The 72,089-nt window shown below is 34.8% G+C and overlaps 3 protein-coding genes, 1 long non-coding RNA gene and 1 pseudogene across 4 annotated transcripts; 3 read left to right on the top strand and 2 right to left on the bottom strand.

Moving 5' to 3' along the window:
- Positions 1-2,714: 2,714 nt before the first annotated feature.
- LOC146954696 (uncharacterized) lies at positions 2,715-4,059 on the bottom strand (annotated as a pseudogene).
- Positions 4,060-7,006: 2,947 nt separating this feature from the next.
- Positions 7,007-7,510, bottom strand: LOC146954695 (uncharacterized). The gene has a single exon (XM_085745605.1). It carries the CDS (start codon positions 7,508-7,510, stop codon positions 7,007-7,009), a length of 504 nt encoding a protein of 167 aa, XP_085601731.1.
- Positions 7,511-45,057: 37,547 nt separating this feature from the next.
- On the top strand, positions 45,058-46,308 carry LOC146954694 (uncharacterized). Its single transcript, XR_015006061.1, has 2 exons — positions 45,058-45,106; positions 46,044-46,308. It is a non-coding gene; the product is annotated as an uncharacterized LOC146954694 (long non-coding RNA).
- Positions 46,309-48,944: 2,636 nt separating this feature from the next.
- Positions 48,945-59,044, top strand: LOC146954693 (Sodium Bile acid symporter family). Its single transcript, XM_085717762.1, has 13 exons — positions 48,945-49,285; positions 49,731-49,838; positions 49,948-50,015; positions 51,676-51,754; positions 52,153-52,211; positions 52,355-52,423; positions 53,844-53,957; positions 54,931-54,952; positions 56,796-56,863; positions 57,109-57,194; positions 58,083-58,212; positions 58,372-58,473; positions 58,541-59,044. The coding sequence occupies exons 1-13, from the start codon at positions 49,018-49,020 to the stop codon at positions 58,610-58,612; spliced, it is 1,245 nt and encodes a 414-aa protein (XP_085573888.1). The 5' UTR covers positions 48,945-49,017; the 3' UTR covers positions 58,613-59,044.
- A 4,677-nt stretch (positions 59,045-63,721) lies between these two features.
- LOC146954692 (uncharacterized) lies at positions 63,722-66,112 on the top strand. The gene is made up of 4 exons (XM_085717734.1): positions 63,722-64,015; positions 64,092-64,303; positions 65,228-65,492; positions 65,596-66,112. The coding sequence occupies exons 1-4, from the start codon at positions 63,755-63,757 to the stop codon at positions 65,890-65,892; spliced, it is 1,035 nt and encodes a 344-aa protein (XP_085573860.1). The 5' UTR covers positions 63,722-63,754; the 3' UTR covers positions 65,893-66,112.
- Positions 66,113-72,089: the final 5,977 nt, after the last annotated feature.

Raw genomic sequence — 72,089 nt, 5'->3', positions numbered from 1 at the left:
CACGAGTTGACTACAAATTCACAATCAATTATATAAAACCTATTGAACGAATGATATCATCAATATATCACATATAATGATGTTGTATTAAAATCATATATCACATATATGATATTGATCAAACAATTTTAATTAATATTTAAATTTAAATAATAAAATATTAACACTTAATATTGTATTTTATTAACGGATTTGCATTCCAAATTAATTCCTTATAGAATATCAAAATATTAGCAAATCAAATATTTGCGAAAATATTATTATCTCTTAAAACGATTTTAAAAGATAATCTAATTTGATTTGTTTCCAATCATGTTCCCGTCGATATGTATAATCGATATGTCGATACTTCACCAGAAACGGTTTCTGAAACATCAAACAAATCGAAAAGCCATGCACAGAAAACATGATACTATGCCAATTTTAATTCTCTTTATTATTTAATTCCGATTCAAAATGTTTAATCATATTAAAACATAAAGCAGTAACAAAGCAATCTGATTCATGGTTTCGTAATTGGATCTGATACCACTGAAGGAAAATCGAATAGAAGAATGGAGTAGAAGCAGCGGAAAATTTTCGATTTTCATTCCTTTTGGATCATTACGAAATTCAAACATGAATCAGTGATTCGATTGTTACCTTGAACTGTGGAATCTGAAAGCTGGAACTGGAAACTGGAATCTCGATCACAGCCAAGCAAGCAGCAAGCAGCAAAGCCTCTAGCAAGTCCACACGAACAGTGCTCCTCCAAAACTCGGTGCTAGCCAATGAATTGGAAGTGCAGAGAAGAAAGGGGTTGCTTCAAAACGTGTAACCAAAAACTTCAGCACCAGAGTTCTATTTATAGAAATTCTAGTGTGCTCTGCAAGTCATAAGTCACTATTGGGCTTCAGTAAGCCCAACAACGAGTTTAGTAATTTTGCTAACTAATTAGCGTTATTTACTAAACGCACCCCTTATATAAGTCATACTTATATATTTCTCTTTTGACTGTTCTTTGTGTGTGACCCTATAGGTTCTAGTCACGTTGGCAATAATATTAAATCTAATATTTAATATTATAAACAATGAGCGGTATCTAGCAACACATCATTGCTACCCAAGTGACAAGAATGTCAAGTGATCTGACGAAACCTTTCCATGATAATACTCATGTGTACACTTACTCCTTTGTCTCGATATCTTTATTGATCCCAAGACATAGATATTGTCACCCTTGTATAGATCAATGTTTATGTTCCTTGATTCCGAAATATACTGAATAACGAATAAGTCCAATATCTTATATTGACTTAGTTCGGCATGGCCATGCAATTTTACAGTCATATTTCATCAAGAGGCCTAAAGATATATCTCCTGTTTATGAGGAGGGACAAATCCCATCTAGGACACTCATGTCCCTCAGCATGATTCATCAAGTACCCATCAACCAACGTTATGGTTATCCTTTTACAGACAACGTTAGAATGGCAACAAAGCACTTGAGTCCACATCTAGGGATCATAGTGGTTTCAGGTCTAAGAGCGATATACACTATTATCACTGTGAGAATATCTTATGACAATTGCATAACTTACTATGTAGTATTCTCACGGTGGGTCAATCCAATATAAATATTATTCCTAATATTTATATCTATGTGAAGACTTGATAACTCTTTATCCATGATCTGTGAGATGTGATCATCAGTCTACCCACATAATAGTCTCTATGCTTTAATGATATCCCACTTCTCAATAAAGCTTGACTACGGATACTTTTAGAATAGTTTCCTTATGTTTAACGGGGTCTCACAATTAAGTTATACTTAATGTTCTATTAAACGGACTAACTATTCTAGGGACTTCATTATTTTGAAACAAAACAAAATCAATAAAGAAATGCCTTTTAATTTATATTTTCACAATATATATATTTATATCAATATCATGATACAAAGCCAAACCCAATCAATATAGATTGGCTATTAGGGCTTACTCCAACAGCTTCTTCAATTCATTAAAACTGTTCTCACAATGAACATCCCACACAAAGGTTTTACCTTTACACGTCAACTGCGTTAACGGAAGTGCTAACTTAGAAAATCCTTCTATAAATCTTCGGTAGTAACCTGCCAATCCTAAAAAGCTTCTAATCTCGGTAACCGACTTAGGAGTCTCCCATTGTGATACGCCTTCAACTTTAGACGGATCAACTGCAATACCACCACCAGTAATAACATGGCCAAGAAAACTTACTTCCTTTAACCAGAATTCACACTTAGACAATTTAGCATACAACCTCTTCTCTTTCAGCACTTGCAAGACAGTCTTCAAATGCTCATCATGTTCTTCTTCTGTCTTAGAATAAATCAAAATATCGTCAATGAACACAACCACGAAGCGATCCAAAAATGCATGAAAAATGCGATTCATATACTCCATAAACACACCAGGCGCATTACTAACACCGAAAGGCATCACTTTATATTCATAATGTCCATAACGCGTCCTAAAAGCCGTCTTCTGCATATCTTCATCTTTTACTTTAATCTGGTGATAACCCGACCTCAAGTCAATCTTGCTGAACACACGTGCACCCACTAACTGATCCATCAAGTCATCAATTCTTGGAAGTGGATATATATTCTTTATAGTTACTTTGTTCAACTGTCGATAGTCAATACATAACCTCATGCTACCATCCTTCTTTATAACCAACAATACCGGCGCTCACCAAGGTGAAACATTCGGTCTTATAAACTTCTTATCGAGTAAATCCTCCAACTGTTTCTTCAACTCAGCCAACTCGGAAGCTGACATGCGATAAGGTGTCATAGACACAGGCTTCGTTCCTGGAATAAGATCAATAGAAAATTCAACCTCCCTCTCTGGCGGCACATCAGGAATCTCATCAGGAAAAACTTCAGGAAAATCGCACACCACTTACAACTTATCAATCACTGTTTGGTTCTCCAAGGATAAAGATGCCATCAAGGAAAACATCAAAATTCCATCGCGTTCTAACTGCTTCATCTGCTTAGTAGACAAAAACTCTGCTCCACTTTCTTCTTCAGCAGAAGAGAAATACACCGACTTACTAAAACAATTAATGTGAACATGGTTGTACTCTAACCAATTCATACCAAGAATTACATCCATTCCACTCAAGGGTAGACAAACTAAATCAATCTCAAATTCTCGATCAAACATAGACAAAGGACATCGTAAACAAACAAGAGAAGTAGTCACTGAACCCTTAGCTGGAGTTTCGACAACCATTTCCCCATTCATATCACACATAACAAGACCCAACTTAGAAGCACAATCAAGAGCAACAAAACAATGCGTAGCACCAGTATCAATAATAGCAACTAAAGGAGTGTCATTAATATAACAAGTACCTCTGATCAAACGATCTTCATTCTCAGTCTGAGTACCAGTCAAAGCAAAAACTTTCCCTTTGGTCTGAGCCTTCTTCGGATTCTTGCATTGAGACCCAATATGACCCTCTTCATTGCAGTTAAAACACACAACGTCTTCATGCTTACACTCTGCAAGTGTATGTCCCATACTGCCACAACGAAAGCACCGTTTAATATCCTTAGTGCAAGCATTACTCTTATGGCCTTTCTCGCCACAAGAGACGCAAACGATCTCAGCAGCAGCATCTTTCCTATTCGACCTTCTTTCATCATTAACTCTTCTTTTTCCTTTATCAGCAGGAGCACTGTAAGGCTTTGGGCGACTTTGCTGACCCTTACCCCTCTTCTCATTCACAATCTTATAATGAGCTTTAGTATGATCTTCATAGATTCTGCAACTGCTCACTAATTCAGAAAAGTCACGGATCTGTTGGTAACCAATAGCCCGCTTGATGTCAGCACGCAAACCATTCTCAAACTTGATACACTTAGAAAACTCAGCATTATCACCGGTGTAGTGCGGATAAAACTTAGCTAGCTCCACAAACTTTGCTGCATACTCTGTCACCGACATGTTTCCTTGCTTCAGCTCAAGGAACTCGATCTCTTTTCTCCCGCGAACATCCTCAGGGAAGTATCTGTTTAGAAACTCCCTCTTAAACACGGCCCAAGTAACAACCGCATCATCTTGCTCTAGGTAGGTTGGAGGCTCACCCACCAATCATCAGCTTCTTCAGCCAGCATGTGCGTACCAAAACGCACCTTCTGGTCGTCAGTACATTGCATAACTCTGAAAACTCTTTCAATCTCTTTGAGCCATGTCTGTGCCCCATCAGGGTCGTATCTTCCTTTGAAAGTAGGGGGTGATTCCTCAGAAAGGTCTCCAACATTCTCACTTCAGCATTAACACCAGCACCAACATTAGGATGTTGTCCTACAGCTTGAGCCACAGCTTCCAACGTAGCAACAATCGCAGCATCATTTCTTCCAGCCATTCTAGTTCTCTGCGCAAGACACAACAATTAGAATAACATAATAATGGTATCCCAACTGTTAAACGACACAACTCGACTCAACTACTTAGCCGGACGAACCGACTTGCTCTGATAACAATTGTAACACCCCGTTTTCCCAACATAAAAATTTCATAATAAATCAGAGTATTTAAATCATAAACGGAATGTCACATACTTCTTGAAAGTCATAAAATGGATAATTGTAACATTTATCCCTCAAAATTCAACATCATAAAATCTGAAACTTCGCAGCGGAAAATAGTTCAACATAAATAAAGTCTTTGGCACGCAGGCCTCCTCAGAAAAATCTCATAAGTCTTGGTTCAATATTTAATCATAAAAAGTTCATAAATGACACGTAAGGAATAGAAGTAAAAGCAAGCCCCATCCCGTTACGTATCAGAGCACCTAGACACAATGTGAGGAGTCCATTCACGACCACGCCTATTCTTGATTACCTGCAAGTTACACATACGAAGGACAACATTTTCAAGCAGAAGGGGTGAGATTTCATAAACAATAATGTTAAGCATATATTTCATCAATTACATTTAACAACTTAAGCTTTATCAATATATCATAATAACAATTATGTAAAATCATTGCATCATAATCATTCATCAACATAAGCATATAATATCATATCATCACCATAGACAACTTCTTAATCAGCATCAACATCAACTTCATAAGACAACTTAACTCTTGACTCGACAAATGCAACACGACTCGACTATGCAACTCTTATCATCTTAGATCATCTTGAATATGCAAATGCATGTGTTACCATTCAGGGCATCAAGCCCCCAACATATATGAGCGTAAATAGGCTCTTCAACAAGTGAGCAAAAGCTGCCGGGCCTCAAGCCCCCAACGTAGTTTGAGCATAAGCTGCCGGGCCTCAAGCCCCCATCTTTAATGAGTATCCAATGGACTCAATCTTCCTACAACTTAGACAACATCATGAACATCTCTTATAGTTCCATTAACATGGACAACTTCTTAAATAATTACAACTTGGGCATAACAACTTGAATGGCATAAGCAACATGACATTATACAACATACAATAATCACATATTATATTCCAACCTATTAACAACAATAGCAACATATACATCAATCAATTACTTACTTATCAAACCAAGTTAGATTCATCACAACATAGATTAAATACTTATAAACACCTTAATTACACTCATAGTACTCAAGCTTTGAAGTTTGGAGACAATCTACAAGTTTTGGGTTAGTTTTCATAAAATTTCCCTAAGACCTCCTTAGAGTATTTTCATCATATCTCAAAAACTATGACACATTTTCACGTTAAACCAAAGCAACTAGAAAGCTAACTCAATTATCTACAACTCTCATGTTTACACCAAAAGCCAGTTCAAAATAGAAACGGGTGAAAAAGATGCAAGAACGCGAAAATAGGGGATGACGTCACCTCCTCTTCAGATTGAGATTTCTCAATGAGGTTTTCGGGATTCACCTCCTCTTCTTGATCTGTCTCAACACTTGGTTCCTCTTTATCACTCCCAGCCTCCTTATCATCAATGGAATTAGTAGGTTGGCCCAACGATGTGCTAACATCCGGTCCAACATTGTCTTGACCTAGGGTTTCTTTCGAAACATTTTCAACAGACTCATCAACACCAGTTTCATTATCAGGATTACTCACATTCATGTTCTCGGTACTTTCTATAGCATCATTCAGATCTTCTAACCCTAGCTTTCTACCAGATATGGGTTCAGCAGAGTTGAGGATGGAATCAGGGTTACCTTTTTCTTCCGTAGGTGTTGCAACATCTGAAGACATCTTGGAAGCATCTTCATCTTCAGCTTTCTTTGAAATTTGAGCAGTGGAGCCTTCTTCAGCGGTTTTGAACGGAATCTCCTTTTTATAGAGATCTGACATAGACAGAGCTATCTTCGATTCTCCTTTCTTCGTCGTCTTCTTCCTTTTAGCGGTAGACTTGCCTGCGGTTACCTTATTGGGTTTATTTGGAGGGATAGTAGTGAGCGGTTCAACTCTTTTTGGGGTGGAAGAACCATGTTTTTGATGTTTGGTGGTGTTCTTTTCATCAGAAACAGAGACGTTGGTTTTGAACTTCATGATGTAGTGGTGTTGGAAACAAGGTCTGTTTTGAAACAACAGGGTATGTAGAGAGAAGGTTTCAGATGCTCGGTTGCAGAGGGGAAAGAGTGGGCGGTTTTGAGAAGTTGAGAAAAAATGGGCAGTGCAAGGGTTAAAGACGATATGATTGCGGTTAGTTGGGTGAAGAGAGATTATTTGAACCAAGTATCCTGAATTTGCGTGCCTCAATGAAAGACAAGATACGCATAAAGTCTTTGCACGCCTTACCCTAATTAACTGCTATAACTTCTCCCTCAGAGAAATGTCTAGCATGTCCTTCAATTTTTCAAATTTTTTAAAATCTAAGACTTTCGTATATTTATCAATTAACACATCTTCTGTGGCTATATTGTTCTCTTCCATAAGGCATTTATTAGAGTTTACCTGAATTTTGAACTGATTATTTTTCCAAGAGAAACTACTTTCAGAATCACTCCTCATTTCATTTTAACACTCATGATAAGATATGTCATAAGCCTTTGGATGTTCCAACCTTAAGTGCAACATGTATGTCTGTCCTTCAACTTCTGATATCCATTTGTAACAGTTATTGCCAGTCCTACTTCCTCTCATTAACACTTCTCCTTTTTCATTAGTTATCTTGCATCCAGATTTGGTAAAGTTAACTTCCATACCTTTGTCACATAGTTGGCTTACACTGATCAAGTTTGAGAAAAGTCCTTCAACTAACAAAACATGGTCAAGATTGGGTGCCTCATCACTAATCAAGTTTCCAATGCCTAGTATTTCTCCTTTACCACCATCACCAAATGTAACATATTCTTTCTCACATGATCTTATGTGTTCAAAGTAACTACTTTTACCAGTCATATGTCTGGAACAACCACTGTCAAAATACCAGACTTTATTGGATGCTGGTTTTTTACAGGTGTGGCCTACTAGTCCAACATTGTTAGTCTTAGGCATCCATTCCTTTTTGACATTTCTCATTTTGACTCAGAAGATTTGTGCTCAGAATGTTTAGGATAGCCATACAGTTTATAACAAAAAGGTCTTATGTGTCCTTTTCTCTTACAATGGTGACAAACCCAAGGACGACTTGACTTTTTGTTTTTCTGATGTCCTCCAGAATGTTTCAACATTTTCGTGTGAGTAGGTGCAACATCTGTTTCTGAAGAATCAATAACCTTGACATCTTCCTTTCTTATCATTCCATGATCATCTAAGGCATAAGCAACCTTTCTGTTGCATTGTTTTTGATTTAGAGGTTTATAATCAAATTCTATACCATTTACCATTTTCTTACCTTGACTTTCTGTCATATCATCCAGTTGAAATTTTAGAAGAGTTACCTCATCATAAGTTCTGAGCAAGCAATTGACTGTTGATCTTCTTTTGATCAACTAACATTTGACATATCTCTGCACTTCTGTCATATAGATTCTTATAAGCAGTGGCCAAATCATCATACGCCAACTCTTCGTCCCAGGACTCAGTGTCAGAAAAGACTCTACCAGTAAGAGCATTTACCCTTTGTGGAGACTCATATTCATTAATTTTTCTTGAAATATCTTCATCAGACCAAGCAACAGTCAACCTTTTATCTTGCCCTTTATGAAAAGTAGCACATTTTGTTCTTATGTGACCATATCCTTTACATTCATGACACTGAGCTTCTTTCGATTGACTTTCCTTGTCTTCTGTACTAAAGTTTTTTTCATAATTTAGTTTTTCCCTGATGTTAGAGCCAATGTTCTGGGTATCTGATCTGGACCTCCAATTAGCTTGTTTCAAGATGTTGTTGAAAAGTCTTCCAAGGAGCACAACTGTCCCAGCCAAGTTTTCATCATGCTTAAGATTTCCTTGAGCTTCTTCAATGTCAGTAATAGAAACGAGACCAATATTCTTTTCCTACTTTTCAATCCTACTGTTGATTATAATTTCAAAATCCTGCAGAGATCCAATGAGTTTTTCTACCTTCATACTGGAAATATCATGAGCCTTTTCTATAGCAGTGACTTTCATGTCAAATTTTTTTGGTAAAGATCTGAGAATTTTTCTGATCAGTTTTTCTTCAGACATCTTCTCCCCAAGAGACTCGAAAGTATTAGCTATGTCTAGAATATTCATATGAAACTCTTGAATGCTCTCATCATCCTTCATTTTCAGGTTTTCAAATTGAGTGGTTAGAAGTTACAGTCTTGACATTTTAACTTTTGATGTACCTTCATATGCAATTTTTAGAATCTCCCAGGCCTCCTTAGCAACACTGCATTGTTTGACCATTCTGAACACATTTTTGTCAACTCCATTGAAAATAACATTCAAGGCTGCAGAATTAGCAGGAGAAGATTCATCCTCAGCTGTAGTTCATTCTTCTTTTGATTTTAGAGCAGTAGTCTTGTTCCCATCTTTATCAAGTGCCACAGGATGTTCCCAACCTTTCAACACTGCTTTCCAAGTCGTGCTGTCAATAGACTTAAGATAAGAACTCATCTGTGATTTCCAATAGTCATAGTTGGTCCCATCCAATAGTGGTGGTCTGCTAATAAACCCTCCTTCCTTCTCCATGACGCCAGAACTAATCTCCTCTAGATCTCACCCAATAACAGGCAGGGTGCCTGCTCTGATGCCAATTGAAATTCTGGCACACTAGCAACCTAATGTTCTAAGTGATGTTCCAACACCAAACTCAAATTACGAATGTTGAGTACAATGTTTAGAACATTGTGCTAGCAGTAAATGAAAATTAACAAGGGAAATAAATAACAGAAGGACAAAAAGGAACACAAGATAGTTGTTAACCCAGTTTGGTGCAACGTCACCTACTCTGGGGGCTTCCAAGCCAGGAAGGAAATCCACTAGTGTAATCCTTATTCTCTAGCAAACACCATGTTAACACTAAAGACCTAGGACCTACCCGTATTGTCTTCAACCTAGGAACTCCTAGATCTGAGATCTCATCTCACTCCCTTACAACTTATCACAACCCCTGTGATACTCAATTGAAGGTGAGAAAAACACAAGAAGGGGGGGTTGAATTGTGTTTTGAAAAATTCTTCGTTTCTCCTAAAAACTGAACACACTGATCAGAAGCTAAGTGAGACAGCTTCTGAAGTGATGATCAGAATCTAAATGCAGCGGAATAAAACAGAGAGAGAGAAGAAGAACGACACAAAGCAATTATACTGGTTCCTTCCACAATCCAGAAGTAGTCCAGTCCCCCTTGCACTTCCAAGGATATTTCACTAAGAGTAATATCTGATTACAATTGCTCAAGCACACAAGCAAGAGACTTCCTTTGCTCAAGCACACAAGCTAGAGACTTCCTTTGCTCAAGAACACAATCAAGAGACTTCCTGCTCAAGCACAACTGCAAGAGACTTCCTAACTAAACAAAATTACACAGAAAATTGTTTAAGGTTGAACACTTGATATACAACCAGAGGTGCTCACAATATAAATCAGATACAGACTCAATGGACTTAAGAATTTCTAAGATATGACTTTGAGACACAGAAATTTTAAGTGAATGCAGAACAATTTCAGCAGAGGTTTGGCACTTGTAAAAATGTTGTGAGTCTTTCGTTCAGCGTTCTGCATTACCAAAACTCTAAGTCTTCACTCCTTTATATAGAGGTGTGAAAGAGACATTGTGAAATTGCCAGCACACCAAAGAGTCGTTGTTGAAGCTTGATCTTTCACCAATGATATTTTGCCTGATTTGGTTGTTGTCCTATGAAGAACAAATTTGAAATCCATTCCTTATCTAAAGGAACATCTATGCAGGCGAAGCCGTATTCTGAAGCTGTTTTCTTGTCTTGTAGCGTGGACACAAAACAGAGTAGTGGAGAAGGTGGTTGTACAGTTCGTACAATAGTACAATGTCAACGCTTTCGTCCAAATTGCAAGCACATGCCTTCAAACACCTTTGAAATGACCGTTGCAAAGTTCCACTAATTTTCTGCTGTGTTTTCGAGTCCAATAGACAGCTTTTGCAGTGTAGATTCTTCAATCTTTGAATCTTCTGCAAATCCAGTTGATCTTCAGCTTCTGGTGAAATGACTTCTGATGAGGCAGCTTCTGATGAAGCAGCTTCTGCAGCTTCTGATGGTGCAGCTTCTGATGATGCAGCTTCTGATAATGTGGCTTCTGGACCTCTTGTCTTCAGGAGCACTATTTCTTCAGGAGCGCGTTTTACTCTCTTCAGGAGCAGCTTGACTTCAGGAGCGCTTTCCACTTTCAGGAGCGTATTGCCTTCAGAATCGTCTAAGCTTCATTTTCATTTGCTCTTTATTTGCTCATTCAGAACCAATTAATGATGTAACTTTTTACCTATGGTCTTGTACACTTGAACAAATATTAGCTAGTCCAATTTACAATTTTTAATACCTTGTTATCATCAAAACTCTTTGAGGTTCATTGTTAAACACATTTTGTTCCAACAATCTCCCCCTTTTTGATGATGACAAACAATAGTATTTAAAATTGGTCAATTGTTGTTAATCTAATTAACGAGTTGACTTTGGGGTTTCTGAGGTTTGTAAGCTCAGAGTCTGAGGTTTGTAAGCTCGAACTCCCCCTGAGTCTGATAGTCTTTAAGGTGAGGTTTGTAATCTCCCCCTATGTTCAATCCAGGTTAATTAAATTCATTTTTCGCACAATAATATCAGAGCAAAAAAAATTTGAAAGAATTGACTTATAGATAAGAAGAATGGTTCAATTAATTTTATTTGAAATTTGATACTTCACCCTTTTTGATACACCCTTTTAAAGGTAAAACAAAAAGATAGAAATTTTTCAAAATTTTCAAATATTATTAATGGGGCTCAGAGCCTTTAAATACTATCACATATACTCCCCCTTTTGTCATTAGCAAAAAGACATAAACAAGAAGAAGAGATGAGAAAAACATAAGATTAAATGTTCAGAGCATAATTCAAATTATTTTAAAGCATATTAACCATCTCCAAAGATTAAATAACAAGCATTATTATCAAAGCAAATAATAACACACAAGGTATGAACAGTTAAAGATTTTCAGAAGCAAGAAGAATTCAGAAGCTTATAATATCAGAAGCGAAAAGAACTAAGTCAGAAGCAGAGATGATCAAAGAATATTAAAAGCCTAAAGAGACAAAAAAAATAAGCTAAAAGTGTGCAACTATGGGTTTGGCTTATTTCTCTAAAATCTTCTTCAGAAGCTCTTGAACATCAGCATACTTTTTGTCCATATCTTTTCTGTAGTTGTCTTCTCTGATCTTGGCTTCTTGCATATCAGCTTCCAATTTTGATATCTTCAGCTTCTGCTCTAGTAGCTCTGTTTCAAGCCTGTCATTTTCTTCTTTGAGCACCTTGTTCTCCTGAGCTAGAGCCAGGTTAGGTGCATCAATCTTCTCCAGGATCTCAGAAGGAATAATCAGATGCAGCTCCTTAGGCAGGAATTCATCAGGTTCTTTGCCTCTGATACTGAGTGGATTCTTCACCCAAGTACCAAGAACTTCAACATCTCCAGTATTCTCTTCTATTCCATTCAACCAATCTTCCAGCTTCTGCTTGGCTTGCTCTTGAGCCTCAATGCAGGAATCATGCAAAGCTGAAATCAGGTTGACGACCCTTTCTTTTATCCTTCTCCATTGCTTCTGATAGCTAACTTGATGACCCAAGTCATTTCTTCCTGCTATCAGTCTGAGAACTTCAGAAGCAATATCTTCCCACACATCTTTTAGTACTTGAGAATCCAGGTAAATGGTGGGAGGTGAAGGTTGTATAGAGGGTTTTGGAGGGGCTAAGTGTATAATGGGTAGGTTTGATGATGATTGGTCATTTGTAGTTAAGGATTGGCTAGTTGATGGTTGGTCAGGAGTGGGGTCAACTACCATATCAGAGGCATGATCATTTTGATCATCCTCAGAGTCTGTGTCCATATCACATACACCAGTATGATGGGTGATCTTGATAACTTGTACTGGTGAAGGAGTTATGGAAGCAGGGTTTAGCTCAGGAACAATGTGTTCAGGAGCAGCAGTTTCAGGTTCAGGTTCAGGAATGGGTTTAGCAACTGGTTGTTCAGGAACAATATGTTCAGGAACGGTCTTTTGAGGAGTGACTTGTTCAGGAACAGATGGTTCAGGAACAGTTGGGGGTGATGAAGTTGTAGGGGGTGAAAAGGCTTTTTCTGGTGAAGGTTTTTGTTGAGGGGGGTCTTCTGAAACAACTTTATCAGAAGCAGCTGCTTCTGGAGTTGTCTCAGAGGCTTTCTCTGAGGTTGTGTTAAAGCCAGATTGGGGTAGTTCACATAGATAATGACTTTCTAGGTGATCTAAAAGAGAAGTGTCTTCAGAAGGAATAGAGGATGTGGTACAAGATATGTGAGAAACTTGAGGTACCTTAGATAACATTGCAGAGTTATCTACTGCTTCTGAAGTTCCAAGATTCTGAACTTGCTCTACATTTTCAGCATCAGCTTCATCCACGATTAGCATCCTTTCTCATTCCTCTTCTCTTCCAAGTTCTTTCAAGGCTGTCACTTCTCGCCTATTAGCTAAAAAGTCATCAGAATGTTCCTTCGCCATTCTCTTCATGACTGGAGTCACTTGAACCATAGAGCTTTTCATATCAAGTGGCGCCTTCTTTCTTTTCAGCTTAGGCTCTGCCTCTTCTTTCTCTATCTCCTCCCAAGCTTCTTCCAACTTTTCTTTATGACAAACGGTTTCAGCTTTCCCTCTCTTTCTCTTAGCAACCTTCTGTTGCTTGCACTTATCAGTAGCTGCTTCTGATGCAGTAGCACTCTTAGCCTTCTTTACTTTAGCAGGAACAGCTTCCTCCTGAGTGCTTGCATCTTCTTCCAAGACATACTCAGCTACTGATTTTGCCAAGGTTTTAGAATTACTTTCCTCAAAGATTGAAGGAAAGTTCCTGATAATCTCAGTTTCTTCTGTGGTCATCTCCAACCACTTTTCATTCTCAGGAGCTTTCTTGATAAACTTCATAGAGAATAAGCTCCTGCTACTAATAGTCCTTTCAGCAGTAGATACTTCAAAGCATTTATCAGAAGCACTCCTTGTATTTCTCAAGAAGTTCAGCACTCTTCCTTGATGAAAGATCTCAGACAATAATCTTCCATAAGGTACTTGTTTTCTTCCTTTAGTAGTGCCTTCATTTATAGCCCAGCAGAGATGATCCATTACATATCTTGGGAAGTTTATCTTTTCCAGATTGGTCATGAAGTAAATTGCTAGCTTCTGTTGGTTGTTGGGTTGATCAGACCCACCTGCTCTTTGAAAGAAGCAATCGTTACTGAATTTCACCAACATTCTGTTGTGAATCTCCATTTTAGAAGGCTTAGCATCTTTGTTTCCACCCAGAAGAGTGTTGTAGTAGCTTTGTAGCAGGACATCTTCCTTCTTGACTATTTCTTGAAACCTTCCTTCTGCATTCATTCTACAAGCTTTAGCTATAACGCCCTCAGTGATGGTTATAGGAATGCCCATCACTTCAGACCTTATTTCTAAGCTATCAAATGATGTAGGATTCATATTCATGGTCATTTTCCCTTTCTTTGACCCAGCTTGTTTGCTTACAACTTTTGCAGGCTTTTCATTGTACACTTCAGCTTTTAACCAAAAGTCCTTGACCAAGTTCACATATGTTGGCCCATTTAGCATCTTGAAATACTCAGACAGCTTCTGAGTTTCTATCAATCCTTCCATGTTCACTTTGTACTTCTTAAGTGAAGCGAAGTCCACCGGTGATTCTACTTGAACTGTTAAGGATTTCCATGGAATATCCATAGTCTTCTGTTTGTAGAAGGACCCAGATTCTGGTGCGCTTTGCATGTTTGAGGTAGATTCAGAAACTTTTGAGCTTGATGATGCCATTTTGATGATGATTGAAGAAGATTTAGAGAATATAGGGTTCTAAGGTTTTTGCGCTTACTTCGCAAGAGGTTTGAGAGCAAAATGTGTTTGTTGTGAGTGAGTAGTGTGTGAATTGAAAAAGTGTTTAAGAGTAAAAACGTTTGCAATTCAAAAGAGACAAACAAACATAACATTAATGACAAATTTGGGGCGCGTGAAAAGTACTTTCAAAGCTATTAAATCATCATTGCCCTTTTTGTTATACACCAACACATACAGGCCACGTAAGAAGTTCACAGAGTAACTACCAAGTTAGTGGGCCAGAAGTTACTTTTAAAAAGTAACTCCCAACGTTTCCACTAATTCAACTATTCGAAAGCAATAAATCCAGCTTCTGGACTTCAGATGCTGACGTCATCATTATCAGAAGCGAGTTATCCTCAGAACCTCAATAAAGAGCTTCTGATGGACTACTGCTTCTGAACTAACTTCAGAACCTAAAATCCTATTCAGGAGCAAGCAAGCATTTAATCAGATACAAAGTGCATGTTCAAATTTTTCTTTATAAAATCAAATCTTTCAACAGTTAAAGGCTTAGTAAATATATCAGCCCATTGATTTTCAGTATCAATGAATTGTATATCTAAAATTCCTTTTTGAACATAATCTCTGATAAAATGGTGTTTGATTTCAATGTGCTTAGCTCTTGAATGCAAAATTGGATTTTTAGACAAACAAATAGCAGCAGTATTATCACAATAAATGGGAATACTGTTAGCAATTATCTGATAGTCTTCCAACTGATGTTTCATCCAAGGTAGTTGTGTACAACAACTTGCAGCTGAAATGTATTCTGCTTCTGCTGTAGACATAGCAATAGTTGGTTGTCTTTTGCTAGCCCAGGATATAAGATTATCACCCAGAAATTGACAATTGCCACTGGTTGACTTTCTTTCAATCCTATCACCAGCATAATCAGCATCACAGAATCCAATTAGCTTATAATCTAAGGATTTCCTATAAAGGAGTCCAAGATTAGTTGTTCCTTTCAAATACCTGAAGATTCTCTTGACAGCAGTCATATGAGATTCTCTAGGATCTGATTGGAATCTTGCATACAAGCATACACTGAATAAAATATCTGGCCTAGATGCAGTAAGGTATAACAAATAACCAATCATACCTCTATACAACTTCTGATCTACTTTAGCTCCTTCATCTTCTTTGCTTAAGGTGCACGTAGGGTGCATTGGAGTGTTCATCACTTTACAATCTTCAAGTTTGAACTTCTTCAGAAGCTCCTTTGTGTACTTTGATTGATGAACATAGACTCCATCTTTGCATTGATTGATTTGAATGCCAAGGAAGAACTTCAGCTCTCCCATCATGCTCATTTCAAATTCATCCTGCATCAACTTAGAGAATTCCTTGCAAAAAGATGCATTAGTAGAACCAAATATTATATCATCAACATATATTTGCACAACAAGAATATATTTCCCAAGGGTCCTTCTGAAGAGTGTTGTATCAACCTGTCCTCTTTTAAAATCATTCTTGATTAAGAAATTACTTAGTCTATCATACCAAGCTCTGGGAGCTTGTTTCAAGCCATATAGTGATTTCTTCAGTTTAAAAACATGGTCAGGATATTTAATATCCTCAAATCCAGGAGGTTGCTTGACATACACTTCTTCTTCTATGACACCATTTAGAAATGCACTCTTGACATCCATCTGATATAATATTATGCTATGATTAACTGCATAGGAAAGAAGTAACCTGATTGCTTCCAATCTTGCAACTGGAGCAAATGTTTCAGTGTAATCAATGCCTTCTTGTTGACTATACCCTTGTGCAACAAGCCTGGCTTTGTTTCTTGTTACTTCACCTTGCTCATTCAGCTTGTTTCTGAATACCCATTTTGTTCCAATAATGTTCTTGTGCTGAGGTTTGGGTACCAGATCCCACACATCATTTCTTTGAAATTGATTCAACTCTTCTTGCATAGCTAGGATCCATCCATCATCTGAGAGTGCTTCATCAACTGTTGTAGGTTCAATCATTGAGATTAGTCCAATCATTTCCTCTACTTGTCTGAAATGTGATCTTGTTCTTCTTGGACTATCTTTATTTCCAATGATTAGCTCCTCAGGATGTGAAGACTTATGTTTGAATATGTTTCTGGGAGGATCTGCTTGATGTGAGCCATCTTGTGCTTCATCAGAAGCAGTTTCATCTTGCGCTTCTGATGTGGGTTCAGCTTCTGGACTATCTTCAGATTCAGCTATCTGATCAGGTTCTGGAGTAACTTCAGGAACCTGTATCTCTGCAAAACTTTCATCTTGCTTTGAAGATTTATCTTCAAGCTCTTTGTCATCAAATCTGACGTGCATAGATTCTTCAACACAGAGTGTCTCTGAATTATACACTCTGTATGCCTTTGACCTTTCAGAGTAACCTAAAAAGATTCCTCTTTGGGCCTTGGCATCAAATTTCTTTAGGTAGAGCTTGTTGTTCAGAATGTAACATGTACATCCAAATTGATGAAAGAAAGAGATATTTGGTTTTCTTCCTTTAAAGAGTTCATATGCAGTTTTCTCCAAAATAGGTCTAATATAGATCCTGTTTTGAACATAACATACTGTCTTCACTGCTTCTGCCCAAAAATGTTTAGCCAAATTGTTTTCATGGATCATGGTTCTGGCCATTTCTTGTAACGTTCTATTCTTTCTCTCTACAACCCCATTTTGTTGTGGAGTTCTAGGAGAAGAGAATTCATGGATGATTCCATGTTTTTCACAAAAAGCTTCAAATGGCTCATTTTCAAATTCTCCACCATGATCACTTCTGATTTTCAAAATTTTTGACTCTTTTTCAGTTTGAATTTGTGTGCAGAAGTTACTGAATACCTCATATGCATAATCCTTACTTTTCAGGAATTTCACCCAAGTCCATCTGCTGTAATCATCAACAATGACTAATCCATATTTACTTCCATATAAGGATGCAGTACTCACTGGTCTAAATAAATCAATATGGAGTAATTCTAAAGGTCTTGAGGTTGAAACAATGTCTTTGGTTTTAAAAGATAATTTCACAATTTTCCCTCTCTGACATGCACCACAGAGTGCATCTGAATGATAGTCAATGTCTGGTAGCCCTTTCACAAGTTGTAACTTACTAAGCTTAGAGATTAACCTCCAGTTAGCATGTCCCAACCTTCTGTGCCACATCCATTTCTTATCATTCACTGATAGTAGGCAAATCACTTTCTGATCAGCCAGTTCAGAAAAATTGATTTTATAGACATTGTCAACTCTCTTTCCCTTGAACACAATGGATTTGTCTTCCTTGTTGATTACTGTACAGTTGGGTTTTTCAAAAAGCACATCATAACCATTATCACAAAATTGACTAATGCTCAAAAGGTTATGTTCAAGACCATCTACCAACCATACATTATTAATTGAGGTAGAGGAATTACCAATAGTTCCTGTACCTATGATCTTGCCTGTCTGGTTTCCTCCAAACGTCACATTTCCTCCCTCTTTCATTGTTAGGCTGAGGAACATGGACTTGTCTCCTGTCATGTGTCTTGAGCAACCGCTGTCTAGGTACCATGATCTTTGCTTTGGCACTGCTCTTAGACATACCTGCATCATTGACATTTTTAGATTTAGGTACCCATTGTCCTATGGGTCCTGGAAGGTTAGTACTTAAGGCTTTACTTTTCACTTCTTGTACCTTGTGCTGTGAGTTGGGTTGCTTCTGATTAACCATCACCTTAGGTTTTGGTACTTCAGAAGCAGTAACTGTCTTCTTCTGAAACTTAGACTTCAGAACCCCAGATTTTGGTTTCACCAGACTCTGAGGAATAGGTTCTGATCTTTTCAGGATCCTAACCTTTGAAGTCTTGGAATCAGATTTGATCATAGCCTTTGACTTAGAGTTCTTTGGCTTTGAAGTAATCTTAGCCTTAGAACTAGAAGCTTCAGGTTCTGATTGAACAACAGTTTCCAACTCAGCCCCTTCTGGTACAAAGAAGGTTTTCAGACCTTCCTTGATGCATTCACAACAAGATATTAGATTGGTTTTCTCAAGTTTCACTTCTGGAAAACCAATTCCCCTGCCATTGTTCTTGTAAATGCTATAAATCATAGAAGCTACTCTGCTTCTGTCAATGCCAGATATAATAAAATCTTCAAGAGCAATTTCATGGTTACTTAAAGGTTTTTCATTACACTTTTCTTGTAGCTTCTGACATAAGAACCTGAGCTGATCTTCATATGTTTTACACATGAAGTCAAAGCCCCTAAGTCCTTGTTCAGAAGCTTTCAGATCCAATAGAGTTGATTTTTGCTGTTGTACCAAATCAGCATATTTTTCTTTTAAATCCTTCAACTCATTGGTTCTTACTTCAAAGTGCGTAAGAAGTTCTTTAAGTGACTCAACAAGTTCATCTCTGGGAATTTTGGAATATACCTCGTTTTCATCTTCTGAGTCTGAATCTGATCCAGCTTCTGAAGTTGCTGTTGCTACTAACCCAACAGCTACCTTTGCATCTTCATCAGCTTCCTCTTTATCAGATCCAGATTCACTACCCAAATCATCCCAGGTTGCCACTGCTTAATCTGCTTCTTGAATTTGCTTGGTTTGAATGTAGACCTCTTTGACTTGTCCTTTGACTTTTCTTTTTGAAGATCAGGGCATTCAGCAATGAAGTGTCCCGGCTTCTTACAGTTGAAGCATCCCTTCTGATCTTCTTTCCTTGAGCTTCTGGAGTTACCCCTTCTGGCGAGAAACTTTCTGTTCTTCTTGGCCAGATATTGAAGTCTGTTTGAGAGCATGGCCATTTCAGCAGCATCTGGTTCAGAATCTGAACTTGACTGTTCTTCCTCTTCAGATTCAACCACTTTGAGAGCTTTTGATGACTTGCCTTTGGATGAAAGAGCTATTGATTTACTCTTCTTAGTAGACTCATGTTCATTAAGACTTAACTAATGAACTTTGAGAGAACTAACAAGATCTTCGACACTTAAAGTGTTTAAATCTTTAGCTTCCTCAATGGCAGTCACCTTTGGTCTCCATCTGGTAGGTAAGCTTCTGAGTATCTTGCTTACATGATCAGAAGCAACATAGCTCTTCTTTAGAATCTGTAGCCCAGAAACTAAGGTTTGAAACCTTGAGTACATCTCCTCAATAGTTTCATCATCCTTCATCTTGAATAACTCATACTGATGTACAAGCAGGAGAGCCTTTGCTTCTTTGACCTTCTTGCTCCCTTCATAATTTGAACAGAGAGAAGCAAACATAGCTTTCGCAGTGGATTTGTTACTCATCTTCATGTATTCTGCTTTGGGTATGGCAGTGACAAGGGCTCCTCTGATAATATGATGCTTCTTGTAGAGTTTCCTCAGTTCTGGAGTATGTTTCTTTCTATCCACAGCAGCTCCTTCTTCATCAAGGACTAAATCACCAACACCATCTTCCAGAATATCCCATAATTCTTCATCTAGGCTCATGATGTAACTGTAAAAGTTGGTCTTCCACCAAGAGAATTCTTCAGCATCTCCATTGAATTTTGGAATCTTTCCAACACTGGATTTCTTACTATCACTATAATCATGTGAGACATTTTTATAGCTAGTATCACTAGAACCAGTAGGAGGAGGAGTAGACATGTTTTTCTCAGATCTTTGACTGTTGCACGGTTAAGTGTTACACAACAGACCAAGGCTCTAGATACCAATTGAAGGTGAGAAAAACACAAGAAAGGGGGGTTGAATTGTGTTTTGAAAAATTCTTCGTTTCTCCTAAAAACTGAACACACTGATCAGAAGCTAAGTGAGACAGCTTCTGAAGTGATGATCAGAATCTAAATGCAGCGGAATAAAATAGAGAGAGAGAAGAAGAACGACACAAAGCAATTATACTGGTTCCTTCCACAATCCAGAAGTAGTCCAGTCCCCCTTGCACTTCCAAGGAGATTTCACTAAGAGTAATATCTGATTACAATTGCTCAAGCACACAAGCAAGAGACTTCCTTTGCTCAAGCACACAAGCTAGAGACTTCCTTTGCTCAAGAACACAATCAAGAGACTTCCTGCTCAAGCACAACTGCAAGAGACTTCCTAACTAAACAAAATTACACAGAAAATTGTTTAAGGTTGAACACTTGATATACAACCAGAGGTGCTCACAATATAAATCAGATACAGACTCAATGGACTTAAGAATTTCTAAGATATGACTTTGAGACAGAAATTCTAAGTGAATGCAGAACAATTTCAGCAGAGGTTTGGCACTTGTAAAAATGTTGTGAGTCTTTCGTTCAGCGTTCTTGCATTACCAAAACTCTAAGTCTTCACTCCTTTATATAGAGGTGTGAAAGAGACGTTGTGAAATTGCCAGCACACCAAAGAGTCGTTGTTGAAGCTTGATCTTTCACCAATGATATTTTGCCTGATTTGGTTGTTGTCCTATGAAGAACAAATTTGAAATCCATTCCTTATCTAAAGGAACATCTATGCAGGCGAAGCCGTATTCTGAAGCTGTTTTCTTGTCTTGTAGCGTGGACACAAAACAGAGTAGTGGAGAAGGTGGTTGTACAGTTCGTACAATAGTACAATGTCAACGCTTTCGTCCAAATTGCAAGCACATGCCTTCAAACACCTTTGAAATGACCGTTGCAAAGTTCCACTAATTTTCTGCTGTGTTTTCGAGTCCAATAGACAGCTTTTGCAGTGTAGATTCTTCAATCTTTGAATCTTCTGCAAATCCAGTTGATCTTCAGCTTCTGGTGAAATGACTTCTGATGAGGCAGCTTCTGATGGTGCAGCTTCTGATGATGCAGCTTCTGATAATGTGGCTTCTGGACCTCTTGTCTTCCGGAGCACTATTTCTTCAGGAGCGCGTTTTACTCTCTTCAGGAGCAGCTTGACTTCAGGAGCGCTTTCCACTTTCAGGAGCGTATTGCCTTCAGAATCGTCTAAGCTTCATTTTCATTTGCTCTTTATTTGCTCATTCAGAACCAATTAATGATGTAACTTTTTAACTATGGTCCTGTACACTTGAACAAATATTAGCTAGTCCAATTTACAATTATTAATACCTTGTTATCATCAAAACTCTTTGAGGTTCATTGTTAAACACATTTTGTTCCAACATTCAATATGCGGATACAATCAAATGAAGTTACCTTCAAGACAAAACAACTGAACACCGTACTTCACAGCTTTGGTGCAGTTCACAAACTACCTAACTCTTTGCTTAAAAGCTTCAGAGTAGTGCACAATTTACAACTCAAAACACAGTCCTAAACATGCATCAAGATGATACACGAAAGGCTCACAATTAGAAGACTCAAAACCCTAGATGATCTATTCTTCAAAATGACGGCTTGAATGATTCTCCAGGTCTTGCAGCCTTGTTTAAATACTGAAGCAATATGGGTCAGATAATTTCGGGCTTCAGATCAAACCGATGATCCATTACTCAGTCAATATGACCGGATAAGGAAACTCCTAAAAAGTAGGCACATTAATAGGAACATTATGATCACCTTCAAAGACTTTCCTAAGTCGTTACCACTTCCTTAGGAAATCAAATATGTTTTGATCTTCTCGTAATTATACACTGTTTGACCAACACAAATGCTGGCGTGGATTCCTTAAAACAAGCGAACGCGTGCGTAAACATAGGCAAGGCACAGAACAAAAACCAAGCCTGGATGTTGGAACATTGTGTTCCACATCTGAAGTGAATATTTGTTTTAGGCAAAAGTGAAGCCAACATAAAAATATCCAACAGATTTGAATACTGAAATATTAGGTTCTCAGTTGAAGTTTCCACCACCTAGGTGAATTGTAGTAGGTTCACAGTTGAAGTTTCGACCTCTTAGGTCAAGAGTGAAGAGATTTGAATACTGAAAAAGTAGGTTCTTAGTTGACGGTTCAACCTCTTAGGTCAATTGAATATTGAAATAGTAGGTTCTCAGTTGAAGGTTCAACCTCTTAGGTCAATTGAAGAGATTTGAATACTGAAATACTAGGTTCTCAGTTGAAGTTTCGACATCCCAGGTGAATTGAATACTGAAATCCTAGGTTCTCATTTGAAGTTTTGACCTCCTAGGTGAATTGAATATTGAAATAGTAGGTTCTCAGTTGAAGTTTCGACCTCCTAGGTGAATTGAATACCGATAGTCTATCTTATTTTTTTGAAAAATGGATAGTCAATTTATTATTTTGTAATTATTCTTAACAAACTACCAATTATATTTAAAAAAAATTTATCATCAATAGTATTAGTCAATAATATATTCTTATATTTTTAAGGAGAAAAAACACATTAAACCTTAAATTTAATGGGGGTGATAATTATTTTAGCCCATGAATGTCTAACATTAAGTAAATACGATAGTCTCTGCTGTTAAAATATATCTTAAATGTTTTTTTAAGAAAAAATATATCTTAAATGTTGATAATACCTATATGGGGAATGCTAAATAGTGCCCAATGACATTGGTTAAGCATCTAAAACAATAAAGTTTGCACAAAAAAATAATGTAATAATTATTTGGTCAAAAGTAACACCTTATGTTTCCAAAACAGAATATCTATTTATGGATCTTTAACCAATGTTCGAGGGACGCTAGTTAATAAGACCCTACATATTTTCATATAACATTATGTAAATATGATGGAGGACTAATACGACAGTGTCAACATAATATTTTAATACGAGAGATTATTTTGATTAACGAAATGCACAATCATAGACTATTTAAAAATGTCGATGCATTCCAAATTTATTGTGAATACTCATTACATATTCAGGACCAAAATAACAATTATCTCTAAATTTAATATTTTTGACTAATCTTTGGCGGGATAATTTACCGCTTAAATTTATATTTTGGAACGATTTGTGGATGGAAGTGGTTCATAAGAAATTAAAGATGAAGCCTAGTGGTCCGAACAATGCATTGTCGTGTCTTTTCATAGGGCTGAGCACACACACATGTTGAGTCCCTAAGGCTTCGGTATATACATGATCAGACATCTCAATGTTCACTTTTTTAAAACGTTCATCCACTTTATTTATATTTTATGACTTTAATTAATTGTTCATAAAACATTATAAACTACTTTCATTATATTTTTTTGTGGGATATTTTATATTTTTTTCTTTAATGACTGATTGAATAATTTAACTTTTTGAGGTTTTATTTTTATTTGAGCAGATGGTGATAATTGCAGACATCTAAGTGTTATTATATAGAATCTTGTTGACAAGTGTCGTCGAAACACTTTTTAAGGTGATAATTGCAAACATCTAAGTTTTATTATATAGAATCTTGTTGATAAGTGTCGTCGAAAGACTTTTTAAGTATCTTAAAAGTAAGAAATTATTCTTTAAAAGAATCGAATACTTTAACTTTCAATACATTGATTACATAAATTATCATAAAAACTTATAATTTATAGTTTTTAAAGAGTGTATCGGAGACACTCATTGCCATTTATTTATTTTATAATATGGAGTGTAGTTATAGTCTATTCAACACAAAGTCTTACTACAACACGTGATACTTAATTATCAAACAGCTAAAGAAAACCCAACTACCACATATAAAGATAATGGAAATGGTTGCACCATTAATTAGTTCATTTACACAGGACCAACCAACATATTTATTCATTCTCTTGTTGATTTCACATTCACATACAAATACACACAACTTGCTGTGAATTGTGTTATCTACAATATTCAGAAAAATGTCAATAGCTTATGTTGTGTTTATAGGTCAAGTTTTTGGTGTTTATGTATCATGGTCGTTATGTCATATGCAAGTGTATCATTACAAAGGAAATGAATATCTGGGATACAACACTTATGAAGAGGCTATGAGTGAATGGATAGCGTACTGTGAAAACCAAGATTATGACGAGGAGTATATCAAAGGAGGTATACCGCACAAACAAGCTAGAAAAATGTATAATTTTCCGCAAGGGAAAACATTCAACATCCATTCTAGTTATTCCAGCAACAATGGAGAATCTTCACAACAATGTCATCATGAGCAAGAAGCAAGCCGTAAGTATGAGGCGAAGAGTCACGTTGATCGGTTCAACTATAAAACCATTGACAGTTCTCTTGTACACATAAGCTTTATCATCTCAACAACTGCATATGTGGGTAACGTGTGTGTGTGTGTGTGTCAACTTTTATAACTTTTGATAGTTTTATACATGTTCCATGAACATATAAAATTTACAGGAGAGTTTGAACCTTACTTTGCCAAAGATACTTCATCTTTGAATTGGATAAGCCAAAAAAGTATGGAGAAGGAGGTTGATAAGATGTGCTATACATTGAGGATACCATTGCCTAAGTATGAACTACAAGAGGTTCATGGCTTTGAAAGAGTCTATCATGTCAAGTATAGTGCATTTTTACAAGTTGGTACAAAAGGAACAACAACTATTTTAGTGGATAGGTTTGGGAAGACAGAATATGATGGAAAATAGGATGTTGTTATTTTGTTAATTCGACAGTTGTTGTTATATTGTGGCAGGAAGATTTGCGATTTTAACCATTACAACTTGGAGGACATGGTACACACTGTTAAAAGGCTTGAGGATGAAACCTTAAAGTTAAAAATGAAGTTGGCCATGCTAAGAGCCGAGGTTGATGTAGCAAAGACGTTAGGCAAAGGGAAAAAAATTAGCCAAATGTGTAACAACTTATGTGATTATTTCTATATGCATGCATGTGTATGTGCGTGTGTGTTCATATGTATTGTGTTTATTTTGATTTTTTAAATTCACGTGTTATGTGTTTGTTGACCAATGTGTCATATGTGATGTTATGTTGGCTTATTTTATTTTTTGACCACCAAAAAGATTTGTTTTTCTAATATAAAAGATATTTTATGTTAAATTTGGGTTATTTATAGTTATGGTCTCCCTGGTTTGACTATTGAATTGATATTATTTGAATTAGTTTATAGGTCATGCCAACAGTTACCTTTAAGGGAACTTGTTAAATATTCAAAAAGGGAAATAATTTACAAATTTAAAGATTTAATGTGTTGAATACAAATTTTTTAATATAAAATATCTTTTTTGGACTTTTCAAAAAGTGTCTCAAGGACACTTCTTAACATTTCCCATAGTTTAAAATCATCGAAGGTTATTTTCTCGTATAATTTTAATAAAATACATCTAAAAACTTCAATTCAAATATGATATAACAATATTGGTACTCTTAAAAATATTTATGTTAGCCTATAAAAATAAAAAGACCAAATAATAAGATTAAGTAATACAATGTCAACCAAATATATAAAGTTAATGAAAATAATTGTGAATATAACTTGTATATTTTATTTCCCTTAAAACACATAAATTGTTTATTTTAAACTCCTTTTAGTCGCTCATGTACCAATGTTCGTATTTAGACAGATTAAGAAAAATAAAAGTGGTTGTCATTTGGCTAAATGAAAGCAAAAAATGATCATTACCACTCTACTATTTTTTTTTGTAGTGATTACCACTCTACTATACAAGGCTAAGAGGATTGTATCATTTAATGTAATGTGAGTTGATTGAACAGACAATCGGTTGTTTGTTTACTAAAAAAATACAATTCTGCAGAAAAAAAAACCTATCATTATAACAAGTGGGAGTAAATCTTAGTTCATTTCAGTAGAGGTTACTTCTAACAAAGACAACAATCAGAAAATGGAAAACACCAACTTTGATGATCAATCTGTGTATAGGTAAGGAGCCTACATTTGTTGATATGATTTTCCATAAATGTTATTTCAAAATATAATTTTCTATAAATGTTATTTCAAAAATAAAAAGAAGAAGATTTTGTACAAATGTATTTTTAATAACTTGGCCCATTTTTTTTCCTTGTTTTAACAACAAGATGGATTATGATAAACACTTTGAGGGTCAATATGAGCTCTGTAGTATCAACGAAATTTTCATCTCTAAGGTATTCTAACATGGGTTTATTTAGCATAAAAATTCAAACAATCTTTAACTGGTTCTGTCATATACTAATATAAAGAGTTAATTTTGATGTAGGTGGTCATACCACCTTGCATTTCAAGCAACCCCTTATTATGAACATACCTGATAAACTTGAAGAAGTTGTCATTGAGCTAAAGGCAAGTTTTATGCATGTTTATATACTTTAGATTGAGTGTCAAGCTCTATTTTGTATCAAAAACTGATTTTTTTTTTTTATTTTTGATTTGGTGTTATGCTATATTATGTATAAAAAACTGAATCTTTTTTTCTTTTTTCTGTCCTTGTTATATTCATGAAGAAATTAACCATAAAAGTTGAACAAGTTAAATCCACAAACACCAAAATTCTAGAAATCCTAATTGGAATAATTAAAATGAACATCTAACCTGTTGTAGCTGGTGAAGAACCAAACACTAACCCTCAACCTAAGAAACATAACTCAGTGTTTGAAGATAAGAACAAATCTCATTAAGGTTATACCAAATGATGCTATAATGGTGGCTGAAAAGATGTCTCTTACACCTTAACCATCTCAAACAACGTTAACAAAACCTAAACACTCAACACCTGGATTTTCTCATAGTGGAAAGAGTGTTGTAGTTGTGTCAAACATCTCAAGGTCATCCACTTCTGCTGCGAAAGGCAAAATTGCGGTTGCAGAATCACAAAAGTCTAGAGTAACAACAGGTGCAACTGTTTCAAAGATAGAATCTTATTTTTTTCTTTTTAAGCTATTCTTATTTTATAGTCTATTTAAACCTCAATAATGATAAATTTTTGTATTTACCAGAAAATGTAGTATATGACGTGTGAGCTTAGGTCAAAAGTTGATATGCAATTGTCTTTGTTGGAAGGTCAAGTTTGTGCGTACATGTTCCGACCTGTGAATTATGGTGATTTGTAAGTACTTTCTCACTATAAATTAGTTTTGGTATATAAAAACTACTTTCTTTTTTAAAATTAAACAGTAAGGAGTTAACAAAAATATTGATTAGTAACTTGTCTGAAACATGTAACAGTGACTTGGTGTTTGGGTTGGGAAAATTTTATGATTTGTGAATTGATTTTCAATGCTTAATGTAGGAGGGTATGGTGAATGAAAAGGTAAATGATCTTTTTGTAAAAATGATAGTTAAATTACTTGTTAGACAAACGAATGTAACATTTTATGTTTTCAAGGTTATACACACGATGGCTTTGAAAGCGACTTGTAATCATAAAAATGCTACATCCCAAAATGTGTGGTACTTCCCTCCATCATTTGCGGTAAGTATATCATGACATCTTTCTCTGAATTCTTTATAAGTAACTATGTCATGACACTAACCACGTACGACATTATTTGGTAGATGGATATTGCAATGGAAACTAGTGTTGATGGACTTGAGAGTACTTACAGTCAAGATTGGATGCCTAAGTTTGATAAACTGAAATTGGTAATGAAATTTACATAACCTGCTAACAATCAAACTAGTCTTTAATCATAATTCTTCATTAAGTAATTATGCTAATTTATATGTTGATCTATGTCCCTATTGAAGGAGTGCTTGAAGGCCATTGGTATCTTATGGTGGTCCACAAAGATGAAAGGAGAATATATCATTTGGATTCATATCTCACTAATGGAAACATGGATGGTAGACGCCTTAAAATTCACAAAATTGTAAGATAACGTAAACTGAATGGGATATGAAGTTTTGAATGATTAAAAAAAATACACATTTCAACCATTTTTTCCCTTTGATATTGCGAGCTAAAAATTTTTCCGAACTTGTGCTAAGGGTGTATCAGAATGAAGTTCCTTTTTGTGTGATACCTGACTTTAGCATATGGAACATTGTTGAGCCATGTGGTGTTCCATATTGTGGTAACAGGTGAATAACATGCAATGTGTTTGATTATTAGCAAGAGGTTAAATAGTTTGGACTGTGGGTAACATAATGGCTTAATATGCAGAATAATTTCAACAATCAGATTGCCGGTGTGACAATGTTGTTGAGTTATGGAACAAAGCAATGGCTGCAAGAATTGTTGCTCAGTCAAACAAGTGAAACATGTTTGTGTATTTTGGATGGAAACCACTTTGGTTCAATGGTGTGTGTTATTCATATTGGATTCATATAAAATTGAAGTGGTTACCGGTTTAAAAACGTTCTTGCAAATGTGGTTATATAAATTTGTGTTTTAAACAAACAAAAATCGTGGTTATATGTTGATTATGGAAAGTAACAATTTTCGATGTTGTGGTTAATTTTTCAGGTCGATGCTGTCGTTGTACAGGAAATCCAAGAGATTGTTGTGGTAGAGGAAGTGCAGGAGAATGCAGCCGTGGTAGATGAAGTGCAGGAGAATGCATCTTGAAGCTGGCGTAGCCAAACCACTATCACTTTCCAAACCACTATTACTTGTTAAATTCAGTTGCTATGTGTGGAAAACTTATGGTCTCCACATTTTGCTTTAGTTATTGCGTACAGGCTTAGTTACTGCTACGTAACAAATTTGTGCTCGAGGCAACACAATTATATCACTGCTTCCGCACGTAATATAGTTGTGCTCGAGAGAGTTTATATATAAAAAAAAACTATGTAGTATTCCTTATTAAGTAATTTCTGATGTTTTATTTGATTTGGTGGTTGTCGTAGTTTAGTGTTGAATTAAGGTTATCCTATTAAGGATATATTTTGACAAATGGTCTGACTGTGTTTGGAACATGGTATGTTTTTTTTTTTTGTGGCTAAATTCCTACTAGAACATGGTATGTTCTTGCTCTAATAAAAGTAGCTACTATGATTTATGTTTGAAGAAAATATTAGGGTTAATAGGCTTTTACCCCCTTGTAATATAGGTGACTTTTGGTTTTGCCCCCTAGGAAATTTTTTTTTTAGATTCCGTCCTCGTAAAATGAAGATTCTTTGGTTTTGCCCCCTGACCCCAATGAGTCAGCAGAATCTCCTATGTGGCACGCTGCGTCAGCAGATTCTGCTGACGTGGCGCGCTGACTGTATAATTATTTTTAATTTTTATTTTTTTATTAGGGTACACGTGGCATTTTTTATTTTTTTTAAAAAAAATATTTAAAAAATTGAAAAATTAATAAAAAAAATTTAAAAAAATATAAAAAAATTGAAAAATTAATTAAAAAATTCTGGAAAAATGAAAAATTAATAAAAAATTGAAAAAAAATTAAAAAATTCTGGAAAAATGAAAAATTAATAAAAAAATATTAAAAAATTCTGGAAAATTGAAAAATTAATAAAAAAATTGAAAAAAATATTAAAAAATTCTGGAAAATTGAAAAATTAATAAAAAAATTAAAAATTCTTGAAAATCGAAAAATTAATAAAAAATTAAAAATTCTTGAAAATCGAAAAATTAATAAAAAATCTGGAAAAATGAAAAATTAATAAAAAAATATTAAAAAAATCTGGAATTTTTTTTTAAAGAAATTAAAGAAATCTGGAAAAATTAATCAAAATAAAAAAGTATCTGAAAAAATTTAAAATTTCTGGAAAATATTTAAAAAAATTCGAAATTTTCAAAAAAAATTAAAAAGATTAATCATTTTTAAAAAAATGAAATTTTTGAATTTTTCATTCGTATTTTTCGAAATTTTGTTTTCAACAATGTCTACTACATTCGTTGATTCATGTGTTCTATTATCGCCCATTATTTCCCCTTTTTCTCGACCATTTAAAAATTACAACTTATTAGTATTTCCTGGAATTTTGCCGGTTGTTCTTCTATCGGGTGCAATATCGAACTCTATTAATCTAGCTTTCTCATTCACTAATGTTATGACATGTTGGTTCGTTTTATTTCAATTGCATGTCTTCAAATTTAAACTGGACCTAATACAACCATACAAAACTAAATTTTAAAGTGATGAATGCATATATACTAATCAAAATTTCGAAAAATACGAATGAAAATTTAAAAAATTTCATTTTTTTAAAAATGATTAATCTTTTTAATTTTTTTTGAAAATTTCGAATTTTTTTAAATATTTTCCAGAAATTTTAAATTTTTTCAGATACTTTTTTATTTTGATTAATTTTTCCAGATTTCTTTAATTTCTTTAAAAAAAAATTCCAGAATTTTTTAATATTTTTTTATTAATTTTTCATTTTTCCAGAGTTTTTATTAATTTTTCGATTTTCAAGAATTTTTAATTTTTTTATTAATTTTTCAATTTTCCAGAATTTTTTATTATTTTTTTTCAATTTTTTTATTAATTTTTCATTTTTCCAGAATTTTATAATTAATTTTTCGATTTTCCAGAATTTTTTAATATTTTTTTTAATTTTTAATTTTTCCAGAATTGTTTAAATTTTTTAAAATTTTTTTTATTAATTTTTCAATTTTCCAGAATTTTTTATTTATTTTTTAATATTTTTTTTTAAAAAAATAAAAAATAAAAATAATTATACAGTCAGCGCGCCACGTCAGCAGAATCTGCTGACGTCACGTGCCACATAGGAGATTCTGCTGACTCATTGGGGTCAGGGGGCAAAACCAAAGAATCTTCATTTTACGAGGACGGAATCTAAAAAAAAAATTTCCTAGGGGGCAAAACCAAAAGTCACCTATATTACAGGAGGGTAAAAGCCTATTAACCCAAAATATTATGTGTAATTGTAATTCACTTAATGGAAACAATACATGTTTGTCTGTTTGTAAAAATACTACGTCAATCAAATATGTGCAATGGCTGTGGAACTGTTCTTGGTATGTTATATAGTTACCTTGCCGTCTACAACATCAGTATGTTATATATGTGTATTTTGAATCTCTATAACTCATTTGAATCCAAGTATGCACTAAAGAAATGTCCTTCAAAGGGGACTTACTCTAGCATAAGTGTTATGTGCATCAGTGGTAGGACCATTTCCTGCCTTTAATTTTCTACATAACTTAGGTGCTTTAGGTTTTTTTGGGCTTAGAATTGAAGGTGTTCCTCCATCTTGCTCTAGAGAAGGATTGAAGTTAATTAACGTGTGAAAAACAGTTGTTAGAGTCACACCACGTTAAGCCCTCTCCATTGTGGCTCGTACAAGCAGATTTTGGACATTTCTTTACATTCCTCATGTTTTCTGAAACCTACATAATAAAATCATGGGCTTAATACATCCTCAGGCCCCTTAACTTATTTTTTCTTCTCACTTCAGTCCCTTAACTTTTAAATGTGTCAATTTGGTCCTGTAAGTCCTCCTCCGTTTACTAAGTTGGTCATTTCCGTTAACTTTTTAAGAAAACTGTTAACCCCTTATCCACTTGTCATTTAAGATTTGTAATCAAGGGCTGGATTTAGAGAGCACATAGACATACAATAAACTCACAACATATGATTATTTCTATTGAATTTCCTAAAAATTAAAATTAAAATAAAAATAAAAATAATCATTTCCCTTCGTCCTCTTCTCTGTTCCCTTCTTCCTCTTCTCTTGTTTATGCTCCTCCCTCTTGTATCAGGAAAAAAGAAAAAGAAAAAAAAGGTTCTTTCCCCAATTCTGCAAAACCATAAAAGTTTTATCCCCAATTTTTCAAGATCAAAAGAAGAGTTCAAAGGGTAGGATTCAATCAATCGATTTGCAACATCACTTTCATCCCCAATTTGTAACATCACTTTCATCAAAAATTGGGGAGCTTCATGAGAAGTTGGATGAAGGTTGAAGATGAAGGGGTTGCTGAAACTGGTGATAAAGTTTCGAACTTTAACGATGGTGAGTATTTTCTGATGAAAGGGTTGCTGAAATTGATGATAAAGTTTTGAACTTTGTTAAGGGTGAAGAAAGGGGATGGTGGTGGTGCTGGTTATGGTTATGGTGACGAGAAGGAAGAGAAAAGCGGTGATGGATTTTATTTGAGAAGGAAGAAAAAATAAGTTAAGAAAAAATAGGTTGTGGTAACAGCAGAACTTACATTGCAGAATCTGTTACCAGATGGAGTTTCTAGCTGATATCGCTCCTCCACACCAGGTTTTCATTTTTCAAAATTCTCATATCAGGTTGTTTCAATGGCAGTTTCTTCTCTCTCTCTCTCTCTCTCTCTCTCTCTCTCTCTCTCTCGGCGACTTTCCTTCTTTTTTTCTCTTTAATTTTTTGTTTATAAAAAAAATTTAAAAATCCAGCACCATCGGAAGCAGATCGAAGGGAGGACAGTGCAGTGAAGAGGCGGAGGATGACGTCTGCGGTGGAGGAATTGTTTAAGAAGAGAGAAACGGCGGAGGTATGGTTTATTTGGAAGATTGACGAATTGGCGATTCCGGCAGTAGAGGAATAGTGGTGGTGATGGTGCGCTACCTCTATGCCGGCGATGGGAATCATTTCTGGAAAAGGGATACAGATTTAAAAAAAAATAAAAAATAAGAAAGAATAAAGAGCAGGACACGTGGCGTATTTAGATGCTTGTGATTGATCGAACGGACATAATTGAGCCAAAGTCACATGACTTTGTACAAAGTTAATGTTTTTTTGAAAAAAAGTTAACAGAAAGGACCAACTTAGTAAACGGAGGAGGACTTACAGGACCAAATTGACACATTTATTAGTTAAGGGACTGAAGTGAGAAGAAAAAATAAGTTAAGGGACTTGGGGATGTATTAAGCCTAAAATCATGATTAAAATCTTAAACGATCAACCTAGTAGCTTTTAAACTTGATACTCTCAACCCGTTTTAATTGTCACTTTTATGCAGAAAAAAATTATTTCTATTTATTTGTCATTTTCAAAGTTGAGTTTAACATCAACTTTTTGTGTGTTAATAATACCTTAACTATTTATTCCATACAGAAAAAATCTTAAAACAAGAACTAAAAAGGATAGGATGTTGTATTATGTATGATTCTACCTCTAGGAAGCTCCTAAATCTTTTTGCAGGAAAATAAGATGGCATGCCAAAACTGGTGTTTCCATTAGAACCAAGGAATTAAGCCATGAAGTCAGCTTCCTGAGCTGTGTACTGTCCACTAAGAGAATCCCATTCTTCAAAAATCAATTGGACAAATTCCATTCTTTTTAATCTTTAGATTTGAAACCTTTGAGAAATGTGAGTACTCTTGTTTTGTTTTAATGATATCAAAATATTGGAGCATTACTAGTATATTTATATACAACAACATAAATTCACCAGGTATAAATATATTTGTTAAACCAACTTTATCTTTCAGGAGTATAACTTCATAAATGCTTCTACTCCACAATTAGTTTTGTTTTCGTTTTTTTCCTTAAAAAATGTTATTGATATGATGGACCCTTTTAATTTGTGCAAATACTTCTGCAATGGCCGATAATGGGGAAAATTGGGGTGTTGGATAAAGACAACTAGTTTGCCTTGCTAGGCTGCTACTGAAGAAACAAAAAAATTTGGTCCTAGAGGAGGCAACTACATCCATCGACACTGCAACTGATAATTTAATTCAGAAGACTATCAGGGAAGAAACAAGCGGATGTACAATCATTATAGTAGCACATAGAATTCCTGTCGTTGACAATGATTTGATTTGATTTTGGTGCTTAATAAAGGTACAAGAATGCACTGAGTGCACATTATGTAATTTGATATATATGATTATAAACTGATAATGTTGGAGGGTGTTGTATCATTTCATCCCATAAGTATTTAACATGTGAGGTGGGGGCAAAAAATAGGTGTAGATCTAGTTTAAATTTGACATAATTTTCACCAAGTGTGACAACATATTAACCATAAACCACAATGCATCAACACACGTATAAGTAACACATTGTCTTTTTGGTGAAGGGAATCCACATTACATCACCAACACAACCAAAGTAAATAAGTAGACATACTACAAATGGTTTTTCAGACTACAAACAAACAAACAATACATTAACTATAAATCCACCGGTGTCCATCGTTTTGACAGTTGTTTTTGATACGGTTTTAACCAACATCAACTAGAAGCTCATTCCAATCTGCATCAGTAAATAATATACATAAGATAATAAGTTGAAACTAAATTAAACTAACTTTAATCATAATCATGTTTCAATGTTATTTAACTTACTTTATCATAGCTCAAGATCTCCTTCTTCATTTGTATTTATTTCATAAATTGTCACACTTGAAGTGTATACATTTTAACCGTTGTTGACTCCTTTAGGACATGATCGTTTATTGAGTCCTATCGTACCACACTCACTACATGATTGAGGACGCCTAATTCCACCAGGCGTAGCAATTGGATTAGATTGACACCCTTTAGTCCTCACACAAGTAGGGTCCAATAAACTTTCGTCAACGATTACATTGGGTACCCTAATGCTAGCATCAATACCAACTAGGGGTGACAATAAAATTCGTGCCCGCAGGTATCTGCGGATAAAATTCGTCATGGGCACGGGGCAGGTAGCTAAACGGGTACCCACGAGTATAATAAACAGACATTTAACTATCTGTTATTTTATGGACACAGACACAGATTTGATGATACCCGTGCATGCGGGTATCCGTACCCGTTAATAAATTAAGTAAATTACTAAAATATCCATGTGTATATATAGAATAGCTTGGAATGCATATGAATTTTTGAATTTTAGTCTTTTCTAGCTTTTATTTGGTAGTTTTTATGTTTTTTGGATGTTGGATATTTTTATCATTTTATTTTACTTCAAGGATTTGTATGGATTATGTAAGAATTATATGCATTATGGTATGATGAATTTGCTTGGGATTATGTAAGAATCATGATTTTTGTTGGAATATGGTATAAATTATGAAATTTGAACGGAATATGTTATGTATCTTTCAAAGTTGACGTTTGTAGGTAATTAAACATTTTTATTTGTACAAAAAATTAATTCAAAAATCCATGGGTATCCGCGAATATCTGTGGGTATCTAAATACCCGCGGATTACCTGTATAGAGATACCCGCACAGATACAGGGACGGGCACGGGTACCATAATTATCAAACGGTACGGGGATGGATATCATACTACTTGTACCCAAGGATACCCATTGACATCCCTAATACCAACATGTGTTGTTTTATTCTTCAACCTCAAAAGTTCAGCACTAAGAAAATCTACAATGCGGTTGTACTCTTCTACATCTTGATAAACCCTCTCAGCCACATCCTTCGACAACTGAATAATTCCCGCATATCTTGAAGCAATTTGAGAATCCCAATATTGTGAACCATCCGTGTATTGAAACGCACCGTTTCATTTATTTGAAAGGAAAATAAACTAAAATAAATAAGTATTAATAATAATTATATATATAGTAACACAACACACACACGTGAGGGAAAGGAAAAAAAATAGTTAAATAATAATGATATTAAAAACAGAACACGGTGGAATCTTCTACAAAACACACTCGCTCCTATTCATTTCTTTCCCATATACCCTCGTCATCCTCTCTGTTCCTCATTTTCTTCACTTCTTCCTTTTCCAATTTTCTTTCAAATCATGAAATCTATTCCACAAATCAAGCACCCATAAGCAAAGTTATACATCTAAGTTAAGCTATTTCATAATACAAGTGAGATTTGGAAGAATTTTAAGGTTAGGGTTTGTGCTTTGGTGAAGAAGAGGAGTACCCACTCTTAGTAATTGCTCATTGAGGTATATTTATCAACATACATTTCAATTTGTACATAGTTAGACATGATTATTGAGTTAGAAATTAATTTTAGAGGGTAGATTATATATAACTCAACATATGAAAATAATACATACTTTAATTTGATTTGAATGGTTCTATATAATTTCAGCAATGTAGGCATATTGCTTTTGCTATTCGTTCCTTGCAGGCATATTGCTTATTCTATTCTGTCTAAAACAAAAGTTTGAATAAATTAATACGTTCTGAAAGCCTATATGTTATCAATAATGCTATAATATACATATACATATTCAACTTGCATTTCATGGTCATCTAGTGCTACTAAAGTTCCAGAATGAGTTTCTAATTTATGTGTAAATATTATTGATGCTCAGAAACGATGTCGGACGCTTCACATGCTTCTCCCGGGGTGATTGGAGAGCAAACTTAGTCGATTCGTCATAAATGTGAGTTGATGACGATCATTATCGCTTATTTTCAATATCGTTATTATTGATATTTTTATGATTTTATATGTCAAAGTATTTACAAAAATGGGGAACACACCCTTCGAATATTTTTCTCGTTTTGATACATGTTTAAAGTCAATGATATTATTGTGGTCTCTATTTGGATTTTATCTATGACTTATAAGCAAAAAATTATAAATTGGGATTTGATTGTGTGCTTGGACAAGTTTGATATTTTATGAATTGTGGTTTTAAAGCTATATGTTTTGAGAAAAATGATAATTATTGCGATGACCTAGGTGCACCTAGTATGTGATTTCAATTAGGTATAGTTACCCCGTTAGATGAAGCCGCCCCTATGGAAAGGCCGTCATTAGGAGGAGAGGGCTATTAATGAGTGGTAAACTCCCTAATTGAAAATATTTTACACTTGTTTTGAGTCGAGAGAAAAGAGTTATCCGTTAGATGGAGCCGCCCCAATGGAAAGGCCACCATTAGGAGGAGAGAGCTATCAACGAGATGGAGCTAGTTCTCGATTCACCCATTTTGTTTATTTTCACTAAATAGAGTTTTCTATATTTTCTTTAAAGGCTTTTATCAAGAATTTCGGCAATATATTTTAAAGGCTTTTATATTGATTTACGGCAATTTATTTTTAAAGGCTTGTAATGTTATCTTCATGTCTTTACGATGTTGGACTTTTCGTTGAAGTATACGTATTTGATTGGAAATATATACAATGTGTGGATTTTCATGCGTATAAAGGGTTGCTGATTATTAGAATTTCAGACGGTTATTATTTTTATAAATTGACATTGGATTTGAGAAAGTAATAATTGTGCCCTTGTGTGCTTCCCTCCTAGTCGGTGGTGGTTGTTGTCTCCTCACTACGTCCTTGTGGCTTACTCTTTCTTTTTCTATTTTTTTTTTCAGATTCCCGAGCAGCAGAGTAGGAAGCTGCAAGTAGATCCGAAGTCCATCATTTCCACTTTTTGGTAGGCCTCCTTGATGGATGGCTCTTTTGTTTATGTAAATATTCAGTCATTGTATCTGCAACTATATGGAGATTAGAGTGTCTTATTTTGAGTAGTACGCTTATGTAAAAATTGTCTTTTTGAGCTTCTGGATGATGGAACAGGTTTATGGACATGATTCATATCTTGGAAACGTTTAAAATACAGGGGATACTCTGTCCAAATTTCTGTAAATATTATTTTGATGAAAATAGTTATCTGTAAATTATTTATGTCATTTGTCGAGTTTGGTCGTTAGGCTTGCCGGACTAAAATGTATAAGTTTGTGCAACATCACCTTCAGTTATTATAGATAAATTAGCCTTACCATTCATAGCAGTCACGAATTGGTCCAACAACCAAACATATGTCTCTTCCGTCTCTCTCGTAACTAAACCTGTCACAAAGACAACAATTTGATTATGATGATTAACACCTGAGAAAATAATAAACGGGCAGTATTTGTTTTTCCTATAGGTTGCATCAAAGGCCAAAACATCACAAAAAATTTCATAATTCATACACTTTCTCCATCACACCAAAAAAACACTTTCAAGCCTCTTATCTTTGTCTACATTATGTGCAACATACATTAAAGGGTCTTTCGTACGAAGCATATGAAGATACTTCAGTGCACCGCAAGAGTCATATGAAATTGATTTCCTTTGTTTTCGTGATTGGTTATACAAATCCTTTTTCACAAAACCTACCTTGTGAAAACCACCTGATGAATTAGCCATTGCACCATACGTTTGATATTGTCTTACACCAACATTCCTATACTTTTCAATCTCAATCAAATCAGTTGGTGTTAGCTTTCTATGTGCCGGTAAAAGACCACACAACAAACCATCCAACAACTCGTGGTCATGCACAAATTCAAATACGGTCACATACCAACGCTTCGAAACAATGTCTATGTGGATACGACATTTTGCAGAACATCCACACCTGGTTTCATTTTTGGGTTCTCACTTGCACGTCTCCGAGGTCAATCTCCTGTTCTCTCTAAAACCTTCTCGCGAACAAACAAAAGTTTGCTGTAGAACATTAGCCAAATGGTCCTTCGGGACTTGTGTCTTCCGAACATAAAATCCATTTACCCTTGCATACCATGAGTAGAAATATAAGCAATATCTAGCAAGAAAGTAAACATAGTTCCATTCATTAGAGAGATACTCATAAAGATTCATATCTAAATAAATTAAATTGATAAAAGATAATGAGATAGTACAATGAGTGTTCCTATATACAAAAATTGGTTAGAGTTAATTGCTCTAACTAATCTACTAACTCTTTTGTTTATGTAAATATTAAGTCATTGTATCTGCAGCTATATGGAGATTAGAGTGTCTTATTTTGAGTAGTACACTAATGTAAAACTTGTCTTTTTGATCTTCTGGGTGATGCAACAGGTTTATGGACAAGATTCATATCTTGGAAACGTTTAAAATACAGGGGATACTCTGTCCAAATTTCTGTAAATATTATTTTAATGAAAATAGTTATCTGTAAATTATTTATGTCATTTGTCGAGTTTGGTCGTTAGGCTTGCCAGACTAAAATGTATAAGTTTGTGCGCCGGTCACGATTCTGGTTCTTGGGTTGTGACAAAGTTGGTATCAGAGCCCGATTTTAGGTCCAAATAGCTGCAGAAATAGAGTGATAATAGATTTTTGCTCGTAAATTATGAACCGCGACACAATTTACTTGCAAAAAGCTATTAGAACTCTATGATAGTCTCATTTGTTGTCTGAATTTGTGTCTTTGATTAATGTGGTCTTTGATTGGTGTCACTTTCCTCGATGTCTGCTTCTCTTTCTAATCAATGTTACTTTATTAGGTGAGGATGCCACCCAGGACTAGGAGCGGTACTAGAAGGGAAGTTGTTGATGAGTCCAACGCACCTCCTCAAGGCACACGTCAAAGAGGTCGAGGTTGTGGTCGAGGTAAACGTGGGGTTAACGTTAGAGGACGTGGAGTTAATGCAGATAGACATGCCTCTGTTGAAGGGTTAGTCAATGTTGAGGTTCCTAGAAGAATACGTGGAAATCCAGTTGTGGAAGATGCTAACTTACAGGGTTTACAACAGGTTGTGCAACAACTTATTGGAATTGTTGCTGGGCAGCAACAAGGAAACCAAAGAAATGAAAATTTTGACGCTCAGCAAGAAGTTAGACAAGTTAATCAGGTAATGGCAGCTCCAACAAGTGGGATACTTTAGCAGAATTTTGGAAACTTAAACCACCCACTTTTTCCAGGTCTAATGTGAGTGAAGATCCACAACGATTCATCGATGGACTAGAGAGGTTATGGAGAGCATTGGGATGTTCAGATGTAAGGGCAATGGAATTGACATCTTATCAATTAGAAGGTGTGGCACATGACTGGTTTGACATAGTGACAACTGGAAGACAAATGGGATCACCTCCCATGGCATGGAAAGAATTCTCTGAATTATTTATGGCTCGTTTTCTTCCTGAAAGTGTTAGAGATTAGTTAGCTCATGAGTTTGAGATATTCGAGCAAACAGAGGGAATGTCGGTTTCAGAGTATAGTGCCCGTTTTACACAGCTTTCTAGGCATGCTCCCTACCATATCACATAAGAGATGTGTATCAAGAAGTTCATTAGAGGGTTAAGGGAATACATATTCAGATCATTGGTCAGTTCTAATTGTCAGACTTTTGCGGATGTTTTGAGTTTAGCACTTCAGGTTGAGCAGCGATAGAAGGATAAAGGAGGTAATAGACAAGATTCTCATAAGAAACAACGAGTGGAAGGGTCTTATAGTAATTATTCTAATCGTGGGGGTGGATCTATGTTTGGTTATCAAGGGAAACAAAAATCAGTATCACATAAGGGTGATTTTAGTGCACAATCATCTGGTACAGTGCAAAGTCATAGGTCGAGCCATCGGGGATCAACGAGATCTACTTTTCCTCATAGGCATTCTAGTGGTACAACTAGAGCTTGTTCTGTATGTGGTAGATTTCATTCTGGAACTTGTTTTAATGATGACAGAGAGTGCTTTCAATGTGGTAAAAAAGGTCACATTAAGAAGAATTGTCCCGTACCTACAACACAACCATCATCTAGTCGTGCATCAGCACCTGTAGCATTAGCATCTTCTCATACACCTACTGCACCTGTCAGACAAGGGGGAAATTCTTTTGTTCGAGGTTCAGGAGCATCTCAACATGTAGGTAGAGGTCAGTCACAAGCAGGAAGATGTCATGCTCGAATTTTTGCTTTGACCCGTCAAGATGCTCAGGCATCTAATGCAGTGGTTACAGGTACACTTTCTGTTTGTTCCCAAGATGCCTATGTTTTGTTTGACCCTGGAGCTACACATTCTTTTGTATCATTATACTTTGCTCCTCGACTTGGTAAAAGTTCATCTTTTCTAGATGATACCTTAGTTGTGACTACACCTGTTGGTGATAATGTGCTAGCAAAGTTTGTGTATTGTTCTTGTGATGTATCTATTGAGGGCAAAGTGTTACCCGTGGATCTAGTAGTCCTTAATATGGTAGATTTTGATGTGATTCTGGGTATGGATTGGTTGTCTTTACATCATGCCACCGTAGACTGTCGTAATAAAGTAGTGAAGTTTAAACCACCTGGGGAAGCAACCTTCTCATTTCAAGGAGAACGCAATTGGGTACCAATCAATTTAATCTCATCATTGAGAGCTAACAAACTGCTAAGAAGAGGTTGTCAAGGGTACTTAGCATTGATTAGGAATATCCAAGCGGGTGAAGAAAAATTAGAAAATGTTCCCATAGTGTGAGTTTGCAGATGTTTTCCCAGAAGAACTTCCAGGATTACCACCTGATAGGGAAATTGAGTTCTCTATAGACTTAATTCCTGACACTCAGCCCATATTTATACCTCCTTACCGAATGGCCCTAGCAGAATTAAAGGAGTTAAGGGAGCAGCTACAAGATCTTCTTGACAAGGGTTTTATTCGAGCTAGTACTTCTCCATGGGGTGCACCAGTATTATTTGTAAAGAAGAAAGATGGATCCATGCGATTATGTGTAGACTATAGACAGTTGAACAAGGTGACTATAAAGAATAAATACCCTTTACCCCATATTGATGAGTTGTTTGATCAACTTCAAGGTGCCCAGTGTTTTTCTATGATTGACTTACGATCTGGGTATCACCAATTGAAGATTAAGAATGAGGATATATCTAAGACGGCTTTTCGCACACGTTATGGACATTATGAATTTCTTGTTATGCCTTTTGGGCTTACAAATGCTCCAGCTGCTTTTATGGATTTGATGAATCGTGTTTTTAAACCATTCTTGGATCGATTTGTGATTGTTTTTATTGATGACATCCTTATTTATTCCAAGAGTAAAGAGGAGCACGAGCAACATCTGAGGTTGGTTTTACAAACTTTAAGGGAGAAACAGTTGTACGCCAAATTCTCTAAATGCGAATTTTGGCTGGAGAGTGTGGCGTTTCTAGGACGTATTGTATCAAAGAATGGAATAAGTGTCGACCCAAGCAAGGTTGAGGCAGTGCATAATTGGCCTAGACCCACTTCAGTGAAGGAGATTCGAATTTTTCTTGGTTTAGCTGGCTATTATTGTCGTTTTGTGAAGGATTTTTCCAAACTTGCGTTTCCATTAACTAGATTGATCCAAAAGAAAGTTGAGTTTAAATGGACCGATGCATGTGAAGAAAGCTTTCAAAAGTTAAAGGAATGTTTGATTTCAGCACCTATTTTGGCATTACCAACGAGTGGTGGAGGTTTTGTTGTTTACTGTGATGCTTCTAGAGTTGGTCTTGGTTGTGTTCTTATGCAGCATGGTAAAGTTATCGCCTATGCATCTAGACAACTTAAAAGGCATGAGCAGAACTATCCTACACATGATTTAGAGATGGCAGCAGTGATTTTCGCTCTTAAAATTTGGAGGCATTACCTATATGGAGAGACTTGTGAGATTTACACCGATCACAAGAGTCTTAAGTATATTTTTGAGCAGCGACATTTGAATTTAAGACAGAGAAGATGGGTAGAGCTCTTGAAAGATTATGATTGCACGATCTTATATCACCCTGGTAAAGCTAATGTTGTTGCAGATGCTTTAAGTAGGAAATCCATGGGTAGTCTTGCTCATTTGACAACAATTAAAAGGCCTATAGTTAAAGAATTTCAAGAAATTGTTGAAAGTGGAGTTCAATTTGAGATTGGTCATTCAAGGACATTGTTAGCCCACATGAAAATTCGTTCTACCTTAACTGATGATATCAAACAGGCTCAAAGTCAAGATTCAAATTTGATGAAGATGGTGGCTGATGTGCGAGATGGTAAAATTTCAAACTTCTCAGTTGACTCTGATGGTGTTTTGTGGTTGAAGTCTCGAATTTGTGCTCCAAATGTTGGTGATTTAAGAAGAAAAATCTTACAGGAGGCTCATCATTCTTCTTATACTATTCATCCAGGTTATAATAAGATGTATCAAGATTTACGAGAATTTTATTGGTGGGAAGGAATGAAGAGAGATGTAGCGGATTTTGTCTCTAAATGTTTACTGTGCTAGCAAGTGAAGGCTGAACACCAGAAGCCTGCAGGTTTACTGCAACCTATTGAAATACCTGAATGGAAATGGGAAGGCATTGCTATGGATTTTGTTACAGGTTTACCACGGACTCAGAAGGGTTATGACTCCGTATGGGTGATTATAGACCGTTTGACCAAGTTTGCACATTTCTTACCTGTGAAGACTACCTATACTGCTTCCCAGTATGCTAAGATTTATTTAGAGGAGATTATCTCTTTGCATGGTGTACCAATCTCTATTATCTCTGACCGTGGTGCTCAATTTACTGCGCAGTTTTGGAAGTCTTTTCAAGCCGCATTGGGAACACGTTTAAATCTTAGTACAACTTTCCATCCTCAAACTGATGGTCAATCTGAGAGAACTATATAAATTTTAGAGGATATGCTTCGTGCTTGTGTTCTTGATCTTGGAGGAAGTTGGGATCGATATTTGCCTATGATGGAATTTGCATACAACAACAGTTACCAATCAAGTATCCAAATGGCACCTTTTGAGGCATTGTATGGCAGGCGATGTAGGTCTCCTGTAGGATGGTTTGAAGTTGGAGAAGCTAAGTTAGTAGGCCCCGAGTTGATTCAAGATGCCATTGACAAGGTTAAGTTGATTCGAGATCACTTAGTAACTGCTCAGAGTAGGCAAAAATCTTATTCTGATAAGAGGCGACGTCCCTTAGAGTTCACTATGGGGGAGCATGAATTTTTACGTGTTTCACCAATGAAGGGTGTTTTGCGGTTTGGAAAAAGGGGCAAGCTAACTCCAAAGTTCATTGGGCCGTTTGAGATTTTGGAGAGAGTCGGACATGTAGCTTATCGATTAGCACTTCCACCTGATCTCTCGGGAGTTCATCCGGTCTTTCATATTTCTATGCTTCGAAAATACCTTTATGATCCTTCTCATGTGATTAGTCATGAAGATGTGCAATTGGATGAGAATTTGTCATACACCGAACATCCGGTAGCTATAGTAGATAAGGAAGTGAGATGTTTACGCTCAAAAGATATTGTTTCGGTGAAGGTTCTTTGGAAAGGACCGTCCGGCGAAGAAACCACTTGGGAACCCGAAGAAGTAATGCGTGAAAAGTACCCACACTTATTCAAAAATCAAGGTTAGTGGTGTTTATGATATATAAACAAAAAATTTGGGGACAAATTTTCTTAAGGGGGAAGATTGAAACACACCGTTTCATTTATTTGAAAGGAAAATAAACTAAAATAAATAAGTATTAATAATAATTATATATATAGTAACACAACACACACACGTGAGGGAAAGGAAAAAAAATAGTTAAATAATAATGATATTAAAAACAGAACACGGTGGAATCTTCTACAAAACACACTCCCTCCTATTCATTTCTTTCCCATATACCCTCGTCTCCCATATACCCTCGTCATCCTCCCTGTTCCTCATTTTCTTCACTTCTTCCTTTTCCAATTTTCTTTCAAATCATGAAATCTATTCCACAAATCAAGCACCCATAAGCAAAGTTATACATCTAAGTTAAGCTATTTCATAATACAAGTGAGATTTGGAAGAATTTTAAGGTTAGGGTTTGTGCTTTGGTGAAGAAGAGGAGTACCCACTCTTAGTAATTGCTCATTGAGGTATATTTATCAACATACATTTCAATTAGTGCATAGTTAGACATGACTATTGAGTTAGAAATTAATTTTAGAGGGTAGATTATATATAACTCAACATATGAAAATAATACATACTTTAATTTGATTTGAATGGTTCTATATAATTTCAGCAATGTAGGCATATTGTTTTTGCTATTCGTTCCTTGCAGACATATTGCTTATGCTATTCTGTCTAAAACAAAAGTTGGAATAAATTAATACGTTCTGAAAGCCTATATGTTATCAGTAATGCTATAATATACATATACATATTCAACTTGCATTTCATGGTCATCTAGTGCTACTAAAGTTCCAGAATGAGTTTCTAATTTATGTGTAAATATTATTGATGCTCGGAAACGATGTCGGACGCTTCACATGCTTCTCCCGGGGTGATTGGAGCACACTTAGTCGATTCGTCATAACTGTGAGTTGATGACGATCATTATCGCTTATTTTCAATATCGTTATTATTGATATTTTTATGATTTTATATGTCAAAGTATTTACAAAAATGGGGAACACACCCTTCGAATATTTTTCTCGTTTTGATACATGTTTAAAGTCAATGATATTATTGTGGTCTCTATTTGGATTTTATCTGTGACTTATAAGCAAAGAATTATAAATTGGGATATTATTGTGTGCTTGGACAAGTTTGATATTTTATGAATTGTGGTTTTAAAGCTATATGTTTTGAGAAAAATGATAATTATTGCGACGACCTAGGTGCATCTAGTATGTGATTTCAATTAGGTATAGTTACCCCGTTAGATGGAGCCGCCCCTATGGAAAGGCCACCATTAGGAGGAGAGGGCTATCAATGAGTGGTAAACTCCCTAATTGAAAATATTTTACACTTGTTTTGAGTCGAGAGAAAAGAGCTATCCGTTAGATGGAGCCGCCCCAATGGAAAGGCCACCATTAGGAGGAGAGGGCTATCAACGAGATGGAGCTAGTTCTCGATTCACCCATTTTGTTTATTTTCAATAAATGGAGTTTTCTATATTTTCTTTAAAGGCTTTTATCAAGAATTTCGGCAATATATTTTAAAGGCTTTTATTTTGATTTACGACAATTTATTTTTAAAGGCTTGTAATGTTATCTTCATGTCTTTACGATGTTGGACTTTTCGTTGAAGTATACCTATTTGATTGGAAATATATACAATGTGTGGATTTTCATGTGTATAAAGGGTTGCGGATTATTAGAATTTCAGACGGTTATTATTTTTATAAATTGACATTAGATTTGAGAAAGCAATAATCGTGCCCTTGTGTGTTTCCCTTCTAGTCGGTGGTGGTTGTTGTCTCCTCACTAAGTCCTTGTGGCTTACTCTTTCTTTTTCTATTTTTTTTCTTCAGATTCCCGAGCAGCTGAGTAGGAAGCTGCAAGTAGATCCGAAGTCCATCATTTCCACTTTTTGGTAGGCCTCCTTGATGGATGGCTCTTTTGTTTATGTAAATATTCAGTCATTGTATCTGCAGCTATATGGAGTTTAGAGTGTCTTATTTTGAGTAGTACGCTTATGTAAAAATTGTCTTTTTGAGCTTCTGGATGATGGAACAGGTTTATGGACAGGATTCATATCTTGGAAACGTTTAAAATACAGGGGATACTTTGTCCAAATTTCTGTAAATATTATTTTGATGAAAATAGTTATTTGTAAATTATTTATGTCATTTGTCGAGTTTGGTCGTTAGGCTTGTCGGACTAAAATGTATAAGTCTGTGCGCCGGTCACGATTCTGGTTCTTGGGTCGTGACATGTATCTTGCTCGAACTGTTTCTGTAGCGAACTTTGTCCACCTGTGTGAAACCAGATTCTTTGGAAGGTGATCAAAATCCAAATACATCAAACTTATTCACCTCCATATCACCCAACATACATCTTTTAAGATATGATATGAAATCAACAATCCTAACATTCGATGATGCGTTCCATAGAATATGCTAAGCACATAATCTATGATGTGCTGTTGGAAATATACTCTTTATGGCATTTTTCATTGCAACATCACCTTCAGTTATTATAGATAAATTAGCCTTACCATTCATAGCAGTCACGAATTGGTCCAACAACCAAACATATGTCTCTTCCGTCTCTCTCGTAACTAAACCTGTCGCAAAGACAACAATTTGATTATGATGATTAACACCTGAGAAAATAATAAACGGGCAGTATTTGTTTTTCCTATAGGTTGCATCAAAGGCCAAAACATCACAAAAAATTTCATAATTCATACACTTTCTCCATCACACCAAAAAACACTTTCAAGCCTCTTATCTTTGTCTACATTATGTGCAACATACATTAAAGGGTCTTTCGTACGAAGCATATGAAGATACTTCAGTGCACCGCAAGAGTCATATGAAATTGATTTCCTTTGTTTTCGTGATTGGTTATACAAATCCTTTTTCACAAAACCTACCTTGTGAAAACCACCTGATGAATTAGCCATTGCACCATACGTTTGATATTGTCTTACACCAACATTCCTATACTTTTCAATCTCAATCAAATCAGTTGGTGTTAGCTTTCTATGTGCCGGTAAAAGACCACACAACAAACCATCCAACAACTCGTGGTCATGCACAAATTCAAATACGGTCACATACCAACGCTTCGAAACAATGTCTTTGTGGATACGACATTTTGCAGAACATCCACACTTGGTTTCATTTTCGGGTTCTCACTTGAACGTCTCCGAGGTCAATCTCCTGTTCTCTCTAAAACCTTCTCGCGAACAAACAAAAGTTTGCTGCAGAACATTAGCCAAACGGTCCTTCAGGACTTGTGTCTTCCGAACAGAAAATCCATTTACCCTTGCATACCATGAGTAGAAATATATGCAATATCTAGCAAGAAAGTAAACATAGTTCCATTCATTAGAGAGATACTCATAAAGATTCATATCTAAATAAATTAAATTGATAAAAGATAATGAGATAGTACAATGAGTGTTCCTATATACACAAATTGGTTAGAGTTAATTGCTCTAACTAATCTACTAACTCTAGTTAACATTACCTAACTCTAGATTATTCTCACTATATTGTAATAATATCCACAACCTTTTAATCAAGATTTGTACGATTGATATTTTAAGCTTGGTAATTATTTTAAAAACAAATAAAAAATTTCATTGAAATTTAAACCGACTAATTCCAAATAATTGAACATGAATGTGTGATGAACGTTCTATTTCCACCACTCTCTAATTATTAAATAAAATTATTGTCGATCTCATACTTTAAATATTGATCTTATATAATAATGTGGTACTCATAAGAAATTCACTCAATAAAAGAGTGAATGTTAAAAAGATGCATGTGATTTCACGGCCCTTGTGTTATTTTTTTGACAAGCTCTTTCGACAACAGTGTCTTTAATACTCCATCTAGTCTTTTTTTTTCTAAAGAGATTAATGAATCAATAAAATTTGATAGATTGGAATGAACGTAAAAACAGAGCTTTTAAGAATGTTCAAACTACCATGATAGATTTATTAGAACAAGTCAAATATCACTCTCTATGGTGGCTTAAAACTCACAATGTCAATTTTGTTTATGGCAATCATAACTGGTGGTCGAACCCGTTACTGTGTTTGGGTACGACTGACCTCTCTGTTGTAATTATGATTTGACTGTTTGTTTCCTTTTGGGATGGCCTCTTGAGTACATCTTGTGCTGAAGAGGTTCCATTGCCAGTGTTAATATATCTCATTTTTGATTCTTCAAAAAAAAATCAATAAAATTTGATATATATATATATATATATATATGATTTATCACATAGATCAAATACATATATTTTTGTTGATATATTTGTCTCTTATAAAAAAGACCAGAAAAAGTGCTTATTCATTTATTGAATGAAAAAATTATATGGATCCATGATTCATGTGTGACTTATTTAACCCAGTAAATAAGTTAGTGTGAGATAAAGTGTTGCTAATCCTCAAATTTGTCACAATTTTATTAGAAAAATTGCTAACTCGTACCTCTAAGACACAAAAAAAGATCTAAAAATATATTTAAAATATAAATCTTGCATTAAAAAGATAAATTTTTAAACTTTTTGAAGATTATGGTAGCACAATTTTCAATATTAAATTTTACATTAGACAAAACTCATTTTATTATTATTATACTTGTCATTTTCCTTTAAATTAATTAAAATTTGGTTGGTTCCCACTTGACCACAAATCAAAATTTGGTCATTGTTCCCACCACCAAATACCATCATCAACTACCATTCATTTCGCGTCGGTATTGTCATGTCCGTCAACTAGCAATTGTTGCCATTACAGTCTGCCTAGTTCACTCGACGGAGGTCATGGCGGGAACCACCGCCCATTTACTCATCCTCACGCCGCATTCATCCTCATTCCCTCGTCCAACCCCTCTATTTTCCCCTTCTTCCCGCCCTCGCCATGCTCACTCCGCCGTTAAATCCCTCACTCTACGCCACCTCCCCACTCCCTTCAGACCATGTGCTCAATCCCATCAGGGAGATGGTAGTGGTAGTGGAAGCAAAGAGTCAAAAGGATTGAGCTTGGTTGAACCCATTTTGAGCTTTGCTAGGGGCAATGTCTTACCTCTAGGTGCCTCTCTCTATATCAATGCTTTTCAAATTTTGTATTTCATTAGACTAAAATACCCTATTTGTTTCTCATATATTTCTCGCGGCCCGATTGTCTCAGACAAAAAATAATACCAAATTAGTCTCTGACATTTTCATACTCATAACAAATTAGTCTCCGGACCAATTTGTTATGGAAGTACGAGGGAATAATTTGGGGATTGGGATTCAACGACTTTAGGGCGGGAAAGTCACGTTGGCTTTCCTACTTTAAAGTCATTGAATTCCAATCCCTAATTTGGTATGATTTTTTGCCAATGTCTAAGTTGGGCCACAAGATAATTGTGAGGACTAAATTGGGTTGTTTACTCATTTGATTAATTTGTTCATATTTTGTGACTTCATTTGATTATGCTGTGAGGGATAATTTAACAGTGGTGTTTGTGTTCTTTTGAGAAAATTTGTAGCTCTGATTTCTGCGGTGACGTTAGGATTAACATGTCCTAGTCTTGGTTGTGCTGTTGACAAATATCATGTATCCAAAATTGGGCCGTTTGGAATTTTTGTTATCTCAGGTTAATGTTGGAGCCTAATCTTTCGCATCTATTTGTTGTTGTTTTGATTTTATTACAACCGGGTATCTAAGTGAATGTTCTGGGTTCTACCGCATGGTTTATCTTGTAGGGTTGGTGTTGCGAAGCGAAGAAATTGGTGCAGCTGTAGAAGCATGGCCTGTTGGACTCTTTGGGCTAGTATGTATCAACTTTCATTTTTTTATTTATAGACCGCTTCACTATGGCTTTGTTTCAAAATGCTTGCCTAGATTTGATTGATGTGCCTGTGTTTGGACTCTCGTTGTTTAACTGGCGTGTTTCATGACGTTGCTTCAAATTTATGATCAGATTATAGGGTCCCTCTATTATGGACGTCTCCAATACAATTGGCTATAGCCGGCTTCAATTTTGTTAACTTAGTTTTTTTTATTCTGCTCCTTTCCACCGCTTCTTCTACATGTAGTGTGTCATCTACTCATCTTCGATGTAATCTCAGATCCAACCACTTTTCAGATTTTGATAACCCGTTTCATTGCTTAATATTATCTCGACTTTCTGTTGCCGAAGCTGTCTTGTATCAGTTAATAATATACGTTATATTAGTAATCAGTTAATTATCTTAAATCTTGATCATATCCAAACACTTTCTGGATTTTGATAACCTGATTTCTGCTAAAAACTTTGCAAAATCAGATTTGGTAAAAACTCACAATACTGATTTAGTACCTTCTATCTTAAATTAAATAAATATGCTATAGCCCTATTCAACCATGCCAACACAAGATGAAAACTCATTTTAAACCCTGTCGAGCTTTTAGGTTGGAAAAGGCGAAGTAATGAATGGAGTGGAAATAGTGATACAGAGTAATTGGTGTAAAAGTAATCTACAAATCTTCATGAAAAATGATTTTTCATAACTGTGAGTATTAAAGCTTAAAGCTTGAATCTCTAACTTAGGAAAATTAAAATGTGCATGTGTTAGGGTAGTGGCGAAGGGAGATAGAGGCAGTTGTGAAAGGGTTGTTCACCTGTATGAAGCAAAGGGGCGACATTTTTTTTTTTGTTTTTTGATTTTTTAATCAGCCGGTTAATTACCTAGTGTAGTAGGTTGAACTAAAAGGTCCATGGCTGAACCTTTTTGCAAAGGGTGCATATTAAGGGCTCCCCAAATTATATATACCGTATGTTTTATTCTTTACTTTTGTGGTCAAGAATAAAACTCTCGACTTGTAAGATTCAATTGTTGTATGCATGTATTAATCATTTTGTAATACAATTGCTACTACTAAGCTTTATCATGCTAGGTGGGTTTCGCTGAGTCGCTGAATTGATACATGTTAGTTTCCTAAAACACAGATTCTATGGAAATAGGAACATAGGGGGTGATTTGTTTATATTACAGAAAGTTAAAGACTAGAATAAATAAACAACATGGCTCGTTAGAGAGAGACACTCTATCTCAACAACAGATACAAGACAAGCCTCTCACTCCAAAACTATCAGAATATTCACCCAGTATACATGATACATTGCTGCTCACAATATTATAACTAACTCGCCCGCATGATCCATGAACCTCACTTTCTTATGCAACTCCCTACTTTCAGCATGTATGACTTCAAGATTCTTATTACGAACTTTGGGCCTTCTCTTTAAAACATCCATCTCTTGGTTTCACATGACTATTGATCAATGGTTTTAAGATTTGGATACCTATCTAAACCATTGTTTTATCAAATATCGATTGTCTCAAAACTTGTTCTTTTATATTTGCATATGTTCAAAAACATCAACGTAAGCTTTTATTTTTTACTTTTAATGTCTGAATATGTAACATGTTCTTTTGTTCTTTTTGCAGGTATCTATTTTATTTCTTACACCATACTTTTCCAGGGTAATATTACAAATTCAGCTCCAACCCCAAGAATTTATTACAGGTTTAGCCATTTACATTCTACTCTAAGCATAAGTCAATGTTAGCCATTTACATAGTACTTTTGTCATCGTGTTAGATTTCTTTGAGCTTGTGTACCCTCATTGATAAATTTCTGACCTTAGATCTTTTTAAATTGAAGAAATGGTACTTGAATTTTGTCCATCTCTCTATATCTTACTACCCTGCTACTGCCGTGCTATCATAATTCTTGGAAAGATGGAAGCTAATTTCAGAACTTTTAACACCTAAAACAATATCTTTCTCTCTCAATTTTGATCTCATGTATTGCAAATATCCAACGGCTTATGGTATTTAATTTATGCACTATTCCATCACAATTGCTCTCATAGTCACCAATTTTCATGCAATTCAAGATACATATTTTCTTGCTTTCTACAGGGTTAGCCATATTTTGCTGTATGCCAACTACATTATCAAGTGGTGTTGCACTTACCCAGGTAATCATTATGTTTTCTTCTTTCGTCAGTTACTTTTTTCCTTTTCTGTGTTTATTTCTATTCCTATAAGTTTTATATAGCTTATTTCTAGCACTTGCAATGCAGTTGGTTTTTATCTGAGTTTTGCCACTTTGATTCTGCAGCTTGCTGGAGCAAATACTGCACTGGCTCTTGCAATGACAGTAATATCTAACTTGTTAGGAATATTAATCGTGAGTCTTGAATAGTCTCTTATTTATCAATCATCTCAATTTAAGATTTGTTTTGCATTTTTTTGCAAAGTTCTTTTTGCAGAATAATCCTATGCTCTGATTAAATTTTAGTAATTGAACGGAAAGAAAAACGTGAGAATCTATATTGATAGAAAATATTGGATCCTACAGAAAAACTTAAGAGTGGCTTGCTTAGGATCTTGGGAGTAAGAAGATGAAAGGAATCTTCTCGTAATCTTTGCGGTCATGCTTTGCAACTAACACAACACTTCCTTATATAGAAAAACCAAGAGTTGTAACACATTTTTAAGGAAATAAGTCCTAATTAGATAGTGTTTTACTTGATCAACTAGTGTTTGGATTTATGGACTTGAAACACGACTCTAGGAATATCAGAAAAAACCTCTAACACTTCCTTATTACTCCGAAAGTTCGAGAGCTTCAAGTTTATCACAAAAGTAATTGTGAGCAATTAGGATTCATCTGCATGAAAATACCTACTACTTGATCTTTGTATATGCAAAACTTTAGCTCAATATTTTTACTTGAATGTTTGATATGATAAGATGAAATCTGACCTTGAGTATTGCTTGAATGATTATAAAATACAGGTTTCTTAGTCATTGCCATTAGGATTATGGAAACCAGGATTCTTTCCAAATGTACTAAACAATATTTTCAAACTTAAGCCAGTTAACAAACATCCAAACGTAACAGTAGCAGAGAAGGGTAAAAAAATCAAACTCTAACGTAACAGTACCAGAGTGACAATTTTTTTGTGCGTGGCTCTTAAAACACTTAAAAAAGTGGATTATACTAGTAAAATGAGCTAAGGAATCAGCTACAAACTGATAAGGATTAAATCATTTCCCTCCTCCGATCGATCAAATCAAACATTAGAGTTTTATACAGCTTGGAAACTGTTAGGACGAACCTTTGGTATAGTTGGCAGCTTTGTGGTACAATTTCCAGCTTTTCAAGCTAGGCTAACCACTATTAGAGTTTGAGAGTTATTTATACATGCACTATTAGGTTATTTTATCCTACTGGGAAGAAACTATCTTTCTTGTATTGCTTTTTATTTATAGACACAGGGAGACTGAAAATAGTGAGTCAAACGTTCCTTTTTGTATTCTCATGATTTTATTTAACAATTAGTACAAACAAGAGATTATGTCAGCATTTTGCATCAACCTTGTATACATGTTATATCTTCACATTAATAATGTTTTGTCTCTTTTCTCGTTTGTCATCAAGTTCCTATCATTTCAACTGGTTTGGTTGTGATTTTATTTATCCTTCTTTCTTTTTCTATCTTTTTAAACAATGTGAAACTTTTAGTCTACATATTGTTTTTTCCATCTAATCTTATTATTGTTTTCGCTGTTGTATTTTATGACAATAGTTCATCTTCTTCTAGATTCCATTTTCCATCACAAAATTTGTAGCTAGTGGAGTTGGAGTGACTTTACCCACCAAGCAGTTATTTAAAAGTCTTGTTCTTACCATATTAATCCCCCTTATTTTGGGAAAGGTAATTGAGTTTTCTCTTTCACATATCTTTGATACAAAATATGCTATTGTTTGAATACTTCAGAATATGTCCTCCTTCCATGAGCTTACTGCTAGGTTTCTTTATGTTTATGAGGTTGTTTCACTTTCTGAAATTGTAATGCTGATTTTTGCAACTATGATGTGGTTTGACTATGATATATTGCATAATGAAATTATTTGTTTTTTTACTATCATGAGTCATCTCAAAAGTTAGGCTATATCATGAAAGTGCGTGAGTGGTTTTAAATCTAACACCCCACTTATGCAAGAACTCTTTGGGCTTAAATTGTGAACAGCTTAAGCACAACACCCAAACCTTTTGATGAAATTCACACTTAGAAGAATGGGCCTGGGGTCCACAAGGAGCAAACTTGAAATGTTTTTGATTTAAACTTTGATATCATGTCATGAGTAAAATATCCCAAAAAACTAAGCTATCAATTGAAAGCACATTGATGGTTTTTATCCAACACCTCCATTACAATTTTTATGGATTATGCATTTTCAAAATTCAGCTATTATGTGAAAGCAAATGGATAGTTTTTATCTAATACCACCATTACTATTTTTATGGATTATAGCAAGTAATAGGCAATATGATTGGGCAAGGGTGTTAAATTGTATAGTGTACCAAATTAAAGTTCAATAAGTGAGCCAATTTACTGGCCATATTATTTAAAATGACTCTTCAAATATCCTACCTTGCTACTTTCTTCTTTCTTGATTGCATATATTGTTTTTGGTATTTCATCTTTTACTTGTTGACCAAATTGATTTAGTTGCATCATTTCATTTTATCAGAAATATATGGAGTTGTAAACCTTGGTTGTAGTTTGCATTTCTGTATTTCTTGTCAACAGTTTAAATTTTGTCTGAGGTCTGTACTCAAATTATTGTGTTACACTCAGTTTGTTAAAAGTATTTTAATATTTTTCATTGCTTTGAATGGGCAGGTTCTACGTGAATCTTTTAAAGGTGTGTCCTATTTTCTATGCTTGTTTGAGCAGTTTGTTTGTCACTTGTTTTGACAGAAAAAAAGTGATTCTCATTGTTATATGAAGAAATGATAAGTAGTGAAAATGAAATTACAATGCCGTTTTCTAGAAGTCTTTGTTGCAAAGCAGTATACAATAGTTATGGGCAAGTAATTTTGTATTATTTGCTTCCATTTCACTTGTAATTATTTCCTCATATTTGACCATTGTGTCAAGTGAAAGTTGGTCAACATAATCCCTCAATTCTTAAGAACATAATACATAACGACTGATAAAATACAATAATCCATGTAATATAGATGTCAAGTGAAAGGTTATGTACTTTGTTATACTGTATAACTATATAAGTTAAATGCACCTAATCTTAAATTTATGACCATAGATGCCTCTTTAAAAATATAAGTGCTTGATGATAAATTTCCAAGAGACGTTGATAGGCTTTATATTGTAGTTAAGAAGTTTAAATTAATTTGTTAATGGGTTAGTTAGTGGGTGTCTATGTTGTCAATCGCGCCTCTATAGCAGGCTATGGCAGAGCGGTGGTGAGATCCTGTGCAACACCTTCCACCAGTGAGCCACGCTCAATAGGTGTGGCGGTCACAGCGGCAAATCACGTCAACATCACATTCTCGTTTGGGGCGCAATCCCATGTTTGCGTATGTGATTAGGGTTCACAGGAGGAATCTCACGAATACCCGTAATATTTAACGGATTTTTTAAGGGTATATTGGTCATTCCAAAGAGAGATTAAGTTGGCTAATTAGTTTGGCCGAGTTAATAATAGAAATAATAAGGCACATGGCCTATAAATAAGGAAGAGAGATTAGGGGGTTCACTTAGGTGCCATTGGTCTTTGGTTTCTTTGTTTCTATATCTCTCTTAAGCAATCATTCTCTCTCTCATCTAAATAATTTATTTTAATCATTCATCCATCATTCGGTCTCATCTAAAATACACTAAAGGCACCAATGACACCAAAAGCCAATGGCACGTATAGACTTGTGGCCTTTTAGGAATTGAGGAAGTCCAAAGTCTTGAATACTTTGGGATTTTTCACATTGTAAACTGGGATCTTCCCTTAATTCTTCTTCTAGACTAGTTGCTTTCTATTATAATGCTGCAAAAGAGAAAATCATAGCGTATTCACTCATTCACTTTCACTTTTCCCCCTCGGCCTTATTCATATATATACAGTTATAACATCATCCTAGTGTCAGTGTGATGACTCCTTTACCATCCCGTATATAGATATACAGTCAACTGCCTTAACGTACAAACTTTCTGGTGTAAGAGACAAAAGAATGATAAGTATATGCATAAAGGAATGTTGGGAATGTGACATGCCTATATGCTACATTGCTGCTTCCTTGAGCTGATTAATTTTCTTTTTATGTGGAGTTGGTGAGTCAGATTTAGTACACTTTATTTTAGATTTGATTAAATAGGGTAAGTTTCATAGTTACCATTGTGAATGTGATGATACGATATCGCTTCCCTACTGCATGTATATGTAAATATACCAGTAAGTGAAAGAACAAATTAGAATTGTTTGTGCTCATGGAAAATATACCTTTGCCCTTGTTATTGGTAAACCTGTTTTATGTCTTTTTTTGGGTGTTCAGCTGACAGGTTTTTGCTGTGATTTTATTTGCCTGACATATACTAGGAGTCTAATTTTTTTGCTCTTTATTTAAGGAATGTCTTGCTCTCTTTTGGTGTTGTTTCTCTATTTTTCTATGCAATAATATGATATTTGTAAAATCAGTCAAAAAAATATATGATATTTGTAGAAACTATTTGTCTTGATCGAACTTGCTTTACAGATGTTGCTGACTTTGTTGACAGAAACCGTAAGCTTTTCTCAGGGATCAGTGCATTTTTTCTTAGCCTGGTAGGAATTTGCTTCCTTCTCTTGAATTATTATATTTAGCTAAACTTTAAAAAAAAAGATTTAAATGGTCTGTCGTTAAACATGAGTTGTAATAGGATATTATTATGTTGTTTGATCAATGTAGTCAAGTCTATGTAGTGGGAGAAGGTTTTGGTGGGTGCTGTTTGAATCATTATATTTGCTTCAGTATTTTATCATCAAGGTATTACTGAAAAATTATGGTTTAATCAAATATCATCCTGCAGGTACCTTGGATACAAGTGAGCAAGTCAAGGCCACTTCTGTTAATAGTGAAGCCCAAAGTTTTTCTTGTAGCTATTGGACTGGGAGCGTACGTCCAGCATGCTTGAGTTTGTTTACATTTTGGTTAACATCATGTGATAACTGCAATATGTTGTCATTATGTTTCAATTTATTAATTGTTTGTTTTGGAAGAATTAATTGAGTGATTTTTTTTTTTTTTTTTTTTTTAACCATACTATGCATTTCATTCTACAACTAATAGTTGATCAAAATGTGTGATGGTCTGTGTGCCTGGTGCTGTCATTTTTTACATACGGATCACAGCCACTCTAAAGTGGCACTCACTTTGGAGTCTAAAATAATTAATATCATCTGTTGATAAAGTAATTAATGATTGATATTAGAGGCACATCATACCAAATCACAAGCTTGTTGAAATAACAACTCTTTATTTGCTCACTTTATTATCTGCTTGCTTTAGATGAGCCAAATCCTTTTCAATTACATACTATGTTCTGATTGCCTGTAAATGTTTAAGTTTAACTCTATTTTCATGGGGGTGATACTTGACCTATGGGGTTCTTTTGCACATGCATATTTTGCATTCTGATCACATTAAGTTTTGTTTAATAATACTCCGGTCTTTTCTTTGACGTAATTTACTACAGGATGCTATTTAGTTAGGTTAGTAAATCAGTTAGAAAGTTACGATAGTTAGCACAGTTAGCTCTATACATAAGATCATTCATTGTATAATTTACATGTTATCAATTACAATGATACCTTCAGATTTTGTGTTCCTTACATTTCATATATGCATATAATTTGGAGCCATGGGACCCTCTGATTACCAACATAATTCGTTAGAGAAAGTATTTGAGGGGACACTAGTATGCAATTTAATTGAATTAGTCACTATGGATTCGTTGTTTTAATGGACATGGTAACTAACACTGACTTTCGCGGTGCATTGCAGACTTCTTCATGTGACCTTATTGGTATTCAATAGCGTTGCTGTCCGGAGTCTTTCAGTTATCTCTGGTGGTAGAAAATCAACTTTTTCCCGTGAAGAAAATGCCAACGCACTCATACTAGTTGCAAGCCAGGTGAAAACTCAACCAGTTATTTATTACTTTCTCAAGATTGATCACCTATGAAAGTAGTTTCAGTCTGCGACATAAGAGGCACTTTCTGACAGAATCTAGCATGAAAAAGTTATCCTTCATTTGATCTTATCTCCAAACACATGTTTTCATATCTTTCAGAAAACATTACCAGTAATGGTTGCGGTTATAGAGCCACTTTGTGGTGCATTTGGAGAATCTGGGTTACTGGTTCTTCCTTGTATTGCAACACATCTAATCCAGGTGATTGATTTATTTTTAACAGTTTCTTCTAATATCTCATCCTCATGCTAACCCGAACACCTTGTAGATTATTGTGGACTCTTTTCTTGTCAACTTCATGCGTCGCAAAGACAATACCGGTAATGTCAAGGTGGCTTAAGAGAGGATATATTAGTCAACGTCGTCATTGATTGTCATCTGTGGATTGATATGCTGGACTATCGTGAAACACATCATGCTGCACATGGATATAAGAGTGTTAACAATTTGCTTGGCATTTCGTTTTCCACCATGAGTTGCCAAAATTAGTATGCTCTTGTACATTGTTCATTCTGGCAGTCCGTTCCAGCATATTGTTTCCGATCTTTATTTTCAGTCCGTCCCAGCATATAGTTCAATATAATGGATATGGTAGACATAATCTCTGATTTCTATTCACTTATGGTGGATTTCTATTTATGTCTCTGTCCTTATACCAAGTAATCATGTAAGCAGTCCCCTGTACTCTTAAAAATGGCCAAGACATCCACCACTCATTATTGGCTTTTCTGAAAAGCAATGTATATAAGTTCCTTTCATTGTTTCTGTTTAATTATATTTGAGTTAAATATATTTTTATCACTGCAAAATATTAATCATTCAGTTGATGCAGAAATTTTCTTCTATTTTGCAAGTTACTTATTATTATTAACATTCTTGATTTTCCTAATTTAGTTATTGAAATCATATTTTAGAGACAAAGGTAGTACTTAAGAATGTCAATGGAGTGGAGTGATAGCAGAACCTACTTTCCCGCACCCATTTCATTTTACACATTAATCCTTGTACCATCTTAGGATTTCTACGGGGACTTCGTAGCTCATAAAAACTAGTAAATTTTATTTTTTTGAGTAAATAAAAACTAGTAAATTTAAAATTCAACAAATTTGGATTGAAAAATGTGTATATCTAAAAAATTCATATACATTACGTTTTTCCTAATAAGGGTTCTACATTTTTTTTATATTGACTGGTAATTTTTCAACTTCACAAAAATAATATAACTAAAATTCCAGAAGTAATTTTCCTAGGAAAAATAAATCCAGAAGTAATTTTTATGAAATACACACACCTTTATTTATAATAATTTTATGGAGATGATGACTTTTCTTCTCCGTATATTTTGAGCAATTTTCTCTCCTCTCTATAGAAGAAAAAAAAAAAAAATCGTCCAATAGGATAGTGCCGACGTGATACTCGTGGAAAAATATTTTACGAACACTCTCACTCACTACACACAGACAGTTAGACACCGTATTGGATAATATTAGTTTTTTTAAATTATATTTTCTATCTCCTCTGAATAAAAACAACAAGGACTTTTTTTTTGAAATAAAAAACAACAAATACTGTTTGACCAAAAAAAAAATACTGTAAACATTTAGCTAAAGTCAAAATAGTATATATATTTTTTTAGTCAAGCAAAATACTATATTTTAATTAATTATTATTTTTTTATTTGTCACTTTGCTTTACAGTAATTAAGAAGTAATGGCATGCTATTATTTTTATTTTTTTTATAGTATAAGCTATGACAAGGACAGTTTGCGTTTAATACTCACTCGGTTACACAGGAAGTGTCATATTAAGTCATTTTACATAAATCGAAAAAAAAATCGTATATAAATAATAATAAATAAATAAATAAATAAATGAAAATATAGCTAATTATTGATTTATTTTTATTATCATTACCACCGTTTTTTTTTGTGGTGGCCGGGATTTGAACCCGGACTTTGCATATTTTATGCATTGTCCAAACCAACTGAGTTAAGCTCACGAGGACACATTACCTCCGTTTGATAACGAGTATCTTATTCGGAAAAAATATTTTAAAGTAAATGTCATGTTTATTTTTTAATGTTAACTTTTTTTTTGTCTCCCGTGGTAGGGACATACATTATTACATGCAGGGGTTGGAGTTCGAACCCCGAACATCCCACTTATTCATCTTGAAAAAGGTGAATTCTAGCCACTAAACTAATGTTAACTTTTTTAATTATACATTCTAATTATCTATGTACACTATTTTTAAAGTATTTTTCTTTTTGTGAAAAACACATCAAGAATTATTAGTGGTAGTTTAATAAAAAGGTTATGCATGTATTTTGATAATTTTGCAGGGATTCACATGAGAGAATATATACTTTTCCAACTACGGAGGGTATAACTTGAAAGTGATTGATACGGAGGGAATAAATGTGTATGCACACCAATATATACTTTTCCAATCAATAGTATATATATAAAGTAAGGTTTTTTATGTCACGTGTCGCTTCCACGTTTATTCTTAATATTTTTATATTTTTTTCTATATTTTATTTGACATCTTATTTGACATAAAAATCTCAGCAAACTTTTGATCTTATCCATTAAATATTTTATTTAATTTTATATTTAATTCCTAATGTTTTGTGTAGTCAAAATATCTCAACAAACTACATATAATACTTTCAATATTATCCATTAAATCTTCGTTTATTTTTTTTTCTTTCTTTTTTTTAGGAAAAGAAGTTTCTATTAGTTTTTTCCATTGAGGAAAAAAAGGCTTCGATTTGTTTTTTTTTTAACTATAAATAAAGGAGAATTTTTTAATCACGTAAACACATATTTTGAGCAGAAACTGAAACTCAAACCTTCTTTTGATCTAAGCTTTTTCTTTCTTCAGGTTTGACAAACACTTATACTATTGTTTCGTTTACCTATACTATTGTTTCTTCAGGTTTGACAAACACCTATACTATTGTTTCTTTTACTTATGCTTGAATTTTTATTTTTATATATAATATGAGAGGGAATTAACACCTACGAATTTTGAGCAGAAACTGAAACTCAAACCTTCTTTTGATATAAGCTTTTTCTTTCTTCAGGTTTGACAAACACCTATACTATTGTTTCTTTTACTTATGCTTAGATTTTTATTTTTATATATAATATGAGAGGTAACTAACACCTACGAGTGAGTTTACCGATTGTTTTTTTTCTTTCTTTCAGGTCCTTTGAACTATTGTTGCTGACATCCATTACAAACACCTACGAGTTTCAGGTCCTTGAACTAACACCTATAATATTTTTTTTTTCCTTTTCATTTCTACAGTAGCGTTTTAATATTATTAATCACCTATACTATTATCACCTACACTATTTTTTCAGATCCTTTTCGTTTTAATATTATTAATCAGTGGCGTTTTGATTTTAATAATAATATTTCAAGACCTGAAATATTTGTATTTAATTTTATATTTAATTCCTAATATTTTATGTAGCCAAAATGTCTCAACAAACTATATATAATACTTTCAATACTATCCATTAAATATTTCTTTTTTTTTTAGGAAAAGAAGTTTCAATTAGTTACTATCTCTTTTAGAACCATATTATTCAATTAGTTTTTTCATTTAAATATTTCTTTTTTTTAGGAAAAGAAGTTTCAATTAGTTACTATCTCTTTTAGCACCATATTATTCAATTAGTTTTTTTCATTGAGGAAAAAAAGGTTTCGGTTTTTTTTTTAACTATAAATAAAGGAGAATTTTTTAATCACGTAATCACATATTTTGAGCAGAAACTGAAACTCAAACCTTCTTTTGATCTAAGCTTTTTCTTTCTTCAGGTTTGACAAACACCTATACTATTGTTTCTTTTACTTATGCTTAGATTTACATTTTTATATATAATATAAAGGGAACTAACACCTACGAATGAGTTTACTGATTTTTTTTCCAGGTCCTTGAACTATTGTTGTTGGCATCCATTACAAACACCTATGAGTTTCAGGTGCTTGAACTAACAACTATACTATTGTTTCTGTTTCACGTCCTTGAACTAACACTTATACTATTTTTTTTCTCTTTTCGATTCAACAGTAGCGTTTTAATATTATTAATCACCTATACTATTATCACATATACTATTTTTTCAGGTCCTTTTCGTTTCAATATTATTAATCAGTAGCGTTTTGATTTCAATATATATATAAAGTAAGGTTTTTTTATGTCACGTGTCACTTCCACATTCATTCTCAATATTTCTATTATTTTTTCTATTTTTAAAAAACCAATATTTTATTTAACATAAATATCTCAACAACATTTTGATCTTATCCACTCAATATTTTCTTTAAATTTTTTTTGAATTTCTAATTTTCTAATATTTTATGTAGCAGAAATATCTCAACAAACTACACATAATACTTTCAACAAAGTTTACATGTATGATCTTATTTTATGATTAAAAGACTTCAATTTGTTTATTTGTTTTTAGGAAAAAAACTTCAGTTAGTTATTACTAATCTTTTAGCACTGTATCATTTAATTAGTTTTTATGTTTGAGAAAAAAAAGGGTTCGATTAGTTTTTATTTTTGATAAAAAAAAAGGTTCCATTAGTTATTATGTTATCTTTTAACAGCATATTCTAATGCAAATGTTAATTATAAATAAATAAATAAATTTTTGTTAATCACATATTTACATATTTTGAGCACAAGCAGAAACCCCAAACCTTCTTTTCATCTAACATTTTTCCTTTTTCAGGTTTGCCAAACACCAATTTTATTCCCTCTCAATCGATTTTTTTCTCTCATACGCATGGGCCACGAAACAAACTCATGACCACATGTTTAAAGGGACCCAAAACTCTTACCACTTGGACTAATGCATTATTGATTTTGTTACACTTTTTATTCTTGCATTGGACATTCATCTCATCATTTATATATATTTTTAAGATATTATTATAATTGTAAATTTAAATAAATTCAATCTAATATACTTACATGTGTATTCGTGCACACAAACTTATAAAACTTACTATTTAATATCTAACCCGGGCAAACGCCGGGTCTCTAAACTAGTTAATTAGAGAATAGGGTTGACAAAAAATAATTGATGTTATTGTCAAAAATAAAATAAAATAATTGATGTTACATTCAAAACTAAAAAATTACTCATTCCGTTTTATAATACACGTCACATTTTTGCAATATGTATTATTCATATGATTTATTTTGATTATATTTTTTAACTGATATATAAATAAAAATGTTATTTAGTAAGATATTTGATTTGTTTTAATAAATATTTTCAAAATAGCAAATTTATGTAACTTTGGCGAAGATGTGCGTACTAATACGTATGACGTGATTGATTACAATATATATTTCTTGTCAATATCACAATTACGTTGGGAAAGACGGAGTATATATATTCACTTGAGTGTTGGCAGTAACATAATTTTGACTGGTTCTTTGTTTCTACGAAGAAAATGTTGAGAAGAATTGCATCAATTTTGTTGATTGGAATTTTGGGTTTAGCATATGAAGCCATTAAACCTCCACCACCAAGAACATGTGGTTCACCAGGTGGTCCACCCATAACAGCACCAAGGATAAAGCTGAGAGATGGAAGACATATGGCCTACAAAGAACATGGTGTTCCAAGACAATTAGCTAGCAAGAAGATTGTATTCATACATGGGTTTGGTTCTTCTAGACATGATGCAGTGATTGCAACAAACCTTCCTAAGGTAATAATTAATTCACCTTAAGTTTGATTTTGATAATTATTTAGTATTTTTTATTTTTATTTTTTAATTTGGTTAGGGGTTGCTTGAAGAATTGGGAGCATATGTTGTGTCATTTGATAGACCAGGGTATGGAGAAAGTGATGCTGATCCTAAAAGAAGTGTAAAGAGTTTGGCTCTTGATATTGAGGAGCTTGCAGATAAGCTGGAATTGGGATCTAAGTTTTATGTCATGGGATTTTCAATGGGTGGACAAGCTGTTTGGGGTTGCCTCAAATTCATTCCTCATAGGTAACACTGATAATGCTCCTTCTATCCTATCTCAGACCACACATTTTTAATTTTTTTTTAAAGTGTATCACAAAAACTATATTTTAAAATAGAGAAATTACACAATTTGTCAGAAAGACTTAATTTTAGATAACACTATTTTTGTAGTTATAAAATGTCAACATTTTTATTATTTTTTAGTAAAAAAAAATCAAAAAATCATAAACAAATCTAAATCTTCATCATACATATCTAAAAACCTATATTTCATTGAAAAAGTTTCATAAAACCAAAACTAAGAGATCTATTGTTCTACCTAACCTTGATCATCGTTTACCCACCCACTCAACCAAAAAACAACTATGATTTACATGAACGATGAAAATGACATGTCATTATAAATAAAACTCAAATTGAATAATGGTAAAATTTCTAAAACTTGTGAAAATCTGACTAAAATCTTGTTTCGGTTCCTCCAAAAAAATAAGGTGGGGCCAGTATTGATTTTAAATCAATTTAAAACATCTTTACATAAAATGTGACAAAAAAATTAAAATAGTCCTTCAAATAAAAAATAGTATTAGAAGTAAATTAATCTAATTAAAATCCATGTCCACATCAATATACTTTATAAAGGCTCACAGATTCATCTCTAATCCAATTTTTGAAAGGGAAAGGTTTGGTGTACGTACACTCATACGGATGTATGCATCTTGAAAGAGATATGATAAAGTGTGACATGAATGTAGGAGAATATAGTGTTTAAATGTTTGTATTTAAATTACTCAAAAAAAAAATGTTTGTATTTAAATATTGACAAAAGTAAAAAGCAAAATTGCTCAAAAAGAAAAAGAAAAAGTAAAATGCAAAAAGTAACCATGGGAAAAAAATTGTATACTTAATTTTACTTAAAAAAGTAAATTAACAATGGTTTTATGACAACAGACTTGCTGGGGCAACATTGATGACTCCAGTGGTAAACTACTGGTGGCGTGGGATTCCTTACAACATGTCCACAAAAGCCTATTATGAGCAACCTACACAAGACCAATGGGCACTTCGAGTTGCTCATTATGTTCCATGGCTTACATTCTGGTGGTTTACTCAAAATTGGTTTCCTACATCAAGTGTAGTAAAAGGCAACCCTGCTGTTCTGTCTCCCCAAGATTTATCAATTGTTTTCAACAAGTCTGTTAACAAAGAACATCAGGTACGTGTTGTACTAATTTATATATATAATATAACGATTATGATTGATCGATAATGTAAAATATCTTTATACTGATCTAACGACTACTTAAAATTTAATGCAGTCACAGGTGAAACAACAAGGTGACCACGAATCTATATGCCGTGACACGATAATTGGATTTGGAACTTGGGATTTTGATCCACTTGATCTTGACAACCCTTTCCCAGATAATACAATCAAAGTTCATCTATGGCAAGGTGCTGATGATAAGCTAGTCCCTGCTACGTTGCAACGATATATTGTTGAAAAACTTCCATGGATTCAATACCATGAACTGCAAGGTGCTGGACATTTGTTTCCAAATGTCGAGGAAGTGAGTGCAGAAATCCTCAAAACTCAGTTGATGGATACGGAATAGCGCACGAAGTTAAGCTACCGTTGTTAATTTTGGTATTTTTTTTCTTTTTGTGAGGGATTGGTAATGTTCTTAATTAAAAATTGAAAGGCTTGTTATTTGCTTTAGATTCTCGGATTGATAGTGTTTTGCGCCCTTAAATGCAAATTGGAAGTGACATTTAACTGTTAACATTTACAAAATTTGAAACAAACAGGCACTATAGTGTAACTTAAGACTTGAACCTATTTAGTAATTGAGCAATCTTATACTATGCATTTATAATCCAGTATTGCATACATAATCATTGTGCTCAACTAAAATATAACAGTACTTGTTTTTTGGTCATTAACATTATGATTATGGAAAACATGATTCTTTGCAAATGTAATATGTAGCACTATCAAACTTTAGCCATTAATCAAACAAACTGAAGGTGAGAAAAACACAAGAAAGGGGGTTGAATTGTGTTTTGAAAAATTCTTCGTTTCTCCTAAAAACTGAACACACTGATCAGAAGCTAAGTGAGACAGCTTCTGAAGTGATAATCAGAATCTAAATGCAGCGGAATAAAACAGAGAGAGAGAAGAAGAACGACACCAAACAATTATACTGGTTCCTTCCACAATCCGGAAGTAGTCCAGTCCCCCTTGCACTTCCAAGGAGATTTCACTATGAGTAATATCTGATTACAAATGCTCAAGCACACAAGCAAGAGACTTCCTTTGCTCAAGCACACAAGCTAGAGACTTCCTTTGCTCAAGAACACAATCAAGAGACTTCCTGCTCAAGCACAACTGCAAGAGACTTCCTAACTAAACAAAATTACACAGAAAATTGTTTAAGGTTGAACACTTGATATACAATCAGAGGTGCTCACAATACAAATCAGATACAGACTCAATGGACTTAAGAATTTCTAAGATATGACTTTGAGATACAGAAATTCTAAGTGAATGCAGAACAATTTCAGCAGAGATTTGGCACTTGTAAAAATGTTATGAGTCTTTCGTTCAGCGTTCTTGCATTACCAAATCTTTAGGTCTTCACTCCTTTATATAGAGGTGTGAAAGAGACGTTGTGAAATTGCCAGCACACCAAAGAGTCGTTGTTGAAGCTTGATCTTTCACCAATGATCTTTTGCCTGATTTGGTTGTTGTCCTATGAAGAACCAATTTGAAATCCATTCCTTATCCAAAGGAACATATATGCAGGCGAGACCGTATTCTGGAGCTGTTTTCTTGTCTTGTAGCGTGGACACAAAACAGAGTAGTGGAGAACGTGGTTGTACAATTCGTACAATAGTACAATGTCAACGCTTTCGTCCAAATTGCAAGCACATGCCTTCAAACACCTTTGAAATGACCGTTGCAATGTTCCACTGATTTTCTGCTGTGTTTTCGAAACCAATAGACAGCTTTTGCAATGTAGATTCTTCAATCTTTGAATGTTTTGCAAATCCAGTTGATCTTCAGCTTCTGGTGAAATGACTTCTGATGAGGCAGCTTCTGATGGTGCAGCTTCTGCAGCTTCTGATGGTGCAGCTTCTTCAGCTTCTGATGATGTGGCTTCTGGACCTCTTGTCTTCAGAAGCACTATTCTTCAGAAGCAGCCTTTCTTCAGGAGCGCTATTTCTTCAGGAGCAGCTTGACTTCAGGAGCGCTTTGCCTTCAGAATCATCTAAGCTTCATTTTCTTTTGCTCTTTATTTGCTCATTCAGAACCAATCAATGATGTAACTTTTTAACTGTGGTCCTGTACACTTGAACAAATATTAGCTAGTCCAATTTACAATTTTTAATACCTTGTTATCATCAAAACTCTTTAAGGTTCATTGTTAAACACATTTTGTTCCAACAATCTCCCCCTTTTTGATGATGACAAACAATAGTATTTAAAAATTGATCAATTGTTGTTAATCTAATTAACAAGTTGACCTTGGGGTTATGAGGTTTGTAAGCTCACAGTCTGAGGTTTGTAAGCTCTAACTCCCCCTGAGTCTGATAGTCTTTAAGGTGAGGTTTGTAATCTCCCCCTAAGTTCTATCCAGGTTAATTAAATTCATTTTTCGCACAATAATATCAGAGCTATAAAGAATTGAAAGAATTGACTTATAGATAAGAAGAATGGTTCAATTAATTGTTATTTGAAATTTGATACTCCCCCTTTTTGATACACCGATAAAAAGGATAGAAATTTTCAAAAATTTCAAACGTTAATTAATGGGGCTCAGAGCCTTTAAATACTATCACATATACTCCCCCTTTTGTCATTAGCAAAAAGACATAAACAAAAAGAAGAGATGAGAAAAACTCAAGATTAAAGGTTCAGAGCATAATTCAAATAAATTTAAAGCATTTAAACCATCTTCAAGGAATAAATAAACAGTCAAGGTATAAACAGTTAAAGAAATTCAGAAGCAGGAAGAAATCAGAAGCTTATAAAATCAGAAGCAAAAAGAACTAATTCAGAAGCAGGAATGAACAAAGAATATCAAAAGCCTAAAAAGACAGAAAAATAAGCTAAAAGTGTGCAACTAAGGGTTTGGCTTATTTCTCTAGAATCTTCTTCAGAAGCTCTTGAACATCAGCATACTTCTTGTCCATAACTTTTCTGTAGTTGTCTTATCTGATCTTGGCTTCTTGCATGTCAGCTTCCAACTGTGATATCTTCAGCTTCTGTTCTAGTAGCTCTGTTTCAAGCCTGTCATTTTCTTCTTTGAGCACCTTGTTCTCCTGAGCTAGAGCCAGGTTAGGTGCATCAATCTTTTCCAGAATCTCAGAAGGAATGATCAGATTCAGCTCCTTAGGCAGGAATTCATCAGGTTCTCTGCCTCTGATACTGAGTGGATTCTTCACCCAAGTACCAAGAACTTCTACATCTCCATCATTCTCTTCAATGCCATTCAACCAATCTTCCAGCTTCTGCTTGGCTTGCTCTTGAGCCTCAATGCAGGAATCATGCAGAGCTGAAATTAGGTTAACGACCCTTTCCTTGATCCTTCTCCATTGCTTCTGATAGCTTATTGTATGACCCAAGTCATTTCTACTTGCTATCAGTCTGAGAACTTCAGAAGCAATATCTTCCCACACATCCTTTAGAACTTGAGAATCCAGGTATATGGTGGGAGGTGAAGGTTGTTTAGAGGGTTTTGGAGGGGCTAGGGGAATAATTGGTAGGTTTGATGATGATTGGTCATTTGTAGTTGATGATTGGCTGGTTGATGGTTGGTCAGGAGTGGGGTCAACTACCATATCAGAGGCATGATCATACTGATCATCCTCAGAATCTGTGTCCATATCACATACACCAGTATGGTGGATGAGCTTGATGACATGAACTGGTGAAGAAGATATGGAAGCAGAGGTTAGCTCAGGAACAATGTGTTCAGGAGCGGCAGTTTCAGGTTCAGGTTCAGAAGTGGGTTTAGTAACTGGTTGTTCAGGAACAGAATGTTCAGGAACGGTCTTTTGAGGAATTGGTTGTTCAGGAACAGATGGTTCAGGAACAATTGGGGGTGATGAAGTTGTAGAGGGTGAAGAGGCTTTTTCTGGTAAAGGTGTTTGTTATGGGGGGTCTTCTGAAACAACTTTATCAAAAGCAGCTGCTTCTGGAGTTGTCTCAGAGGCTTTCTCTGAGGTTGTGGTAAAACCAGATTGAGGTAGTTCACCTAGATAATGACTTTCTAGGTGATCTAAAAGGGATGTGTCCTCAGAAGGAATAGAGGATGTGCTATAAGATGTGTGAGAAACTTGAGATACCTTAGATAACTTTGCAGAGTTATCTACTGCTTCTGAAGTTCCATCTTCTGGAGCATCTTCAAAAATGATCATCATTTCTTCTTCCTCGTTGTCTTCATCAGTCTTATCAGCAATTTTTCTTACTTCGGCCAATTTCTCTTTGAAGAACCTATCACAGTCTTCCATACCCAAGGTCTTGAGCTTGTCATCTCTTTGTTGAATGTATTGTGCTTTTAGTTCCTTTTTGCTTGATAAAATATCAGAAGCATGTTCATCTGCCATCCTTTTCTTTCTTGGAGTCATCTCAACCATAGGACTCACAAGTTGAAGGGGAGCCTTCTTCTTCTTCAGCTTGAGCTCAGCCTCTTCTTTCTCTATTGCTTTAAGAGCTTCCTCCAGCTGCTCTTCGGTGATTACCAAATCTGCCTTACCTTTTCTTCTTTTCTGAGGAATAGAAGCAGCACCAACCTTCTGCATCTTTCCTTTATCCTTGACAGAAACAGGTTTAGCTTCAGCAGCTTCTGACACAGTACTAGTTCTGGCCCTCTTTCCTTTAGTAGGAGCAGCATCAGATTCTGAACTAGTTCTGGCTCTCTTCCCTTTGGGTGCATCAGAAACAGCTTCTGACACAGCAACTGCCTTGGCCTTCTTGCCTTTCCCTTTAGCATCAGCAGCTTCCTCATGAGAGCTCGCATTTTCATCCAAGACGTACTCAGCTACTAATTTAGCTAAGTGTTCAGGATTACTTTCCTTAAAGATGGAAGGAAAGTCCCTGATTATCTCAGATTCTTCTGTGGTCATCTCCAACCACTTTTCATCTTTTGGGGCTGTCTTGAAAACATGCATAGAATGCAATGTCTTGCTACCGATAGTCTTCTCAGCAGTGGAAACTTCGAAGCATTTATCAGAAGCATCTCTTGTCTTTCTCAAGAAATCCAGCACTCTTCCTTGATAAAAGATTTCTGATAACAATCTTCCACAGGGCACTTGTTTCCTTCCTTTGACAGTGCCTTCATTAATAGCCCAGCAGAGATAATCCATGACATATCTGGGGAAATTAATCTTCTCAAGCATGGCCATGAAGTAGATTGCCAGTTTTTGTTGATGATTTGGTTGGTCAGACCCTCCTGCTCTTAGAAAGAAGCAATCAATACAGAATTTCACCAACATCCTGTGATGAATCTCCATTTCAGAAGGCTTAGCATCTTTGTTACCACCCAGAAGAGTGTTGTAGTAGCTTTGCAGCAGGACATCATCCTTTTTAACTATTTCTTGAAACCTTCCTTCTGCATTCATTCTACAAGCTCTAGCTATTATCTCTTCTGTGATGGTTACGGGAATACCCATCACTTCAGACCTTATCTCAAGGCTACTGAAGGAAGTAGGATTCAACTCTATCTCCATCTTTCCTTTCTTCGACCCAGCTTGTTTACCTGCTACCTTCCCAGGCTTTTCATTGTACACTTCAGCTTTTAACCAAAAGTCCTTGACCAAGTTCACGTATGTTGGCCCATTTAGCATCCTGAAATACTCAGACAACTTCTGAGTTTCTATCAATCCTTCCATGTTCACCTTGTACTTCTTAAGTGAAGTGAAATCCACTGGTGATTCTATTTGAACTATTAAAGATTTCCATGGAATATCCATAGTCTTCTTTTTGTAGACTGACCCAGATCCTGTTGCGCCTTGCTTGCTTGAAGTAGATTCTGAAACCTTTGAGCTTGAAGATGCCATTTGATGATGATTGAAGAAGATTTAGAGAATTTAGGGTTCTAAGGTTTTTGCGCTTACTTCGCAAGAGGTTTGAGAGCAAAATGTGTTTGTTGTGAGTGAGTAGTGTGTGAATTGACAAAGTGTTAAAAGTAAAACGATTGCAATTCAAAAGAGACAAACAAACATAACATTAATGACAAAATTGGGGGCGCGTGAAAAGTACTTTCAAAGCTATTAAATCATCATTGCCCTTTTAGTTATACACCAACACATACAGGCCACGTAAGAAGTTCACAGAGTAACTACCAAGTTAGTGGGCCAGAAGTTACTTTTAAAAAGTAACTCCCAACGTTTCCACTAATTCAACTATTCAGAAGCAATAAATCCAACTTCTGGACTTCAGATGCTGACGTCATCATCAGAAGCGAGTTTTCCTCAGAATCTCAATAAAGAGCTTCTGATGGACTACTGCTTCTGAACTAACTTCAGAACCAAAAATCCTATTCAGGAGCAAGCAAACATCTAATCAGACACGTAATGCATGTTCAAATTTTTCTTTATAAAATCAAATCTTTCAACAGTTAAAGGCTTAGTAAATATATCAGCCCATTGATTTTCAGTATCAATGAACTGTATATCTAAAATTCCTTTTTGAACATAATCTCTGATAAAATGGTGTTTGATTTCAATGTGCTTAGCTCTTGAATGCAAAATTGGATTTTTAGACAAACAAATAGCAGCAATATTATCACAATAAATGGGAATACTG

Source organism: Medicago sativa, chromosome 1 (genome assembly GCF_051527215.1).
Source record: "Medicago sativa cultivar Bolivia chromosome 1, Bolivia_mono, whole genome shotgun sequence".
Classification (NCBI taxonomy): domain Eukaryota; kingdom Viridiplantae; phylum Streptophyta; class Magnoliopsida; order Fabales; family Fabaceae; genus Medicago; species Medicago sativa.
This window is presented reverse-complemented; position numbering and strand designations above follow the sequence as displayed.

What these genes read in the sequence shown, in the direction of transcription:
- LOC146954695 (XM_085745605.1), bottom strand. Translation starts at nt 7,510, where the DNA reads ATGAGAAATGTCAAAAAGGAATGGATGCCTAAGACTAACAATGTTGGA.
- LOC146954693 (XM_085717762.1), top strand. Translation starts at nt 49,018, where the DNA reads ATGGCGGGAACCACCGCCCATTTACTCATCCTCACGCCGCATTCATCC. An exon ending in ACCCCAAGAATTTATTACAG is followed by an intron (nt 51,755 to 52,152) that starts GTTTAGCCATTT and finishes TGCTTTCTACAG; the next exon opens with GGTTAGCCATATTTTGCTGT. An exon ending in GTGCATTTTTTCTTAGCCTG is followed by an intron (nt 56,864 to 57,108) that starts GTAGGAATTTGC and finishes ATCATCCTGCAG; the next exon opens with GTACCTTGGATACAAGTGAG.
- LOC146954692 (XM_085717734.1), top strand. Translation starts at nt 63,755, where the DNA reads ATGTTGAGAAGAATTGCATCAATTTTGTTGATTGGAATTTTGGGTTTA. An exon ending in TTGCAACAAACCTTCCTAAG is followed by an intron (nt 64,016 to 64,091) that starts GTAATAATTAAT and finishes TAATTTGGTTAG; the next exon opens with GGGTTGCTTGAAGAATTGGG. An exon ending in CTGTTAACAAAGAACATCAG is followed by an intron (nt 65,493 to 65,595) that starts GTACGTGTTGTA and finishes AATTTAATGCAG; the next exon opens with TCACAGGTGAAACAACAAGG.